The 72089-nt window shown below is 41.2% G+C and overlaps 1 protein-coding gene across 2 annotated transcripts; it reads left to right on the top strand.

The window, feature by feature from the left end:
- The first annotated feature begins 49213 nt into the window (after nt 1–49213).
- Nucleotides 49214–61652, top strand: sall1a (spalt-like transcription factor 1a). Of its 2 annotated transcripts, XM_067495183.1 has the most exons (4): nt 49215–50104; nt 52563–52739; nt 55505–58911; nt 59999–61652. In XM_067495183.1, exons 3-4 carry the CDS (start codon nt 55720–55722, stop codon nt 60437–60439), a joined length of 3633 nt encoding a protein of 1210 aa, XP_067351284.1. In that variant the 5' UTR covers nt 49215–50104; nt 52563–52739; nt 55505–55719; the 3' UTR covers nt 60440–61652. The 2 variants fall into 2 exon arrangements, with proteins under 2 accessions (XP_067351283.1, XP_067351284.1); XM_067495182.1 differs by lacking the exon at nt 52563–52739 and having other exon boundaries at nt 49214–50104.
- Nucleotides 61653–72089: the final 10437 nt, after the last annotated feature.

The following is a 72089-nucleotide window of genomic DNA, read 5'->3' as shown; positions in this document are numbered from 1 at the left end:
ATGGGTTGGTGGAACAAAATATTGACTGAATAATCATAGTAAAAATATAAAGAATTCAAAGTAATGCCTGCCTGTATTTTAACTGAATTACAAATGTTAGTCCGTACTGTGTTTATAAGGGCTATGCAATCATGAGATCCTCCTGAAATTTTAGCTTAAGCTGAACTTTCTATGACCCCACGTCAACAATGTTCAATACGGCATTATGCCTTAGGATTCATTTGAGAACAGGAATTGAATCACCAAGTTAAGCCCACAAACTGAGAAAAAGAGCAAAAACAAGAATGTTGTACTTGCTCCCCATCCCCCAGTTTGAAGACTTGTACTTTGCCAAATGCTTTTAAAGTAGACAGTAGTCACCCTGGTCCTGAAGGCTGTGCCCCTAATTACAGAGTAGCTGTAATTACAGAACCTGTGTGGAGAGAGAGGAAAACCTAAATCCAGCCATTGTAAATTTAGATGACTCCCCTCTGATGATACCTGTTTTTTTCAGCATTGAGAGGTGCAAATAATCCCATCAAAGTGAACAATGACTACACACCTGCCTCCTGCACTTCTGTCCAATTACATGCAGCTAAACATTAGGTTTGCCTGCCTTACTGCTCTCGACATTGACCTTACATTATCTGCATACTTAAGGCGCTTCAAATTATGAGGTTCTGTAACTTCTCTGCTCCTAATGAGAAGTACTAAGTTCAACCTACAAAAATCAGCGATGGCAGCCTTTATCTGATGTGTGAATAGGTACTAACAGTTATGAACGATGCATTTGAAATGGTATATTATATTGATATACCACCTTTATACACCTCTTAAAGCCTTTTACAGTAGTGCTTGTGGCACTGAATATTTTATGTGGTTCAGTGGCAGTAGCAGTGGTTTTGTTTGAAAGAGACATGAATTGTGTGTCAAATGTTGCTTTTCAGTTTGGCCTTTGTCTAAATAGCTATTTTTAATATGTAAAACTTTGTTATTATTTAGGCAATGATCATCTTACACATTCTAAAATATGTAAATATTAAAATAAAAGGCAAGTTCCAAAAACATTTAATTAAATGCTGTAAACATTAACTGATGAAATCTTATCAATCATCCATGAAGTCTATGTGTCATATTAATCCGAAGTTGGTCATTTGCATCTCATGGAGGAGTGTTAGTGTTAATGAGTTGACCCCAAGGGTTAAAGGTTAAGCTCTCTCCAGTTGAGTTGTCAGCACAGCAGGACCATTGTATTTAAGTTAAGGAAAGCAGTTGGAGGTTGTGTGTCTGTGTGTGTGTGTCTGTGTGTGTGTATGTGTGTGTGAGTGAGTTGGTAAGAGAGAGAGAGAAAGACTATATATGTGCATTTGCACTTATATGTGTGAATATGCATATGTGAGTGTGTGTGTCTGTGTGCGTGTGCGCACTGAGGTTGGGGTCATCAAGACTAAATGTGCCACTTATAAAGATCCCAGAGGCCAGAGTGGTAGCATCCACCCAGTCAAGTGTTTCCCAGATCCCGCCCCACCCTCTCCGACCACTGCATACAGTGTTTTCAATAAATGCCCTTCTCTCTGTCTCATACTTTTTATCTTTCTGTCTCCACATCTTTGTCGCACTTGCCCTCTAGGTCACACAAATCCAAATGAATTGAAGTATGCAAAACACCAGTAACTTTAACTTTTGAAGAGAAATCTTGAGGATCAGAATACTTTCAATCAGGGGAAGTCATCTCAAATGTGTTTTGTCCTAATTTATAGTTTCCTCATTAAAAAAATAATAATTATATTGTTTAAACCCACATTATATTTTATGGTTGTGTTCGCTACCAGCTACTTTGGCAGACATCCAAGCATCTTTTTTAGAGCTAATTTGGTTTCGATTTTTAACGATACAGTTAAATTGTCAAGAGAAAGTCGTTGTGACTTTTGAACTATGCCAGATGACTTGGTGAGTCAGAAACTCCAGCTCTCACTCATTCACACACAAAGACATATACACACATTTACTGAATCAATTCTTACATGTGAAGAACAGAAAGGACTAACGCATAATTTGACCCTTGGTTCCGGTAAGAAATGGCCATAAAAACTGAAAATAAATTGTTCTCCTGCTCCCATGTGAATGGTCTGGTTAGCAGCCACTCCTCAAAGGCCACAACATTATTGGGGGCAACAGGATAACATTGTGTGTGTGCGTGTGTGTGTTTGTTTCGGCCTACAATACAAAATTCTGTATACAATGGGATACAATCGCTTATGTACTGTTTCCACAGTGACGTTTGTCTATTAGATTTTAATCTTTGTATCTTAGTGGATTATAACTTGAAAACTGAATTGCTCATACAAGGAGTTTCACTGATGCAAGTGACATTTACAGTAGAGGTCTCCACTGACTGTGTTGTTATATTGTCATCTAAGCCTGTTTTCATTTATTCTTTTAGTGTAAAAATGTGTTTTCAAATGACAATCATACATTTTTTCTTTTTTTCTTTCTTAATTTTTGGCCATTGCGTTAACTAAATGGAGTTCACCTTCCTGTCTGCAATCCTGTGTACAGTCGCCCGTTTCCTATGATCCATTACCTGCAGGCTGTTTAGACCCGCTTAGAGTTTGGGTCTGTTTTTGTTGAATGCTCTTTTACGCCTCCGTGTTTGAAGTGAGCCCTGCTCGGCTGCTCTAAGGGGTTGCCGCTCACAACGTGTGTAATTAAGCACTGTGCTGAGCGTCCAGTGTAGTGGGCAGCCACCGTACTACTGAAGTTTAACACCACAACCGGACATGACGCCTCATTGACAGCGCTACGGTTGACTGACTGTACAGTTACCCTACAGGATATACTTTATGTCAATGTCACAGGTACAAGTGCATCTGCTTACTTTTCTTCATGTCAACCTTGCTGCAGGGGCACATTTGACCACATAAGACAAGCAGACTCTTGAATTAATTTCATATCTGTATGAATTTGCCAAGGCCTGGAGCTGAAAGAGACTTTTCAAACAAAGGTCAAAGTAGAGGACTTAAGTAGGTCTAGGTTGTGTATCACAGCTGGAAATCAGGCCCAGGGAGTTTTAGTTCTTTATAGGCCTTTTGTGAGATTGATAGTGTACATTTTGACAGTATATTCTCCTAGGAATTATTTTAAATACTATGGGAGAAGGAAAGGAGCTTGGCCTTTATGTAAAGCACTTTGTTAGTAGTGCGAACTATTCTAACATTATTATAGACCAGTGACATACAATCACCAGAGTAATGAAATAATCAGAGTGGATTGAAGTGTCTGTTACTGAGGAACATTTGTTGTAACATAAATGGCACATACTGTAAATGTATTAAGTGTATATATTTGCTTTTTGTGGCACACTCAACCCTATAAACTTAGACTCATGCAAACAAGGCCATAGTGTTTCGTAGGTTTAACAGAGTATTGTTTCTGTGTCAGCCAGAAGCCAGTGTGTGTAACTGTTTTTGTCACGGCTGAAAATTTGATAGTTTTTCACACTTTGGTTTGCCAAGGCTTCCCATTTTTCTCCACTCCCCGTTTCCGCACTAAAGCCAACTGAGGTTTACAAATATTGAGCCTTAATCCTTGGGCGTCAGACAGCAGGGTCTGCTGTGTGGTGCTCAACAAATGACTGAGTGTTCATGAGCGAAATTAGTTCAGGGAGGCCTCTGTTTCCTCTCTGTGTTGATATAGGGGCAAATAAAAGCTGTGTAAACGCGAGCCCCAGTTTGTGAGTTCCTGAATCGAGCAACCGCTAAAATAAAGCTAAAGACCCACTGGACTTTTAGAATAAGTTTTACATTTCTTTTATACACATGAAAAAACCTAGTTATGATTGAATGATTGACATTTTTTCGATTTCTGCACAGGCTGATAAAAAATATGTGCAACAAAAATTTAACGGTGACACTCCTGTCACATTAGGGGGATCAGTGTGCCCTTGAGCAAGCTGCAACTTAATTCTACCTTGAAAGCTGTTGTGATTTTCTAAGAGCATATCAGCTATCGGCAAAAGTGTAATGCTTATGCTTTACCTTTCCAATAATAACTTACTGAATAACTAAATTTCTGAATGGGAGATAGTATCTGCTGATATTCAGCATTCAACATAAGCGTGCATTATGTTTAAGTTCGTAATAATAGTAATTATTTTGTCATTCATATTACTAACACAGGTAGTAGGTTTTCTTTGGGTCATGACTTTTAAATTGACAAACTGCTGTATTGTTAACTCACCTTGAATATGTGTTTTTTTTATGATCAAATGGGCTTTATCAAATGTATAGCTGCCACAAAGTGTAGAGGTGTCTGCAGGTTTCAGGTGCTGTGGATTCCAAAACCCAGATGCAGTTGTGTTTTCTCTCTCTCTCTCTCTCTTTCTATGTGTGTGTGTGTCTCTGTCTCTCTCTCTCTCTAAAATGATCCTTGAGGAGCACATGAGCAGCGTTGAATAGTGCCTTTAAAAAAGTGGAATGTGTAGGTTTGTTAAAGTTGGTGCCTGTGCCAATCATATCTGTCTGGTATTTCATTGTCAGTGCCAGACTCACGCTGCAGATGCTGATGTAATGAAATACGGTGATATTTCTAAACACACACATACATTCAGACTTCGATAGAAAAACACAGATAAACATGTTTACATTGACAATTGGGTTACTTGTGATTGTGAAATGCTTCATTTTAATTTACCAAGGGGAGAGAAAGTGCTGACTTGACTCTTGAGCCCACTACCTTGTTTAAGGCTTCTAACAGGGCGCCATGTTTCCGCGATACCCGCTTCCTTTTACTCCGCCATGTGAAACCATCTGTGGAGTTTTTTTTTTTTTTTTTTTTTTTTTTTTTGTTATTTATTTGATTCAGGCATGGGATTTACAGCAAGGTTGCACACTGGGGGAGTTATGATGTTTTCAGTCTCCCGATACTGTATGTCCTGAACAATGTGTGCTTCAAAAACAAATATTAATCTATGCACAGACTTTGTTCCCACCCAGACACTGTGGGTGTATGTGTTTGCATGTTCTAATGTGCAGTGTGTTTCTGGATCAGGCCCAGCTCCAGCCCCATTATCTCTCTGTGTCTTTGTATGTGCTGATTTATTTCAACAGTGCTCTTTTGGCCAAGCGCTGGGTGCCTCCTCTTTGTCAGCTCCTGTGTGAACGCAGAAGCCTTTGACCACCTTTGACAGTGTGAATATTTTAGCTCCGTTTAATATGCAGCCTGAAGTTTTATGTAAAGATGAGGAGTGAGGGGGTTGATAGGAGGAGAGAGAAAGGGAGGGTTTGGGGGTGAGGGGGTAAAGGGGTGTCGTGAGTAACTGTTCCTGGAATTTAATGTTGATGGCTTTAGGCTGCAAAGTGACAATAAACTGATGATAATTATTAAAGAAATTGTTTACCTTTATTATAGATACTATAGTCTTATACACCGAAGCATTCTTAATGTCTTTTCTTGCACATTATTATATTACTAGCACACTATAGTACATTTGACTGCCTGCAAGTTTTGCATTCGCATTTGCAGAACTCACAGTGAGGTTAATCTTTCTCTCTTTCATGTTTTCTTCTTGGTATTTGTAATGAATTCCTCTAGTGGTACACGCAGACCTGTTGATTGTACATTTTCTTCTCTGGCCCGAATAACACAGAGCTTCCCAGCAGGTGTCCGGGTGTATCATGCTATCCTTTTATTGCCAAATGGTTGAGATTGTGATTTTGTAGTGCGTTATCACTGACTTTTGTTGTAATGGGATATTATTGTAAGTTGATCTGGAGAGGCTTGTTGAGGTAGCTGTCTGTTTTCAGAATTGTTTCAACAATACAGTCTGTCTCTGACAGGATGAAGGCAAAGAGGAGTTTAAGGACGTTTAGAAAAGACTAAATTCATTATGCTATGTGTTTTTCTTTTTTCCTTTTCGTTTCTTTTTTACATTCTCTTTATTTTCACAGCTTGCAAAACAATCAAAATAGAAATAATTTCCCAGAATTGTATATTTGTCCATTATCATGCACATTGTTCAAATAAAATGAAATATCCCAATGTTTTTTTTTTTTTAGTACTTTGACCTCACAAGTACACAGACATGGTGCCCCTCCGTGAGGAATCAAAGTTCAGCCACTGGGTCTTTGATTTCTAGGAAGCAGCAGTTGGTGCACTGGTCCAGCCTGTCGCTGAGCGGCTGTTCGGGGCCAACAGCAGCACTCATCTCCTCAGTTATTATTCTGACAGTGTTTGCTCAGCCTTGCTGACATATGTTTCACAACTTGAAACAATTCTGTTTTAATCTGCTGGACACTTTAAGATGTGGACACAGTCACTGGTTGGATTTATTAATCCAGCTGGTGTTTTTTTTTTTTTTCTTCAGATGACAACCTTCCCCTCCTCCCTAATTGTCTTCTTTTCTCCTTCCCTTGTCCTCTCCTGCCCCTCTGTCCTTAACATTGACATTAACATCATACCTGATTGCTTCCTCGTGGCTGCTCTTAACTGCAGCAGCAGGTGGTGGAAGTCAGATCATATCATCAGTGCTTATAAGCTACAGCTAACCTGCCCCACATAGGTGTTGGAGAGTTCCATTAAGTTCCATTCATGAACTTAAATTTTCTTTTAAGTCATGGTTTGTATCTTTGATGTGTAGATATTAGTCTGGAACCCTGGTAAACAGACTTTGCCCCACTTCTCTCAGCGAGTATGCAAACATGAACTGATGTGACTTGTCAGCCAGCCAGTCCACTACTAGAACTGCTATGCCCACACCAGGACAAACAATAACACAGATAGATACAATAGAGATTACAGAGGGTTAGACAGGAGACCTCTCCAACCAGACAAGATGGACATGGGAGGGATTGAGTAGCAGATTTGTATCAGGAATGGGGGGGGGGAGCAGTCGCGTCATAGCAGGGGTAGGCCAATGGAGCGGAGAGGCCCTCCTGCCCCCGCTGATCACAACAGGGGATTAATTATGTCAGCATAATAAGTACAAATGGTGATCTGAACGTGGAATTAGCCCCCTGAGCAGAGGCTGCTGCAGTGCGCAATGGAGAGGAAGAGTGGGTGGTAATGGGGGGAGGGGGGGGTTCCAATTTGTCCCAGTCTAGTCTCTCTGTGCAGGCACAGAGGTGGAACCTCGGGTGGGGTTGCTTGTTGTCTGACGGGCTGGCAGGCTGGCAGAGTGGCTGAAATGACTGCCCGGGTGGGTGGTGGTGTGGCCTGGTCTCTCATTTCTGTTATGATTTGCATGGATGTCAGTCTCAGTGGCAACGGAACAAGGCTCTCGCTGAGTTGGACATATTCAAAGTCTGATTAATTTCCCTGCATCTTTTTTCTCAGCCTGTATCCTGTTTAAAGCCTGGGCCTAATAGTAAAGCTCTTTCTGCTTTGCTTTGTTTTTGTAGTAATAACTGATTTGACATTTATATTGATTTTACATTTCACAACCGTATGCAGTGAACTCCTCCACAGTAAACAACTGAGCAAGTATTTCTTGTCTTGTTGTGGGTGAGGACTCCAGGCTTTGGTCATAGCTCTTTTTCAGATCCAGGTCATCCTGCCCCGGGACTCAGTGGCAACATGACCAGCAGTGTACAGTGTTCATCCTCAGCCTCCCTGTTGTAACAGCTGTTGTCCCTGCTGGCTCTTTGCCTTCAGCATTTCCCTTGACCAAACTCTTCATCAGTACCACACTTTCTCAGTGCAAAAATGGTAACAAACCATGGAGTTTTGCATGCTGGGTTAGGCTGGAAAACACGGGCAATGCAACAAAGGAGAGACAGATCGGTTATTTTGTCACAAAGATAGATGTAAGTGCAAGTGTGAAAGTTTGTTGACAAAAAATATCAGGACATTGAGATAATATTTTTACTATTGATTGTTTGCACTTTTGGTCTCTGGCTGCTCACTATAGAGTAAAAAACTATATTGATAAAGATGTAAAAGGAATATCTTTGGATTATCATTGAGGGTTGATGAGAGGCTCACTTCCTGGACACACATGTGCACCAGGCTTTGTTTACAACATAAGAATAGACCTGAGAGCCAATTTTCTTTGAGTAAGTCTATCAAGCTTATAGTGGCTGGGCCTAGATAATGATTCCCCCTCTATGCCAGGGAGGCAGCTGATGGGGGAGGTCATATGCAGACTCAGGCCTCATAAATCCCTGCTCTATGATGAGCACTCTGTGTATGACTTATGGAGCTCAGAGGCAGCCAGTTAAGGCAGCCACTCGTAAACATGTGGCATGGCAGCCCTGACGGCACTGTCAATTTTCATATTTCATCAGTTACTGGAGAAGGAGTGCTGAGTTATAACTCCACCAGGCTCTCGTTAACGAGGGCTCTTGAGCTGCTCCTGTTGGCTTGTACTGCTGACGAGCAATGGACTGGGAGGGCAGGAAAATTAATTCATCTAATTATTTTTCAATTTAAAGTGGGACCTCGTGAAAAAACTTTAAACAGTGCACATGCTGTGGCATTTCATAAATGATAAAATTACTTTTTTGGTCTTTCTAACATGGATGAGTCAGGATCAGTTAGATTGTACACTGAAGTAGTTGTACATCTTTCTAACAGGATTTTATGATTTATTCTGGTTCACTCTAGACAAATGCTCACGTTTCATTGTGACTTCAACTCTAATGGTGCTTAAGAAGATATGTGTAGATACAGTTTTGTATATTTATTAGTCTATTTGATAAGCAACATCACTCTGGGGACTGTAGTCTAAACAACTGTGCAAACAGGCTTTTCATGGGAAACAGTTTCATATTCTTTTAGATTTGGTCAGGACAAAGCACATAAAAATTGACTGTGGGTTAAAAGTGGCTGAAAAGCAGATAGATTGGAATGAAATAAAGTGTCTTTTCTTTACAGTAGATTTAAACTTTAGCTGCATTTGTCAGGGAGGTCAAGAAAACTTTATTTGCACCAAACTAGCACTACGTCACTTTGCAACAAAAATTCCACAGCAGTATTAGTGCAGCATGCTGCTAAATGCCCCTGCCTGGCTAGCCATGACTGATGATGCACACTGACTCACCCCTTTCCCCCCCCAGGTGAGTAAGGCTCCATGTCACTTACTGGAACACACTCTTCAAAAGGACAATGGAGGCCTCACACAAACATGCACACACAAACCCATTTAAATCATACATGCTCTCAATAATGACTAATAAAGAAGGGTTTTTCTCTGAAACCCAAAATAACCTCCAGTTTGTATTGGACCAGGTGCTGTTTAAAGAGTGAAAAGGATTAAAATAACATATAGACATTCATAGCCAAGGTTGTCCTGACCTTGATCAATGAGGCTTAACACACACATAAGAAATGATGTCACCTTTGCTACTTTTTTATGTCTGCATTTTAAATACGCCAGTAACTTTGTTTCAATGAAAAAAAACACCCAAACAGTTGAAACCCTTTCCCACTTTCTTAAAGATTTTTTGAACTAATTGCACCAATCAGTAGATGGACAAAGATCATTTGATGTTTAATTCAGGACCATTCATTTCAATCTTAATAGTTTTTAAAAGTTCCCACAAAGCATTGTATTGTCTTGTTTAGTTTCTTTCAATTGATTAATCTGATTTAATCTGAAATACTGCTTTACAGGATGACTGCAGACACAGTTTCATAATCAGAATTAGATTCCATTGTATTCAACCTCACTCAGGCAAAAGTAGGGAATCAAAATGTCTCATGGTGATCCATTTACAAAGGCACACATTGTACTTTTGAGAGAAGAACATACAGTAAGGCCATTTCCTCTTATTGACGCTCCTGGCAAGTCCAATATTTACAGAAATGTTATGGCTTGACAACCCTCAATTAAACTTGTCATAACAGAGCTCATCCAAAAGACAGACAGGAAGGAGGGGTTGCTAGGGGTGATGTCAGCTTGGCGGAGAGGATAGGGGGCACGGAAGCATGTAAACAGCTGTTCTGAGATTGTCTGCAGTTCAGAGCGATATATTGAGCACGCCATGTGTGTTTGGTGTGTTATCACAATCACAGTGTGACTGAGTACAGTTGGTACACAAGAAATCTGACCCGGTCAATTGGTGGCTTTCATTTTAAATGCAGATTGCACAACATGGTAAAGACACACTAAAACATGCCCACACGTATACAAGAGATTTACTTTGTGATCGTAGACTCAAACACATTGCCAAGTTTAACAGCATTTCATCTCTTACCTTTGTCGTGTTAGCTTTTATAATAAAGTCCCTAGATTCTTCTAAATACAAGGTCTACATAGTTAAAATGGACTTATATGGTGACACTACTACTTTTTACCATTTTTAAAAGGCATCTCCAGTTAGTGATCTGAAACTCAATCTCTTATGAAACTGCATTTGTCCTTAACTATCAATCTGTCCAATTCATTGCTTTGAAGTGGATCCATGTTTGAAACAAAGTAGAGCTCAGTGAAAAAGAGCGCGGGGGAGAAAGGGTAAAGAAGAAAACAAATCTCTTTGCAATACATGTCTGAATTATTACAGGGATGTAAGCATGAAACCCAAGCCAAAGATGTGGAGTGTTTTGGAGTCTGTGTAAATGGATCTAGTCAGAGGTGGAGAGAAAACAAGTCTGACCCCGTGCACTGTGCGCTGGGGAGGTCAGCCTGTGTGTTTGGTTTTCTGAGCCTGGCCAATGTGCTCTATTTGAAAATGGGACGGCCTGTGCTCACGTTGTAAATTATAAGTCAGGCATGGTTTGAGGAGCCTGCCAGTATGTGTGCGTCTATGTTTGCTCTTCAGGTTGTGTGTGCATGTGTGAATGTATCTGTGCAAGTGTGTGGTGGCCTATGTGATCCCTCTTTGAACGTGGTCACTCACTGACTTCATCTTATCCCAGACTACTGACTCTGACCTCCATACCATCCTCCGAGCCTCAGTCAAACACAAAAGAGTCCAACTCTAACACTGTCTGATTCCCAAATATGATTCAACATGGAGATGACGGGGCCCCTTAAATGCCATTTACCGGGCCCTGGCATGGTGATAATTGAAAATGTCAGTAAAAGTGCTTAGGAGAAATTCCAGCAGGATTATCGCCCCAGTAACATCGACAGACAGAGGGCTTGTCTCTGGAGAGCACAAAAGAACTTGTCTCCATATCATAAACCCTGCACTGTTCCTCTGCTGTTTTAAATGAAACTGCTGCTATGCCAATACTGGGAGGTAAGCTAGAGTAACATCTTGTTTTTTGGGTTTTTTTTTTTTTTTTTTGGTTTCTTTTTTGTTTTTGTTTTTTGGTGATGGTGTGTATGTCCTGGAGTTGGGGGGTGTAGTTGGGGCAGTTCCCCTCCCTTGTCTTTTACGAAAGCCAGTGTTGTCAGTGCATCATATAAAAGAAGATATACAAGCAATTCACATGCAAATGTTGAGGGTGATTTAGAAAAGAGGGGGAGAAAGGGGAAATGTGCTATTGAAAGCCAGGGAAGGGGGGAGGAATGGGGGTGGAGGGTGGGGGGTGGGGGGGTCGCATTAAGCGTTGGCGAGGGAGGTGTGAGGTGGCGGCGCTGTGAAACAGAGAGACATTTGTGTAATCTGGCTTTATGTATCACCACTTCTGAATAATAACATGAAAAAAGAGACTTACCTCATCTGCCGGGTAGAGCCAAGGCATAAATAAAAGGGCAGAACAATGGAATTACTATTACCCCAGCCTCTGCGCCGAAGCTACATCACCAGTATTCTTTGGAGCCACTGGCAAGAAGATTAATGTTTTGTTAAATATCAGTGTGGGAGCATGTGAAGAGGGGAGAGAAGAGGAGGAGGGGGGTTGCTTACTGGGTCTTCTAAACTTAGTCAGCCCTGGCTCTCCTTGTAATTATGGTGTGTTGCCACGGATGTGTCCCACACTCTCCTGTCCTAAGTGTTGGCCGAGCGTTGTTATGGTATCAGATGCATGTATTTGTCAAGAGGATTATGGGTAATGTTCTGTGGCATCTGATTGGACGTGTGTAGCTTGCTGCACTCTCTTTTCATGATGCATTCCTTGGCTCGCAATCTTCATTGCAAAATGGTTTGTGTCACTTACTACATACAATGAGGACTGGCTTCTCTCTGTCAAGGCACACAGTGGTCCCTTTCTGCCATTAGCCTTTCTGCTTTGTGAAATTGATAGATAATGGCCTGTATATTATACATATAGACACACACACACACACATATATACATATATACATACATACATATATATATATATATATATATATATATATATATATATATACACACACACACACACACACACACACACACACACAGACCACTCTCTATACTCTAATTTAAAAGAACGGCAATAATATGTTTTTTCCACTTTTAACTAATTTAAGGCTTTTAACTAATTTAAGCAGGTTTTGCTGTGATCTGAAACTCTATGAACCACTGTCCACATTGCATCAATCATTATCGATCGTTTGCTGAAATTGAAATTTAAGATAGGAAATTTCCCTTAACAGAAAAACAGGAAAACCCCTTGTTGTTGTGACCTTGCGTCTCACCCAGATAATGTCTGTGACTGAATTTTATTGTCACCTTCATAATTTTTAGTCACTCTGCATTTTGACCCTATTTAAATATTCTTGATCCTTATCCCTGTATACACAAATAGGTCCTCTTTATTATTATTTGTAAAAGAAAATTGGGGGATCAGAGTATGGATGTTATAGCAGCACTCTCTTCTATTAACCTGTTCATTTCACCCACTGACTACCCTGTTGACCTCTGAGCAACACTGTAGTAGTTTGGGGTTTAGTTCCTTATTTAATTGCACATCAACAGTATTTGAACCTGCATGTTTCTAGTCATTTGCGCTTTTCTAACCTGTGGGATGCTAAGGTCTCCCATGCGTTAAATATCATGGGAACACAGACTTTACACAGACCACAAAAAACAAACAGTGTGTTTGCATAACTGAAAGTCCCAGGTAACAGGAACATAGCCCAGCCATCACGTTCATGTTTCTCACATTTATTGATATGGACCTTAATCCCGTAACATTGCTTTTAGCTCGGCTTTGTAAAAAAACCTAAATCAGCATTAGCCACACGCCCTTTATAATGTGACTCATAATGTGACTAACACAAAAGTGAGTTAGTCACATTATGATTTTCTCATCTTGTAAACATAAACAATGTTCATGTTTAAGCACCCACATACAAACACGCACACAAAAGCAACAGTTCTCTTTTTCAGAGAAAGAGGCCTCTGTAATTGTAATTTTAATGGCATTTTCATGTGTGTGTGTGTGTGTGTGTGTGTGGCTGGACCAGACATTTTACCCCAGTGTTAGCAACAGAACTAAGGGGGGTAGGGCACCAACGATATTACACACCCTCATAAATCTATGGCCCCTGTAGCATTTATGTCGGTGGTCTGTGATCTAGGGTGATAGGCATGTCCGGACACAACTGCTCTCCCTCCTGTGCCTCAGCTCTTTTCTCTGTAGCGTGCATGAAAGAAACAAAAGGTCAGGGGTGAACCTGGTCGCATGACAATGGGCTGACAGGCGCAGTTGCTAAGGGGATAGGTGACAGGGTGGCACCGACGTGGGGTGACAAGGTGATGGCATGAGGTGACAGAAAAGTTACCAGGTGAGGACGGAGGTGAGTGACAGCATGTGACCGGCTCACCCACATCGGGCTTTCTCTCTTTTCTTCTTTCTCTGTCTTTCTTACTGTCATCCTTCCTCTATCTGTACACCTCTCACATCTTAGTCTCGCCAGCAATCACACTCCATCACACCTTTGAACTCTTTCTACCTGACTTTGACAGCAAAAGTGTGTGTTTGTGTTTGTGTGTGTGATTGTCTGTCTGCCTGTCTGTGTGTGTGTGTGCATGCCTGTATGCACTCGTGTACATGTTTTTGTGTGCCAACATGGAAGTACTTATGTACTGTACATGTGTTATGTGCTCAGTCCCATGTATTTGTGGCTGCTTTTGCTCCAGTTAGTCCTTTGTTGTCTGATATTTTTTCCTTTCACCATGCATCTTTAGGCTTCTTTCATCTCTGCCCTGTATATACGCCTGTGTGTGTGCGTAAGTCTGTTTCCCAGTGGTTAACATCCTTCCTGTTTGCTCTCTTAACTCTGAGTCACAGTGGTGACGTGCTTAAACAGCCAAAGGGGGGGGCATACATACTCCTGTAGGCAGTTCAGGACAACCGGGGAGGAAATTAAGGGTACTCCCCTCATTTCATACTCCAGCAACCTCGCACACTGACTCAGCAGCCAACCATGCCAAATGTGTGTCTGTGTGTGCACATAGGGCAGGGAGGTACACACATGTCTATGCATCGTTCTAGATATTACATCTTCTAAGAATAACTTGGCATGGTTACACAAATTGTTTGAGATCAATGGTCACATTTGCACAATCTGCAGTGGAGCAGTGTGTTCTCAGCATATCAGGAAGACATTATTTAGCCTAGTATGGGAAAGGATTTGACCTGTCTGGCCCTTCACACACCTTATGTCTCGTTCAGTGCAGCTCTTCCTTGCCAGGGAGGTTAGGGTAGGCACAATAGCAGTACTCATTGACTGGATTAATAAGTATTCTGTCTTGGACCCAGTCAGATGCTCTTTACCTTCTAATACACCCTCTTTGTTTTTCAGTTTTCAAATTGGCACAGTGACCTCATGTCTGCCTCTCACAGCTTTCTCAGCTAATGAATGACAGAGACCAAGGAGTGTGCGTCTCTGTCCGTGAATTTGCACATATATATTTCTTCACTCTCCAACACTCTCAAACCCAACAGTTGTGTGCCTGTGTGGGTCATGAGGAGGATGTCATTGTACACTTTGTGTTGGATTGCATGAGCTATTTTGGCAAAAAGAGACCCTTGTAATAACAAGTTAAAGCCATCATCATCATCAGCTTCTCCAAATTTACCTGCATGACTCAGAAGCAGCTGTTTTGTTCTTTTAAAAACAGGATGAATGAAAAATAAATCATTGTTTGTTGATTAGAGCTATTAGCAACACAACAAGCTCAGAAACTAAATGAGAAATGTATGTGTTAAAAACATATATAATCGGTTTAAAGCTGACTTCTCTGCATTGTTGGGCAGTAATGACTCAGCTTGCTCAGTCTTTTATCCAAGGAAGATCAAGAAGAATCAGACCTCACCATGGACAAACACATTACCCATTTCACATTCCATTTAATTTTAGTCATAGTTTTCACAAAACAATACTAAAAGCCATCATATTCATTTATATATAACTACTAGCCCTAGACATACACTGATCAGGTATAACATTACCATCATTTTAAATATGGGGGCCAAAACATTAGAACCACCTCTTCTTATAATGCAGTCCAGTACAAAACCACTACCTACTTTGACCTTAATAATAAACACATAGTGGAATTAGTTTCAACAATTTCAAATTAAAAAAACCTTGTGAAAGTGGAACTGTATTGGATTGCATTAAATTGCATAATTGTCATAATGCTATGGCTGATTGGTCTTTTGGTTTTCAAAGAATTGTCTGTCATTTGTTGCTAATTGCTCTGTCAATCGTCTGTTTTACTTTTTTTTTTGTCCTCTCTGCTTATCCTATAAGTTCAGCGTCGCCAAAACGGATCGTTGTCCGTGTATGTTGCATGTTGATTCGGGACAGTTTTTCGCCAGATGCCCTTCTTGATGCAACTTTCCCCAATTTCTACCGGGCACAGCTGGGGAAGGGGTGTTCAGTGTCTTGCCCAGAGACACTTCAACATATAGCCGGGACTGGGGATCGAACCACTGACCATGTGGTCTATGGATGAGCTACAGCCATCCCCGTTTGTCATGACCTTTCATTACCCTGCAGTATATAAGGAAATTGTAGTTGTAGTGTAATTGTAATTGCAGTTAGCCAGTAGCTTTCTCAATAGCAGCTCCATGTATTAACTACAACAAATAATCCAGGCGCTGGTGTTGGGTCTGGCTCTGGGGTGAGCACCTGTTGTATGGTTTTTGCTTGACTGTGTATAACCTGAATCACTAAAGTTGGTGTGGCTTGTGCAAACATAATCCATAGACAGCTTGGCCACAGTAAGAGAGTAATACACATGTTGAAAAATACCAGAATCGCCCTTTAAACCAGGCATGAATTGTATTAAACTAAGTCTCACATCCTATTTAAGGACATAGGAAAAATAATGCAATATCTTGATTTTAAATTAAAGTTGATATTTGATGGTGGTTTACTTGTGCTAGACTTGTGATGTTTACTTTCATGATTTTCTGTAGAGGCCCATTTTTGCCTGCATGTAAATATAAATGTACAAATGTCATGACAAATGTGTGAACAACAGAATTAAAAAAAGTTTTTTAACCTACAGTAGAAAGCAGATGTCAATAAGCTAAGATACAGTATTAGGTGAAACTGCCCTTACTCATTTAATTAGCACTTAGTATTGCAAAGTAGCAGCATAACAGATGCAGTATCAGAAACATGTCAATCAAAACATATGTGTGATCTTTGCAACCTGTCTGCCACAAGTTTTCTTTTACTGACATGTACGAGTGGCCATGGTGTTATGTGTTTCAGGAAACCCAGTCAGATACTTTGTTAACAGCTGTTGTTGCTACTCATTGAAATGCATTTGTAGGAATAAGTCCCACATATTTATTCACTGAGAACAGATTATGACTGGAGTCAAAACAAATACATCACTTATTCTAACCCTACATTAGGCCTTAGTGTATTTATCTGATGATAGTCATTGCCTGCAGCAACTTTTTCTTCTGACTGCTGTCAAAAGGCGTTCCTTCACGTCTTGGCAATACCCGACCTAGCAACCATCAGGTGTCTTGGCTTGGCAAGCTGGTTTGCTCTCCAAAGCCAGAGGTGAGCACTAATGCATGAGGGATATAAGCCATCAGTGTCAAGGCACGGAGAGAAGAGCTGCTGCCATGTCCTGTTGCCGCGTGTTGTTTGTTTACAGGAAGGTGCCACTTGGCTGTATGTGTGTGTATGTGTTGCTAGGGGGCATAGTCCTGGATGTAGAGATAGGGCCTCCTTCATCCCTAATGACTATTGAGTGTCTCACAAGATAGCAGCCTGCTGAGAGCACCTGGCTGTGCACTCCGCAAAGCCCCATGCTTGTTCCTCACATTGTGGGAAGCCAACAGGAACTGTTTATGTATGTGCATGTATGTGCAGTTCTCACTGAATAGCCACGATTCAAGAGGTCATATGATCTACTCTCTAATTGTCATGTTAAAGTCTTTTAAAATGGAGGGATGGAAAATTCCAAACCTTTAAAGTCATGTGCTCAGGCCACCAGACCTTTTTTGTTTGCTCATGCAAGGCTGAAAAAGGTAACAGTCTATGTTTATATAATGTTATAGCTTTTTATGTCAGGCACGAAGAAGAAAAACAACATTTGGCTGCAAGTTAGTCTGTGATTTATGACATGTTTAGACAAGTATGAACAATCCATCTTTATACATGGTCTTAATTTCCTTAAAAATATCACTATTATTCCTCAGAGGAATGTGTGTTTAAATCAGAAATGTAGTGTGTTGATTTAGCACATGGTAGTTTATTAGAAGCCTTTAAGGGCACACGCTTAATCATATGTATTTCAAATTTATGATGATAGCTTAATTGTTTTTATAGAGCTGTACAGTAGCAACTGCAAAGAAATGTCATGGGCGAGTAAAACGTCGTTTGTTTTTAATTTCATACAGCAGCCCACAGTGGGGTTTGTTCCAGGCTTATTCCAGTAATCATACTTGTCAGAGCCCACTGCCAAAGTATGGGTGAGACACCTCGCAATTACTTATCTGCATTTTGTTGAGACGTTTATAATTCCCACAACCTAATACAGGAACACCGACTCAAATTACAGGCTTTGAGTTACATGGTGAGAACTTATTTATTGTGGCACCTTCTCTTTCTTTGCTGGTGTCAGTCGACTACAAAACCTAATTAGTGCTTTCAGCTCAACACCCATTAGCTGAAACCCGATCCTTGGCCTGGTGGAAAAAAATAATTATGACATTCCTTTTATAAATCGTTGGTTATGTCCTAAGGCCTTTCAATGGAAATATGATTTCCCACTACAAATTGTCTGACCTGTTTTTTGTCCTCCAACACATAATTAAAGCCGTGGTGTGTGAGAGGAAGTAATTTTGTTCAAAGGCTTTTGGCAACAGCGGTGCTATGTCTTTTCTGCTTGTTTAGAGAACAGCTACTGGCAAAGCTGGACATGTGAGCTGTGTAATGGATTAGGAACAACAGCAGCAACATGTGTGAATAACCTGCATTTGTCAGTCAGCCAAGAGACATGGGAAATGAAATACATCATCAAGTGTCAGGGGTGATCTGTGGGTCATCAGGTACAGCGAAGGCCACTGCCAGAACACTTTCTGACTAGGAGAAAATGTGACCACACATTAGGGCTGTGATGGCTAAACATGTCTGCTTTATTCTCCTGAGGAGGTTGGCTCCAAACCGCAAGAAGCCATGCGTGACCCAGTGAGTCCAGCCTCACTCAATGAATTCCATTGAAGAAACAAAAAATGTTGCCCAAGGGAAATCTTACAAGTAGTTGATAATACCCAACAAGCTATATGTTCATCACAGTGAATGATGTAGGGGTATGTGATAAGATAAAACATTTAATTCTTCATAAAACTAGAGAACTTAGGATTTTTTTAAAAGAAGATGTCGGTCCTTGATCTCTAAGCTTCTGACACTGGCAATGAAAGGCAACATCGCCCTAATTTAGATGTTCTGATACCTAAAAAAAACATTTAAATTTAATTGCCATGAATTTCTTTGAGATTCAATTTACTTTTTTAGTTATTTGGAGGTAACACAAATAACACTAGCTCTTGGAACTGTAGTCATTCAATCAGAACTGGAAGCAAACACCATCAGAGCACTTAGGTTTTCTGTCACATAGGTTCAGTCCAGTCCAGTTACTAAACAGCCTACTCCTTCAGGCCAATAAGAATAGATTTACCTACCTATCACCCACCTTCCATTTGGTCTAAGATGACTGCAGAGTTTGGCCCTGACAATATTTGTGATTAGCCCAGTTTGTTATTGTAGTGAATGGCCCGATATCCTTCATATTTGTAATCCCCCTTAACTGCAAACATTACGATATAATGCCCTGTTAGTTTTCCATTGCCTTGTCTGCTTGTGTGTGGGAGGAAGCAGCAGCCTGTTGCAATGTCTGTCAGCCAAATACATGGCTTTCTGACTGCCTTCAAGAAGTCATAGGGCAAATCTAGTGGTAATCTGCTAATCCAATTGGCCTGTCGTATTCACATGATCTGCCAGGATGCAGGACAGCCATCTTCTGTTTCGACACACATACACACATATATGCAGACATACGCACACTTACACACCTGCTGTCTGCAGCCTTTCCTCATGACAGTCTTTGCCTCCATAACATCGGCCTGTTTGAGTCCACTTAGGCTTGAAGCAGATTAGTGAAGGTGACTCCTGATGGGGAATTCCAATGCATGATTGGCACAATTTATAAACCAATTAAAAGCACATTGTAAAGCAGGCTGTTGGGTGGCTATTATTAACTCTGTGATGGGATAAGCAGAAGCTCGTTGATGCATCCGTAGGCTCTTACTGTCATACATACAACCATACAAGCATGTGTGCTGTTTAAAATAATATTGTTCCAATCCAGTGTTCGTCAACAAGGGTTTTTGTGTAGGCAAACTCTGACTGACCCTTTTAATGCATTAAAGTCATGTGTGTAGACACGACCACAACAGAATCTCTGTCTCATAAATACCATGTTGGAACATGAAAGAACTGTACCTGTTTTTTATAAACACAATCACATGATAATTACATCATAGCAGGCAGACTGGGCATATTATAAATTAGGAACTTACACTCTCAGACATGTAGTTTGTTTAAAGATACTTTAACATTACACTTAGCAGGACTGGGACAGTTAATCCTTCGCCCGCCCTGCCACCCTGTCTGTGCTAAGTAACATGCCATATATGAAAGTAAAGTACTTACTACATGTGGTTCCCATACATACTGTACATAAGATAACAACCACATCATGGCTGGCAGGCTGCACTGTGAGTGTATATCGTGCTCTGCAGCACCAAAGTCGAGGCTTAGGAAGGGACTGGATCCCATTTCCCAGGCTGAAGCAGGACCTGAGGGCAGAGTGTGGAAACTGAACTAATTGCAGGATATTGGTCCTCGGATGATTAGAGGAGGACGTGGAATGCTTGGTCTGTGATGCAAGCAGACTAAGGTGAGACTAATGACAGATGCATTTTTGTGTCTTAAAAAAAAGTCTGTATCTCATGGTGGAAGCCTGCAGCATTGTGACAAAGTGGCTTCTTATCAGCTCCCTATCTTCCTTCAGAGAATTTTGCCATAATTTATGGACTTGCTACAACAGCATGAACTTTGACAAACACACCTGTGCAGAGTCTGAGAAAAGAAAAGTTTTCAATGAACCAAACCTATTTACTGAAAGAATTAAGTGGCCAAATGGTGACCAAGAAATATTGTGTCCAACAAAAACATTCCAAGAGCTTTGTCGGAAAGTATGTAGACAAAAGGAAAATGAATCAAACACATTAACCACATCAGCTGCCATCAAGTTACTGGAAGTCAAGCCATTTTTAAATATTATGTAACACTTGTTGGTTGATTAAGGATGAGTAATAACAATGTTAACTATAAAAATATCTCTAGGTCGAATCAATAGCAGGAAAAGAGTATTATAAGAACATAGCTTTTTCATAATGGTCTGACACCTAAATTCAGTAAGTTATGTTGGGTTAATGGAGGTGGTTAGATTGATTTCTTTGTGTGGTAATATGGTGGTTTCACATGTTGGAACAATACATACAAGGTAAAAGATGTTCAATATAATAAGCTTGCCTCCCTTGTTTTATCAAGATGTTTGTTTTCCTCAAAAAGTACTGTTTGTAGATGGTGTAAAGGGGGTAATTATCAGCCCTGTTTTACGTTTGAGCCATTTTTGTATAAACCTTCCTAAAAAGTAAACAGTGAGTATTACAGGCTGATGTAAAAGTATCCAAAGAATTTTCTCACCATTCATTTCCATGTAGTCTTCAGCTGACACCTGTTCAATGAAATCATAACTAAGTAATACTCCGCTATGTGTACTGTATGCAGAAGTATGCAGATGATTGTGAAACTGAACAGTAGCAGCTATGACATGTAATTCAGTTAATAATACAGAAAACTGCAAATGTGCTCACCCTTTTCTTTTATTATAGATGTCTGGAGCCACGTGCAACAAGTGGTAATTATTTTCCTTTTGTATGATGCAGCTGGCCCAACTCTTCAGCTATGTTTTACTCAGTTGTTTGTGTGTCCAGAAATGTTGGCCATACTGTGCAGGAGGCATTTTGGAACCAGTGAAGTGTTGCAGTCCCTCTGTGTAGACACCAACCCTTTGATTCTGTGTCTGCGTTTACTAGCCCCCTTTGTTTGCAGTGTTTGTTTGATGTTACTTTAGCAGAAAGAGACAGACACCATTGAGTAGTGGGAGTGCTGTTCTGCTGTGTGCCATTCATGCCTGCTGTAGAGCGCCCAGAGTCAAACACAACAAGGGTAGGCCATTGTTTACCAGTGGAACTAATCACCCTGATGGCACCTCCATAAATCCCCCTCCCTGTCGACAGTGATTGGAGTGTACCTGTGTGTGACCATGGACAATACAAATGCGCCAAAGGCAAATAGAATGGGGGTGCACTGAGGCAATATTTAGCTTGGCCAGATGGCCGGTTGCATGCAGCAGGCTCCTTGGCCCTCCACATCTGCTCCTTGTGATGTGCCAGCAACTGGGTGAGTGTCTCAGCTTTACTTGTTAGAGCTTTCCTGTGCACCCAGGATTGTCCCTCTGTAGACTGATGCTTACCCACTTTAACCTGTCCGCTGGAGGACTCCTTCCCACATTCAAGTAGGCTCCTCTTTACTCTTCCACTGTGCAGAGAAGGCCCCAGTCAGAACTCTTATTTCCTTGTCCTGGAGGGTGATCAGTTTCAGGCTTGTGGGGTGGTCCTGCTGCATCACCACTCCACACACAGAAGCTTGCTTTTGCAGCTGTTCAATATAAATTCTTTTCAAATATCTTTGTCCAGATGGTTTATTTTTACAAACAATACACAGGGCTACATTCTTACTGAGCCGCCGTCCCCACCCCTTTACTGTCTCTCTAACTAAGCAGCTTCACTTCAGAGGAGCAGGAAGACACTCACTATCATGTGGAGTGTGCACAGATGGTCCAGTGACACTACTGTCATACAAACAGGCTTCAATAAAAAAGATATATTCACATGTATCGGTATGGATGCATAAACCTATCATTTTCAGAGGGAGACACATGAGGAGGCAGATGTGAAGTGAGGCAGAGAACCAAAGAAATGCATGTATATGGATTTTGGATTCCAATGGGTTTGTTTTAATAGGATACATACCCATTTGTTATAGATCACTAGGTTTCTAAATGATTTCCAGATGACAAACCAGTGTTTTGTTAGTGTCACACTGATAGTCAGTGGTTTGCTGTTTATGCCCTCACCATAGCCTGACACACAGCACGCAAGAAAGTACTTAGCTTTAGAAACTTCAGTTCTGAATAAAAAATGCTATAAAATGAATATGATATTCTTTCTGCATTAACAAAACATTTAAATTGTTGGAATTTTTTTTAACTGGAGTTTTCCATTCTTTTCTTATATCCTTTTGCTCAAAAACAACAGAAGTCAGATAACATTGTTAGTATTTCCTCACAACCTCTTGATATTAGCACAATGAAAATCCAAAAAAGAAATCAACCGGATTTAAAGTTTTACCGCATAAATATTTATTTATTATGTATTTAATACATAATCTAAATATTCTAAATATTTAGAATTATATTAGTATTATCAATTCCATCACTGGAATGAATGACTTTTTAGAGTTTATTTATTTATTTATTTATTTATTTATATATGTATGTATGTATGTATGTGTTTATTTATTTATTTATTGATGCAGTGTAGGTTCTACATTAGCCCCCACCTCACCTCTCACCAGGCCTTACTGCCATATCCACTGCACATCCTCTGCTCCCTTCCGGGCCCCAAGCTCTGGAGCCTCACAAAGGAGCCCTAACAAGAGAGAAGAAAGAGCCAGTGCCACTTGGACGGGATTACATCCTAGTAAGATTCTTCAGGCCTCTTGGCCAGCCGCCCCTTAACCCTCCCCTTCCCTGATTAGAAAGTGAGCAGGGAAAGGCTGGCTGGACATAGAAAAAGGGTCCAATGAAGTGTTGCACTGTTGTATGGAGTGGACTTGCTGAGAGTCATGTCATTCTGGTCTTATCAGAAATACTGCCATTGAAGTAACTGTAAGAGTCTCACTTACCTTTAGTGAATTTTCACTATTAGGCAAATTTAAATTTAATTAACAACTTAACAATACATGTTAATCTTAAAAGATACATTTTCATGTTATTGGAATTTGTGATCTCCGTTACAGGGAATATACTGTCAATCAATAAATATCAGTTTCATTTCTTTAACAACTGCATGACACCATGGCTCTTTAGTGTTTTACACTATTCTTACTGAATTATAGCTCACCCCATCCTTCCTCTCCTCAAATTCCCCCATGCCCTGACCTGCCTTCCTCTTCTTCTCCTTCGTTCACACTCTACAGGTACATGGTTTTAACCATCAAAACATTAAAGACATCTGTTTTCATGTCATTAGACTTAGCCAGAACTTAAATCCTTTCAAAAACTTACATAAAATACATAAAAGAAAGAAAACAAAAGTCCGTTTAACCGTAGTAAAATTATACAGTTAATAGTTATTTAGCCTAGAAATATTAATATAAACTAAACAAAAAGATAGAAACATCTCTCTGCATGGTGCTGTACAGTTCAACAGCAGCACAGCCTCCATAATTGTAAAACTGTTGCATTAGAATGTGCATGTTTTAGCTGATTGTGCCTAATCCTATAAACTGTATAAACTCTAATGTCTCAATAATGGCCTAAGTGCTTTTAAGAGAAATATTTTTTGCAGTGTTGATGTCAGTGATGTAGAACCTCTGACGGTGAGTGATGGCCTCTGTATCTCCCGTTTTTATGCCACCTGAGGCCCATGCCCTCTCTAACTGTGGTGGAAAGGGGCAGCTTACAAAGGGGCAGGTGAACAAAGACCGGTAACTTCAGAGTAAACGATGCATGCTCCAGGATCAGTAAATAAGAGGCAAGGTGCCATTAAAGTAGGATAACCTGCATAGCTGCCGTTCCTGCCTGTCTGATGGTGATGGTCAGGAGTCACCTGGCCCGGCTCACTGCAAAGGAGTAGAGTGTTGTGTGTGTGTGTGTGTGTGTGTGTGTGTGTGTGTGTGTGTGTGTGTGTGTGTGTGTGTGTGTGTGTGTGTGTGTGTGTGTGTGTGCATATATGAATGGGCGTATGTGTTTTATTTGTTCTAAACTGGGGGTGTGCATGGTACCAGCACTCTCTGATGTAAGTTGTTGAAGTAGTGGTCGAAGGCAGCCACACTTTTGCCAAAAAAAATTGCACTAAGATAAATAGAAATAGCTCTGGGGCTGATGGTATAGACCAGATCATAGTTGTTTGTAGATGACAGCAGTAATAGCCGTTATTCTTATGTTGTATTTCTTTTTTCACGTCTTTCAGGGAGATGTCTGACATAGTAATTTCAGCTGTGAGTGAGGTTAAGTAATTTGACAAAATAAAACCAATGGGGTAACCACCACATCCACCTTTGAGCTTTTCTCATTGCCATTTGTGTCTCCACTTGCATTGTGTTTTCTTTAGCCAGCGCAAGAGATGAGCTGTTGTTGTTTTTGAGAAGGCGGTATTGTTTAGAGTACCTGTGTTGAACCAGCTAACCCCAAAGCTGAGAGAAGGATAAAAACAGAGTTGGGAGGGGGTGTTCTGGCTTCCCTCAGGAACCAGGGAGGCAGCTGCTTGCTCGCCCAGCCAGGGCTGCCCTTAGCCAGGCCCGGCAGCCCTTTTCTGCTCTCTTCTGGAGCAGGGCTAGGGACTAAGAGGCCTGGAACTCCTCCGCCTTGCACATCACAGCCAGGACAGCAGCCGCTAAGCCAGCCAGCCAGGCAAGCCCCCTCCCCAGCCCCAGCTCCCAGCCAGGCCCCTTTTGTGGTGCTCCACTGCCCAGTAATTGATGCCTTGCACTGGGGATATATTTAATCACCATAACAAGAGTTGGTAGGAATAAAATGATCTTGTAAAGACGCTGCAAATCTCTCTGAACAAGCTGGATCAGTTTGTGGGAAAGGGAAGACGAGATCTGATTTTAAGTGTGTATGACCATGCATGCATCTGAGCTCTCTCTGTCTGTTGCCACTGACTTTGGAATCTCAGACATTCATCTACATCTTCCTATTCTTCTCCATCTACCTCTCAGCCATGACTCCACCCCAGAAAGATGACTGCAAGCCAACAAGTTTCATTACAACGGCCCTAAACTGCACAGTTTTAGAGCTTTCTAATTATTCCTCTCTCAGATGTGGTCATGTTGAGAAAGGTCGTAAATCAACAGAAGTAGGAGTGCCAGGCCTGGAGCTGTAAGAAAACTGGAAACAAATGATTTGCCCTGTACTCTGTTCTTTTCCTTCCCTCACTATCCCTCCCTCCAACACCTTACCTCCCTGTCCACCTCCATTGACTTCAAGGCACAATGTAAGATGGAACTAAAACAGTAGGATGTTACAAGTGGGAATTCTGGTGGGCTGAAAGACTGTTCTGGAAGACCTTTATTGGTACACCAAATTCCAAACCCCTGTTAACGCCATCCCACTGGCCACTGACGAGCTCTGCTGAAACAGTTGGGGGTGGAGTGTCTTAGGTACCATCCTCTGGCAATTGCGATGCAGTGCGTGGTGGTGGGAAAGCCAGCTGACAGCTGAGTACTACCTGGGACCAGGGCTCTCTGTCTGCTCTGCAGTCTGGGACTGCCTGTAATCAGCTTCTTTAAAGGTCCCAACCAGTAATTGCTCAGCGTAGCCCCAAGATAGCAATCAAAGACATGCTGAACTCCATACCCCCACCACCACCTTTCCTTCTTTTCTTTTCTCTACCTACTTTATATCTCCCTCACTTTGTATCTTTTTCTGCTGCATTATATTTGAAGACACTGTAAAGAAAACCATCTTAGCATCTGTTTTTTAGTGTTTGAGGGAGGAAATCAATTCAAATTGAACTAATGGCGAAACTGATAGCGCTTTGAAGAGTTCCCCAGCCTCCTCTCTGCGTCTGTGCTGTCACTGTCCTGGTTGCATTTTATCCCATTCTCTGTTCTCTTATCTTTCAACAATTATAAGAGCAGTCTAATGGCCCTTTTAAGTTGCCTGCCAGCTGTATTTGCAAAAAAAATAATGCCTTCTTCTTCATCTGTGGGCACATGTAGCTGTGTTGAGGTTCATTTTCATGTAAGGATCACTGATGCCTTTCCTCTGAAGTCATGATGAGAGCTGTTTGTCTGGGCACGAGATGTGAGTGTATTCATGAGCAGATCTCACGATGTTATGTCAAATCTGTCAACCATCATAAGGTACCAAGCAGTGTTTGATGTGGTATGAATTCCTGTTATCCAAAGCTGTTAATTCCGCCCTGAGTTGCAAGCCCAAAGCATTAGCTGATTACCCAGTGAGATGGTTGGTGGAAAAAACTATTTCCAAAGTAAAGATAAACATTTTCTGGTTATTGTTTTATGCTCAATGATTTCAACATGTGCTTCTGGTTTCTGGTCATTTATGACATTATTATTTTGACAATCAATGTACAGGCTAAATTATTAATCAAGCATGAACTAACTAATAACTTCATTCCAAGCGGGATGTATATTTATATTTTTAGACTGACATGTAGAGTCTGTATTTATTACATAATGTCCTGTCAGTGTTAACTGCAGTAACAAAATAAGTTACTATGTTGCACTTGCTACAAAAGGATGATTATCTTGTTTATAGATTTCACCCTATGTGTAATGTTAGATATTTTGAACCTTTTATACACATTTTATTCATACTTGTTCTGTGTTGTTGCTATAAACAGCATAGTGTCACTGGATGAAGTCATCTGTTAGCTCTCACGAAAAGAGTGAAGTAACAGACACCTGCAGTTTAGCAGATGTCCCATCAATTATCACTGCCTGTTCCTGACCAACCTCACCCTGCACCCACTCCTCCTTCCTGGAAGGCGGCTCTAGGACTAAATCCACTTGTTTGCGCCTTTTATCTAATACAGTGCTGTAATCACTCTGTCCTTCGGTTGCATTTTTTTTTTCCCCCCGTTTCTGTTCCTAGACTATGTCCGGCTAACCATAGAGCTAAAGTTACATTCTGTGCAGAAACACAACATGAACTCTGTAGAGTAGCTTACTGTCACTTTGGTCTTAGTTTGATGGGCACATAGCTCAACTTTAATGCCAGCTTAGCCTGTGTTACACTGAATTAAAGAGGGGGGGAAAATGAAGCAGCGTGTCCTTTCCTCTTAAGACTTAGAAGTTAACCTGCTTAAGAATCTGCCTGACGTGGGATATCAGGTGAGGATCATCCAGCATGGGGGATCAAATCTCATCATCACCAAGCACGCAATGCCAAAGATGCTAATACATAGGCTGACAGTGACTGAGATAGAGAAAAAGTAAAATCACAGAGGGGAAGCAGCTGAAACACATCCAGAGAAAGAGAAATAAAACAGCTTACAAATACCGGAGAGAGGAATGAAGGAGTCAAGGAGAAGAGGGTATCAGTCCTGCAGCTCAGCTGAGACTGAAGAGGGAAGGGAATGAGAGAGTGAGAGAGAATCTGAGCAGGAGAGGGAGAGGAATACAAGCCAAGTGTTTGAAGTGTATCACTGTAGGCCAAACATCTGAAGAGGACAAGACTGCAAACATGTCACACCGCAGCCTGCTTGCATTTAACAACAGATGTTTGGTCTCTCCATCTCCCCTACTATTTCCCCATTCAGGTTGGTCTGACCTAGCAAATGAATATTATATACATCTCTTCTTCCAAACCCTTAGTCATTCTAAGGAGGATTGCTGGCATTTATGGTTGTCCCTAGCAGCCCTGTCCACCAGCACAGGTATAGTGCTTCACCTGAGGCCATGCAAAAGTACATATTGCGGGAAAAGAGAAACACATTACTCATTCACTTATCTCCACCCATTTTCTCCCAGATTGCCTAAGAACTCAAAGTGGCAATCTTCCGTCAACAGCCCCTTCCTCCTAAATACAGAGAGCTGGAACTGTAATTAACCAACTGCAAAGTCAGATTTCCTCCATACATACGTTCTGTCCACTCTCTTCATGGCAGAATGCTCCGCCATGCTTCCTGTTTAAAGTGTGTAATTACCCCGCTGCTGCAGCAGCCCATCCATTCTCCCCACGTACACCGTGGCGTGGCTGGTGATTTGCTCCAAATTTATGGGTGCACGGAGGTTCAATGTTTTAATAATATTTGAGTAATATCGTGGCATGCCTCGTGTCGTCCATGTGATAAATGAAGACACCACCAAGCTATTGCAATTCTGAGCATGACAAGATATTGGTGCCAAACAGCTTTATACCTCTGCACTCCTTTATAGGGCTGGCTGTGGCATGAAGCAGAGCCAGAGGACCTTCATGAATTATAGATATGAGGCTGAATGATTGGGGCTGAGGCCATGTGAGCGATGGACAAACAGGACGGGATGTGGCTGGCTGATGCGCTGCTGTCCCTGTTGTCCCGCTGGATGCTGATGCTTACATAGATTAATGATAGGAAACCGAATAAAACAAGTCCAATGTCGGAACGGTTCATTGGCAGTAAAAGGCAAGACTGCCATGAGATGTCAACTGCTGATGGAAGCTGATGGCAAGTCAGATGTGTTTTAAAGTACGTTTGACAAACAGATCCATTAGAGAGAGCCTTAAAGACCTAAAAACACAAATAGAGAAACCCACATCACTTGTTTTAAGAGTCTCTTTTTGTGTCTTTGTGTGGAGGAACAGTTCTGCTGTGGCAGGAAGTTGCTAACCTCACTTTGGGTTTAAAATGTGCCAGCGTTATTAAAAAAAAGGGCAGTTTTCTGACCAAAAAGCAGAACAAGAATTAAATGGCATATTGAGATATAAATATAAATTTAACAGTGTGTAAAGCATCAAGAATTTCAACATTTAAATTATTACTATGACCGACCTTTTGTTTAATTATTAAGTACTTATTCCCATAATTTTTTCATCTCCAGATTACTTTCTAAACTAATCAGCCTCTTCTATGTCAACAATAATTACATTTCCATCACAGCTCATAGGTGGACTGGCATCTTCAAACTGATTATTCTTAAACAAAAACCAAGAGAGCCCTTTATTTTTTTATATTTTTGTTTTGAATAATGACTGAAACTCTTTTTCATCAGATAACTGATGAATCAATTTTTGTGGTTTTTCTGTTTTTCTGTTATTGTGTCTTCACCAACGTGGTTGTTCACAATTACAGCCTTCGACAAATGCGGTCATTGAGAATCAGATATTTCCAACTGCAGAGTTAATTCACTCATGACAGTAATGTGAATCCATATCCCACTTCATTCTTTGATTCCTTTCTTGTCAGTTTTTGTGCCAGCGCACATTTGTAATACATGGAATTAAACATTGCCATTCTCTTTTAATGAACCACTTGTTGGAGGAGCATTGATTGTGCAGACATTAAGCCCCATGCTCAGATAAGATAACACAGAACATTCTCTAATCTAGCTCTGTCCTACTTCACACTTGACCAGATGGAGATTTTTTTATCATTGAAAGAAGAGCAAGAAAGAAATCTGTTTAAAAATTAATACATTATTTGCACCCAACAACAGCTTACTATCCAGTGTATATCAAGTCTGCAGCAGGCTCTACTGAGTCCCTATTAATAACTTCTAAACATATACTTTTTAAAATCTTTCTCTCTTTTTTTTGTTGCCTCATTGCTGTTCTGGGTTTGTTTTTGTTACACACAGAGAGTGAATCGCATAGTGTCATTTCCACTGATAAGAGGAGAGCTGGTCATCCACCGTCCTGATAAAATCTGAGGGAGGAGATGCCCACACACACACACACACACACACACACACACACCTTCTTCCCTCTTTTTCTTACTCTCTCCTGGAAGGAGCATTAGAGGAGGTGTGTGTGTGTGTGTGTGTGTGTGTGTGTGTGTGTGTGTGTGTGTGTGTGTGTGTGTGTGTGTGTGTGTGTGTGTGCAGGTAGTATTAAGGCTGACCTTATGTACAGCAGGGCAGCTGCCTTCTTTGTCAACACTCATGAGATAAAGTATAAAGTCAGCTAAAGAGGCCATTGTTGTGGCAGGTAGCTGTTGTTACATGCAACTTAAAAATGTCTTTTGGGCGTCTCTGGGAGATTACCACCTGAGATTTATTAAATGGTCAGTGATAAAAAGAACAATGAGGCTTAAGTGGGGTGGGTAAGTGGTCCTAATTCATGACAGGAAGAGGGGCTACGTGGCTCCATGCCTACAAACAGAAGGATGAACTACTTTGCCATCAATTAGCAAACAAGTTCAGTGGCCGGATTGTCTCTGAGACAAAAAGAACAAAAACAATACAGGTTTGATATGAGTAAGTGAGGACCAGACGAGCTAAGAGATAAGTTCCCATGCTATTGTTAAGGTGACACCAGGGCCGGTGGGATATGGCTTGTTTTAGGAGGAATCCTCTCAACTGAATGTTGCAAATTATGTTGTGGTATTGCGTAATTATTCTGACTCCTTTGTCACACAGACGTTTACATAAATTTAGATTAGGGGATTTTAAGGAAAATTGCATATTACATACATTTTTTAAACACAACCAGCATAACCTGAATGTCTTTGACATATGTAACTATCCCCACATGCTGAGCTTTTCTTCTGCTTAATAAATATTTTGAGATTAAAAGCAGTGATTCTACAGTGTTCGGACCGACATGCACAGCAAGCATATGTTTTTCGTGTTAAGAGGATACGTTTAATTTAACTACAGAATAATTATTGAAAATACTAGGCTGCAATCCTAATCTGGGGTCCAATCAAAGCATAAGCCTTAGTCAGATTAAATCTATCCCCTACATTTCCATCTGCTTCAAGACATCTCCAAAGAAATACACATTTTCTTTGGAGAAAACAACAGAATTACATGTTGGCCTGCAGCATTTTGTACGTCACTGTTTACCAAATCAGTATGGATTAAACAGAAGGCTGTCATCCTGGCACAGGAGCAAGTCTGTACAAAAGGACAGAGCAGCATTCCTAAAGTTCCTTGACCGAGCCTAACACACACACACAAACACACACACACACACACGCATGCATGTGCTCCTCCATTACCAAGCCTATGACTTTATGTGCAATCAGCTCGTATATTGCTTGGATGCATTCTTAAATCCACAGCAGCAAATTTGGCCTCTGAATCGACGTAGGGATTAATCAACATGATTTTCAAATGGGTGACATCACGCAAGTGCAGGTTCAGCCGGAAAGTTTTTTCAGAGACAGTAGATGAAGCTACCGTCACCTGTTTGTTTTCGCCTTTTCCTCTCTGTTGTTGATTTTTAAGGAAGAAGTTGTTCCTCTCCTTGAAACAGCCAGCTCAATGCATGAGCAGTCTGCAGGGAGTTGTTGCATTACATCCTGTTTGTCAGGCTCATGCTCAGCTAGTTCACTTAACCCCTGACTGTGGACTGTGTCACCTGTGGTAAACCCTGGGATTGTGCCAGAATTGGAAGGATGGGCTGAAATGAAAGGGCTTCAGGGAATAAAGATAAGGAAAGGTCACACCATCATTTATTGACAGCCAAATTTTACATACAATGAATGTATTCAAACGAGGCCCCTGCAATTAGTGGATTTGCGTACAAGGTGATGGTAAATGTAAAGTTCCACTTTGGTGAACTTCAACAAGGGAATGAAGAACTGGAGAGACCAGAATGGACCATCTAACACCATCAGCACATTTCTCCATTGTCCAAAGATACACTGCTTCAGTAAAGAGGCCAACAGCATGGACACAGGAACTGATGATATCAATAGAACTTGAACAAAGTGTGCTAAGCTCTTGTTCTATTAGTGACTTAAGGCACACACTAGAGGATTTCAATATATTTCAAACCGATCACCTGTCACTAAGACAGATTACATCAAGAATGGATGTTGCTATGTGAAACATTTAGTTTTTTCATGCCTAAATGAATTTCTCCAACTTTTTGAAGATGGCAGCGTCTCTAAACAACCGCGATGCAGCTTGCCAAAACATCAAACCAAAAACATTAAATATTCAGTGTGGTCTAATGTTTGGGGTAAACCTGCATATAGATGAGCCTGCAGTGCAATTAAAATATGTAAAATGATATTTGTGCTCGTTGGGAGTAGAATTATGTTAAAGTACCACACAGACTGTTCACCGTCTTCTGTATCGGAATATGAAAACATACAGTTGTTTTTACAACGTGGTACATTTATCTTAAAGGCACAGTGTTGTGTCTTCTCAACAGTAAGTAGTCTGCCAGTTAACTTTTTGAGAGTGACAGGAGATGACAGCAGTCTGCTATTACCTCCTTGTCTCAGACTTTGGCTCGGCTGCAGACTTGTCAGCCTGTGGCATTTTGGGGATTTGATGATACAGTTACACATGTTCACATATGTCTGGGGGAATTAGGACGTATGTGACACTTGCCTGCCTTTCTTTAGCCGATCTCATACTTGGCCTGTCGGAAATTATGGACCTGTCTGTCTACACCATACTGCATTTCACACTTTGGATTTTTTTATTACTCACTTTGCGTGTTACGCCTAATATATCAGCCACTGTCTCCTCTCCTAACTGACTCAGTTTCAGTGGAGCTTGTTTTAGTCCTTCTTTTTTAAAGACCATGACCAATTGAATATGTTTAGTTGGCAACTGTCTTCCTACACTCATGAACACTGGGCCATTGTGAAGAAAAGGCAAAAGAAGCTTAAAGAACCTTCCATTTTTTAAGTTGTGTGTGACAAGCTAAATATGTCTCATGTGATGCCCCATCCAACTGTGTACTGTTGCAAACCCCAGGTGATGTGTGATTAACAGTGTCTGTATGTAACAAGTCTATTTGTATATTTATGTTTTGGTGTGTAAAGATTGTCAGATTAAGGCTGGATTCACACAAACATTGTCACTGAATTTAAACAACGCAAGGTATGTGTTAAAGTTTCCTACATATGCCTATAATGCTTCGTAGCTAATAAATTCAGTCCAGCCAAAATTCTGCATGGAAAAAACATCTTTGCAACTGCAGGAACAGCACTTTCCCAGTAACTCTGCTCAATGCTGTGCTTCTAGTATGTGTTTTTGAGTGTGCGCAAACCACCCGTCTCCTGAGGCTTACTCCTTTAATCATATATGTACTTGGAATCCCATACTCCATGAAGTTTAGCACTAGTGGTGACTGAAATCTCAGCTTCATTAGCAAATACAGTAGTAAATGCATATAATAAAACATGAAATATGCCAAGAGCATATGTGACCTTCCTTTTCCTTTAAGGAGACTTGTGCTCTAACAGTCACATTATCAAGTGAAGCAGTTAATGCAGTGAAAGTAAAGGGGAAGTGTGGCAATTTATTCAGTGCACACCTGCCTGTTTTTATATTGCAGAAATATATTTTGTCAAATTAGGAATTGTCATTTAAAATGTGTTATACACATGATAGGAAATCCTAATGAGAGTTGAATTGAATAATAAAGTATAGCATAGAAATAAATCATTAATCATAAATAGTAGTGTATAAAAAAAATAGAAATTCATTTGTTTTCTCATTGTTTTGGATCACGACTATGACTTTGTAGAAACATTTTAAATAGTCTCCTATTCGCTCTCATCTTTGAAGCCGTCTTTGAGTAGTGAAGTCTTTGAGTAGTGGAATACGAGTCAAAATGTCTAGGATGTGTATTGATAGGAAAAAGCACCTACTATATATATATATATATATATATATATATATATATATATATATATATATATATATATATATATATATATATATATATATATATATATATATATATATATATATATATATATAAAGAGAGAGAGAGATAGATATAGATATAAATATATATAGATATATACTGTAACTGGGCCCACATCAGGATGTATCTCTAGGATGGTTTGGCAGGTAAATTTATTAATGATTAAACATACTCATATTACTCATCATTTTAAACATGACACCCTCTAAGCAGCATTTAAATATAAACATCCAAACTATGATAACTAAATTATATTCTATATATATATATATAATTGATCAGCGCTTAAATTTGAAAGAGTGAAAATAATTATTTTTACATCAAATAACTGTGTAATTACACTATAAATAAAATGTGCAAAGAAAATCAAACTTAACTGCACAGTTTAAAGACTCTCTCTATGTATCAATGGTCACAAATAAACATGCAGCAGATCAGATTAGACAATGTCCATTAAGCCAATTTAATAAAAGTAAAGGCATTTATGGTGTGATACTGGTTTAATCTGATACGTGGGTGCACATACAAGAGTGTTGATATCAAGAGGTACAGATCATAAAAGATGGAGGAAGTATCATAATCTCTTATTACATCATTCATGGAGGTTATTGCAAAGACATAAACCACTGTTGCAGGAAATGGCTTAACAACTGTCATAAAAGTCAGTTAAATACTATTCTCCCCCTCTGCAACCCTCCATTTCCGATCAATATGGTATGTTGAAATGGCAAGGATGTGTTCTTTTTGTGTGTGTATGTGTGTGTGTGTTTATCGCACATTCTCTGTTGAAAAAAAAAATGTATCTGAAGGATTTAAGTTTTGTTCACCACCAAATATTAGTGTCAGCTGCCATCAACCTGTTCTTATTAGCTGTTTTTCAGGATTTTTCCCTTCGTGGTCCATTTTCCTTCACATTGGTATGAGCACACCCAACCCAGCTACGGATGGGTTGTCTTTGAAGTTAATGACTTATAAATCTGTGGACAATAGCACAGTGGATCAAACACTATATGTGCCATGAATTTCAGGAGTTGTTATAGGTAAGCTTTTTATCCACATCTCTAGGAACTCCTCATATAATTGTCCACCAGCTAAAAGTTTTTAAACTTAGAATTCCTGTGTGCCTCCCCCCTTCCTGTGATGACCCACTCTGTGCTCTCCAGAGGTCATGTATTTGGTGATGTGCCTCACTCAGAGAGCTACCTAAAGCCATTTTATCAACCAAAACAGACTTAGTGGACCTCCCTCTCAGTTGTGTCCCAATTATCCCTGTGAATCTTACAACAGGTATCCAAATGTCAAGCGTCTACCATGTTATTTCTCCCACAACTCCTCCATGGAGTAGATTCAGTAATTAGTACCTGTGGGATGTGTCAGTATGATCAGAGGGCGAGGGCTAAGCATGGCTCCATGCTCAAGCGGTCCTTCATAACGGCTCCATGGTTGCATTGTTCAGACAGGGATTTTTGTTCAATAAAGCGCCTGAATCAGACGTTACAACAGTGTCAGCAGTGTGCAGCTATGAAGGCTGGGGCCGTTAGTGTACTGGGGTGGGTCGTAGTGTTCTCACAGCCTTGAGAGTTGCATTCCCACAATTGTTAAGGCAGAAAGAGAAAGGTTTTAAAAGTTTGTAAGTAATGCTGGAGCAAGGAAGGCATTGTGCTGTGAATGGAAAAGAATGAGGTTTGGGGGCATTTCACTAAAACTATCAACAGATTATCCTACATGATTTGACAGAAGGCAAATCTGTGCCCTTTTTGTTGACACATCATCTTTGGTTTTCTAACCTATAGGCCACATTTAAACCAGCCATTCAAAAATCAACTGTCTATCTCATAATCACATCAAGCAATACCTGCTTGGATACAGCAGCTATTGTATATAACGTGTATGCTGTCGATGTATAAACCACAAAATAAGCGAGCCACAGGGGCCACATCCTGCATAACTTTAAGAGTCTGATATATTAACTAGAAATAACAGCGAATTTAAACAAGCCAAAAGATATTGCTTATTATCACCGACTACCACTGACTAATGTCTGCACTGTGTTTTGACATTTAATGTTTCTCAGTAACGAGGTGCATGTGTTGTCAGTAAAAAGCAAAACTTCGGTGCCCACACGAGCATGCTTGATAACTCAGTCGGAATCAGAAATCACTATCTGAATTTTTCCAAAGCTAACTGATTAAATTGATGAACAATCCGCTCTAGCTTCTGCTTGATCCTCCGCTGTGGCCTCAGCTGAGAGCACCAAGCTTCTGTCTCCAGCTGTGGCTAACATACGCCCACCATTACCTGGCCTCATCCCTCTGTAAGCCCCAACACCAAGTCAGAGAGCCACTGTTGAAGTGAGTGCTGCAGGGATCTCACGAAGCCTCATCAACCAAACAACTCCACTCAACAGCTTTCGGCTTGTCCCTTCAGTGTTCTCCACAGCAGAACGTGTTCTGCTTGTTGATTTGGCATGAGTTTTTTTTTTTACGAAGGATGCCCTTGCTGCCGCAACCCTCGCATTTTACCTAGGTTCAGAACTGGCACCAAGGTGGGCCTTCATGGCTGGGTTGAGCCACACCTGGTGTGCTGGGATTCGATCTAGCGGCCTTCTGTATCCCAAACCTAATGCTCCACTGATTGATGAAGAAAACCAAACAGGAACATCATCAGTTCAGTATCAGCAGTTTAATGATTTTTACTGACTGACAATGAAACACTGCTGTAGGAAATATTCCTACAAACAAAAAGTGTGTGTGTGTGTGTGGGGGGGTCTTTTTACCATCTAGTTTCACTGCTCTTGTCTTAAGTATGCAGGTCCACCCCTTCTGTGTACTTATCTCCTGGTGCTGACTCTCTTGGTAGTAATAAACATGAATATGATATTAATTGACACTTCTGGCAAGATGTGTCTTGGTCGTGGACTACCTGTAGATCTTTGTTACACGCTGCTTTTCATTTCTACATATGTCTAAAGAGAATTGACTTGTTGAGAGAGCTTTTTATTGTCAGATCAGTTGTATTAAGAAAAATTGGATATTATATTCACATTGTGTCCCACTCATTTCTATGACATTTGCTCATTTAGCACACATAAGGACAAAGTATCCATGGCCTTCCACAATTATTCTGTGTGTGTGCACCCACAGAGTACATGCACATCTGAAACTTGCTCTAAATGATTTATTGGCTCTTGGATTCTTGCACAGTTAAATTGGATAAAATAATATTTGTCTTTTTAAATGATCCTGGGGCTAAAGGGCCTACTCCTTGTAATACAGGAATTTGGTGCTCAGAAAAGTGTACTCTTGGATAGTTTTGGAGCTGTGCTCTCACAATTTCTGATATTGTTAGGTCAGTTATCTGAGTAGTTAACAGTAGCTGAAACAGAACAAGAAACGAGTAATGATGAGCAAACCTTTCGCTGGTTAATAAGAGTCAGAGTGCCTCCATCAGATTTTGATAAACAGACTCGGTTCATCCTTGAGCGTCATTAAAGGTATTTATGTATCTCTATATTTTAAACCAAACAATGGAATTCACTTTCCTTTGACTTTCTCTCAAGCTTCCTTAACTCGGAGAATAGATAATAAAGCAACACAGAGAAGCTGCTGGAAATCGACTGATGAGACCGCTCAGCTCAGTGTCTCTGTTTGATATAAGAGCTATTCTATGCAAAAGCACTCCCCGCTCGTTTTTTCCCCTTTCCTCCCCCTTTGTCACTTAAAGAATGCTTGGCGCCTGTGGATTAATTAAAGTCTAAACATTAAATATTGATTGATGCATTATCAGTGGCTCACACTCGCCTCCTCTCAGATTGATTTCCACCGTGATTTATTGTCATATTTGCAGAGTCATTTCACCTGATAACAAAGAGAAATTGCTAGCAACCTTGGTACCCCCACCATTAGCCCCCCACATTGACACGCTCCCTGATACTTAACCCTCCTCCCATTCTCCCCCTTTTTCTCTCTTGTTTTTCGCTGTCTTTTTATTCTTCCACTGACTTTTAATCCTTAATCTTTGCTGTCATTTGTGTGCCATTAAACAATAAGTCTGCACTGCCTTTTCTCTCACAGTTATTCATACAGTGATGTGGATGCAGACGCGTGTTACTGCTCAGTCCAAAAAAATGTGGATAAAAATTACAATTGCAAAAAATACTAAATTACCTTCAAATTAAACAAACTCTTGAGATGGTACAGGCAGCTATATCTTGGAATTTTTAATATTTGGGGAAATGTCATCATTTTCAAACCCATGTTGTTACATTGGATTAGGTTACCAAGATTCAAAATGTGCCAACCAAGAAAAAAAGTACTCAAATGTGTTTAATTGTGTTAAAAAATATATTTTATGTATGTTTATGTTATTCATAACTTAAACATAATTTTGATTATGAAAAATTATGTTTTTGATGACTTACCTTCTTAACAATTGTTAAGAACAGGTAGGAGAATTGTGTACTGTATTACATAGATTCCCCCCTGTTGTTGCGCTGTTTTCATGTGTCAAACATAATTTACGGTTTTTCTCCTCAGCCGTCAACTGTGAACTCTATTAATTTGTAGGAGGAAGTCTGATTTATAGGCTTATGAGCCCATGTACTCACATCATCATTTGTTAACCAGATATTTGCTGCCAACTCCCTGGATGATGGCATCACCCTAGTTCTCTGCAGCAAACACACACATTGTGGACATTCGCAAACACACACAGATATACACAACCATGTTGTATAAATTACACACTTTGATATTTTTTCCTCTTCTGTTCAATCTTATGATAACGGACTTTGTTTCTGTTTTAAGGAGCGTCTTGTCATTTTTCACTCAGACAGTCCAACTCTTCACCTTACTGTTACCATCTAATTAAGCACCCTCTCTGGTGTAATTTAGATCCTATTCTTATACCAGCATTAGGAAGACACATTACTGAACTCCCTGAGTTAGGGGGTTCCTCAATTCAGCCTATTTACACCATGTCAAAACTGAAAAGTGCTTTGTTTACCCACACTTCCTATTTTAAAACTTTTACTTTTACTTAAATGAACTCATTATGGGTGACTGTGGCTCAGGAGGTAGAGCAGCCGTCCACCGATCCCAGGGTTTTTGATCCTGTCACATGTCAAAGTGTCCTTGAACAAGACACTGAACACTAACTTAGTTGCTCCTGGTGAGTGCACTGCAGCTGCATATCAGCTCCCCCATCGGTGTGCGAACGGCAAATTGGCAAATTAAGTTTTGCTGATTTTAACTTGATTTGGTGACACTGAATTATGACATGTATCCAAATTAGTTTTTGTTACATCTGTGTGTAGGCGTGCATACATGTCTGCTGTAACACTGGAGATCATGTGAGTCTTAATCCGTTAAACCAGTTTTGAGGCAAGAGATGCATGTCACCCAGATCTCACTTGATATTGTTTTGCCTGCTAAATTGCATTATAACCCATGAGGAGATGGTGTGGGAAACAACTTGAATGCAGAACTGAACACATGTGATGTCAGTGTGGTACAACACGGGTAAACTTTACGCCATCATTGATTTAGTTTGCATTGCATCTGTTTGTACAATTTGATACCAAAACTGATAAGTTGTTGCATAAATTAAATAACTTCTTGTTTCAATTCATCTGTGTGGGAATTTCAGCTCTGCTTCTCCTCTACTCATTAGCCATACATTGTCCATTGAGAACATTGTTAATCAAGATAGCCCCTCTGTGTTTGACATCCATAATCAGTATGCACAGAGGGAAATTATTCAATTAACCCTAATTAAGACTGTAATATTCTACAAACTGCATGAAGATTACCCTTGTGCCTTGACTGTTTCAAAGCATGTTCACACACACTTTACAAGCTCATCTATTGTCTGGAACCGGTTAATTAAGACTAAATTCGCTAATTGTTCATTTGTATTTTTCCTATTGGCCTGTCATGATAAATCACTGTGCAGTAATTCATCTAGCGGAATGTGCTTTATCTCTGTCATATTGGAGCTCGCAGTGTGGCTGAAGATGAAATGTTCATTGTTAGCATCATCTGTCACACTGTGGGAGGAGAGTGATGACACAGCTGTGATTTGCTTGAGCCTCACAGTACCGGTCCTCTTTACCTCTTACAGCTAAACTGGGTTTCGATAAGTTATCACTGTGAATTTCTCTCATTTACACTAGTAACTGAGCAGTTTTAGCAGCACAAACCTACAGATGGTGTCAAGGAAAACAGGCCTTGACACCACAGGGTAAATCTCAATCTGTAGTTGACCTCCTTTTTTGTCCGACATACTACCATTTCATCTGCTCTGTCTCGTTTAAAATGGGTAGTTTACCACTAACAAATAAATAAAAATTTATATTGTTGCAACATGTTTGTTCATTGAACTGAATTGGTTGCTTTGCTTAAGACTACTGACACTGGAGTGAGAGAAGCTGTATGTTTTACCCATTTATTCATTAATTCATCATTACAAATAGACTGTGGCTTCCATTTAATCTACATTGCACAGAGCTAATTATTTAAACTGATTATACATCTAGCAAACCTTTAACGGGTTATACACTACAGTATATTATAGTGTAACTAACTATATCAGACAGTTATATAAAACACATAACTGTAAATATTAGTACATATTAAGGATTTCTTAGTGAAAGCTATTTCAACTCAGTTTGTTCAGTGGATTTACTGTAAATGGTTGCTAAACTAATACACAATCAGCCACCACTGTATGTAAGAATTTTCCCAGGATCATGTCAGCAGATAAAACTCAGGAGCTGGGAACCCGCCTGTTTGAGGGATTCATTTATAGGCCTCATGTTAGTTAAACAAATCCTAGCACCTTGACTATTCTGTGGTGAAGCAGTTCAATACACTGACCTCTCCCTCACTCTTCTCTGCAGTCTCTCACCGCTGCACGTGTTGGCTTCAGCATCTACCAATCGCCTTATTGATCCAAAATGAAACACTGGACTCATCAATACAGCCTTAATGCGAGTTTGTTGTTCAATCACATGCCATTTAAATCACCGGGCTGGAGACTCGCAAGCCATTCGTTTCCTGTCATACACTGCACGTCCCACCAATTTGCTTTTGTCATTTTGAGAGGAGTGTGCAATTATCATAAATATCTCCCTGGGCTCAGTTTGTCAACCCCACAGTGCAGTGTGACCATGCCTGCAGGAATTCAGAATTCAGGAGTCTGTCTTCCACTTTTTAAAATCTCCTTTGTTATGTCTTTTATCCCGTGTTGAAAATAGCTGCTTTTATCTTACCAATACTTACGGTGGCCTATTCTTACATCTTAAATGAGGTTTCATGACTGTCACAAATGAAGTCAAAGTGTAACCCCATTGATTAGGCTGGTAATTAAGATGTAAATGTGGTTGTGGGATGGTGAGCGATCACACCTGCGATAATAGCAGACTGCTGTTAACATCACCAAGGGTCTGAATGCCATGCAGTGCACTGCCTTATCAATGTTTGGAGTGATCGTCTGTTTAAGTATAGGCTCCACTACTAATTCATGCTGTTTGCTAGTGCTGTGCTGCCACTGGAAGATTCTGGTCTGCAAGGAAATGACAGTTTTCTTCAGTGGGTGCAAGTCTCTCCAGATATCGTCTCAGTACAAGGTGGCTCTTGTGTTAGCCACCTGGTTAAACAAAGGACCACTGCAAGATGCTACAGTCCAAATGAAAATCACCTTAACTGCCAAGTGCAATGAATGTAGAGGAATTTGTCATTGTGACATATTCACAACTCATGTTGACAGAACGTGCTGACACACAAGGCCACAAAGACCTTCAATACTGTCTGAAGGGACAGCAGAAGACATATAGTGGCTTGAGCATTAAAGCTGCTGTGAAGTTTCAGGTTAGATTAATTTGTGCACAGTTTTTGAGAGTAAAAGAGAAATTATGCCTACCTTAATATTACTATAAGCCATTAAGTGAAGATGCACAGACAACTTTGCACTTTTTGCGCTATTCAGAAAGACAAACATTCAATGATACGCTCATACACTGCGACACTTTTTGTGTGGAGAGCAGATGTGAGTGTGGTGAGGATTTAGATAGACCAGCCATGTGCAGCCGCTGGCAGTCCTGTGGGGTCTGGGCGCTCACAAGTTGGTGTTAACAGTTTAGCTTCAGTGCCAGGTAGCAAATGAATGACACGGGCTGGGGTGGCACGTCCTTGGAGATGTTTGTCAGAAGGTGTCCCTCTCTTCTTCATGTTTACACTCACGGGGGCCACACTTGGCCGTTAGCAGGGAAGAAAACTGGGAAAACATTCGTCTTCTGAGAGCCAAGACTCTAACTGTGAATATTAAAGAGAAATGGAGAAGGAGAGAGAGACAGAGAAAACCAGCTATCTGGGCAAAACAAAGCTGAGTTTGGAGAGCCGAGAGCACATAATAAGCACTGCTCTTTCACTGCACACCCAGGGCACTCTGGAAAAGTGGGGAGGCTGCTGAATGGGAAAGGAAGTAATAAAAAGCAAACTTCTTTGAAAAGAGTCCTGTGTGTGTGTGTGTGTGTGTGTGTGTGTGTGTGTGTGTGTGTGTGTGTGTGTGTGTGTGTGTGCGTGTGTCTGTGTGTGTGTATGAGCCCATATGCATGCATGTGTTTGTGTGCCTGTCTGCCTGAGTGATGACTACATACAGTCAACCTGTAATAGAGTTTTGGGGCATGACATGAAACCATTGGTGCTTTTTGACACTTTCGATTGCTGAGACACACAAATATTAAAATCAGGGACAGTTGGGAGAGCACTTGTGAGGCTTTGTGAAAAGATAAGGAGATGTGTGCTGTGGTCCCTCGTCAGACATTTTGATGGGAGTTTAAAAAGCAGCAACTCACCAGACAAGAAGTAGGAGGCAAAGTAAAAGGGCACTGGAGTTTGATGAGGGAGTCTGATTGCCATTCTGTCTGACGTGCAGCCTAAATGAGCTGAGAGAAGGACTGTTTGGTTTGACCACACACACACACACACACAAACAAAAGTGGCCACTGAAGTGTCTGCTTTTTAAGCATTTTGCATAAAAACATGAAACCACTTTACTTATTGAGTTAGTGGGTGTTCTATATTAAGAGATTTTTAAAAACACTAAACTGCTCTGATGTCACTACACTTTGTACATGAACTGTTTTGTACTGCTTTGCTGTAATGTTGCAATAAATGAGTAAACTCCTTTTTACAGAGGTGAAAAGGAGCAAGACAAGAGGAGAAGTAGAGAACGGGGAGAAAGTGACTTGTGGTGAGAAGAGGAGGCAGGGGAGACACATGGAAAGGAAGAAGCAAATTGGGGAAGTGTTAGCAGTGCTGTAACTTCTCTGAGTTTCCCCCCTGAGGTAGTCTTTTCACCAGTCATCAGGGACCTGACTTCTCTGATGTCCCGTATCTGACTAGACTTTTACAAGTGGGGTAAATAAAGAATGACAAGCCCCACCTCAGCCCCCCCCCCCACCCCCTTTTTACCTCCAGGCAGGCTTCAGCCCTCCTCTCCCTGTCTGGTTATAGACTGTGCAACAATACAGTCTTAACTAAATAGCATCTTATTTCACCTCTCTTTGGCTTTTCGAAAAATGGGCCAATTTTTTGCAGCTTTGCAGAACTTTTAATCCCCTGTGTTTTATCATGTCGTGACTGAGTAGCTAAATAACACTTTTTACAAAAGCAGATACGCTCACGGCGACTTCCCTCTGAGCAGCACACAGACATACATTTAGAGCTCTCTATCTCTCTCTCTCCCGTGTCCTCCTAAAGAGCTAAATGACGCAAATGCAAACACATGAGAGGACCTCACATTGAGCCTGCAACGCAGTTATTTCCAATACATTGCTGATTTTTAACCGCAGAAACCTCAGTGCAGTCTAATGTTTGTTTATGCATGTTTTAAAGAGCAATTAAGTCCAGAGAGGCATCATATTTAGTGTTTTTTTTTTTTTATTTGTTGGGTGTAAGGAAAAGAATGAAAGAAGCAGAAGTCAAACTTGAGTAGCCATTTGATGAAGTGCACTGTGCTGTACAGGCACTAAAATGGCACGCTCAAACATGGGCCACGTAAATCAATCCAAAAACAAAAACAATCTTTTCATAAGAGCAAAGAATTCTGCAGGGAGTGCAAACTGTGCTGAATTAAAAAATAGAAAAATGTACTCATGTAATCATGATGTGAAGCGCATGGCAGCATTTGTATGCTGATTCACTTTGGGAACCGTTAATTCATGCACACTATCAATTTAAAAACAAAGCCACAACATGAAGTAGCAGTAACTCTCTGCATTCAGTCCACACCAGGGAGTGTGGGAGTGTCAAACAGGCTCCGTCCGGCCTCCTCTCCCAGTCCTTCCCTGTAGCTCGAGACCGGTCGGGGACAAGCTGGAGATCAATAGCTTGTGTTTGCCCACAGCAACCCCATTTCTCAGCCAGGACACTGATGCTAACTATCAATAGCAATAAGGGGCTATCTGAGACACAGTTAACTGCTGGCCAACCAACACAGCTGTCTGGCGGCAGTTGATAAACATCTTGTGCCCAGAGTTACTGCGAATAACCCGCTTGATGTGTTTCAGCTTTGTGGGTGTATTTACTGTAAGAAATTCTGGTTACCTGCATGCTGCTTTGTTATGTGGTTACGCGACTCGCCTGGCTTGCTTTGTGGCTGGGACACAGACATCATAGGCACGTACTCTTTACGTTATGTGTTTACGAGTACGTGAAGTAGTGTCGGGATAAGTCAATGTGTAATTTTTAGTTTTGCTTCCAGGTTCTTAAAAATACATAAACACTCAGCTTTCGGGGGGTGATGTCTGTAATTTCTTCAAGATGTCTGGAGTGTTTGGTTCTTCTGTAACCTCCAGTCTTAGTGATGTGTGTCAGTGTAATCCGGCTCCTTTCTGTGAAACATCTAACAATCTAAGCATCTCTCCTCATCCAAATATCATTTGTCAATGTCATATGAAAGCGGAACGCGTTTTTCAAAAACATGAAGGAGCCAAAATAGGAGTCTTGGTGGTCGTCCAGTACCATGGTGTTTCTCGTTAATGCAACTCAAGCAAGCGTGCTTAATCAGATACAATCAAGTGAATTTGTATCATAACAGTTGGAGGATTTAATGATTGCATCTCAGCGAATGTGAGTGTCTGTTCAGAAAAAAAGGAGAGCGCTGGCTAATGAGAAACAGGCATAGCGTCTTCCTAACATGACTTACTGAATTGAAAGTGTTGGTATTTTTAACTCTGGAAGTGTGTTAGTAAGAACATGTTTTTGTTTATGGTTTATAATTTTAAATGATACATTTATAAAGGACGTTATAAGGGTCCATTTTCAAATTGAACTGATGTTACATGTGACTACAACATAAATTTATTTACACACTGAGGTCATATTAACTTTATTTTGAATGAATGATTCGATATTTCGATGATCTTTACTTGCTTTCCTCTAACAGCAGGTAGTTTTTTCTATTTTAAAGTCTTTATTTGTGTTATTAATTATATATTAACATATTTTTTCTTTATGTATGCAACCGTACAACAGGATGCAGACGTGGATTTCTGTGTGACTGCACACCACCTGTGGTGTCTGGTTTCCAGTTACACCAGTCTGAACAGGACACCGCTGGCCACCTTGCCTCTCTCTGTAATAACTGGAATGATGAGACACTTCGTCAGGGATCCTTTGGCACATATCTTTTAACACTTGTACACTTGTACCTGGGGAGTTACAGCTGACACACACACACAGTCATTCAGAGTGAGCTGAAAGTGTGTGTGTGTCACGGATGACTGTACAAGTGCCACATGCAAGCTCACATTTACACACACACACTCTCACACACAGACAGTGCAGATGCTGTGCGCGCAATGGGCCACTGACCTCCAGCACCTCTGCGACACCCTTGAATGTTTGCTTGTTTTCCCTCAAACAAGGCAGGATTGAAAGGCAGTGTCTGTAACTGCAGCTGAGATAATGTAAAAACAAACATGACCCATTGATATCGGGTAATGCTGGAGGAAGTTGTCAGGGGGCACAATGGGGGGGAGACAATCTGTGGGACAAGTGGTGGCAGGGCTGCTCGAGGACAATAGAAAGGGTTTGATCTCTTAATTAATGGAGGCTATTCTCTGCTGCTGCTGCAGGTACTGAATTTTAATGCAGGCAATTTTTCAATGGGATTTCTTTAGTGGCAAACAGACCTCTAAATGCTGCATTCTGATCATTGGGAACACAAAGTAATTTCAATGTATACTAGAAATATTGATAGTGTGAGTTGCTGCTGATAACTTCCTTAAGTTCTTTGGATTATACAAATGGCATCTTTTACGTGCAAATACACACGAGTGGTCATTTTTGGATCATAATTGTACGATTTAAAATATATCAGGATTATTTCCAATAGGAGGTTTTGCAGTCGGACTACTTGAACAAAGTAGCTGCCACTATTAAAAGTCCAACAGTGACAGTGTGTGTTTCTTAGTACGATAAAAAATGTGGGCCCATTTCTTTATTTCTTTGAGCATGAGGGCATCTTACAACAATCCCTTTAATCAAGCTACTAATCCTTTTGCAAGATGTCAGCATGTTGTGAAGGAGACTATGCTCATCTTGATATTTGTGCTGAGAACAATAAGGAAGGGGGGGGGGGGGAGTCAAAGATTTCAGCACTTCAGCAAGAGTGTCTGCTATAAAAATATTTTATATGTATTTTGTAAATGATACATAATGAGGTTATTGTCTGTCTGAGCTGGTGTGTTTTAATGTTTTGATTGTTTATTTTCTCATAATTTAGAAGCCAATATTTAAATGTTTTTAAACAAGGGGCCTAAAAGATATTTGCCTATATTTAACTGGTGCCTTCTAAAATAATCACAGGGTTTAATAATGGTCCCGATTTAGTGAATTAGTCTTCCACTTGTTAAATTGACTCTGCATAGACCCGTTTAAACTATAAGTTTTGCCCGTGCACTCGTGCTCCTATAATCACACACACACACACAAACACACACACGTGCAGCTGACCTAGATGAAGGCCTGATCCAGCTCGTTAGAATTCTTTAGGCATCGCGTCGAGCAGGGGAGCAGGACGCTGAATAGAAACCCACCACGTGTTGAATGCGGTGTCACACAGAAAAAGGGGGCTTTCTGTTTAGAAATACACTGAGTGAGGATCACTAACTGCTCGGGTTTGAGAGATTCCTCGCTGTAACTATCACATTATGCGGTTAAAGGCGTAGTGTTTCTGTGGTATATGATCAATCACGGCATGTCAGTGATAATAGTGAATGATGGCAGCCGGGCTGGAGCGTCTGTGATGTGTTGCGCACAGCATTGATTGCGCAAAGAAAACAGGAAAATGTGCACTTTTTTTAATGCGGCCAAAGTCTTCTGTCACTTTCCTCTGATCAGCCTCCGAAAACAAACCCTCTCTCTTCTATACTGACAAAAATCAGCTGGAGGTTTTGGTACTTAAAATAATCAGTCTTATGATCAGTCTTCATTTTTTTTTTAAGTGATGGGATTTATACAAAAATATAGACGTGCCCTTTTGAAAAATTATTTGCAGGTTGCCAACCATTTTAAGAAATTTACTATGAGTGAAAATATTACTCTCAGTCCTCCTTCCTGAGGTAAATTACAAAACTGTCCAAATGTAATAACTCATATAACTAATAAAACTAGATATTATAAATAAGATTTTATCTTCTGTATTTTATAATTATGCGTACTCCTGTCAAATACATCTATGGATTAAACAATTTAAATGAACTAAAGTTGAAAACTTTGCCAGGCGCTGGCATTGAGTTATGTGTGCTGGGTCCCCAAATTGTGTCCGCCCGTGTCATTCAGCCCGTGATTGTTAACACTGTATCCTCACCGTCCCGAGTGAATCTCATTTAAAATGTCTCCCGCTCGGCTGGGCTGCAAATCACCCTGTTTACAATCTCACACCAACACTCACGTCAATTAACTGGCCATTGATTTTCCCGCCCGGGACATTACAATATTGCAGACCCCTTTTTCCTCTTCCAGCAGTTCCACGTTTGGTGCATATAATTGCGTGGGCTTTCTAACGGCTCCACACACACATTTGCCCCTATTAGTGATCATTTGCTATTAGATTTTGTTAGTCACAGCTTACATTTCGATTTGGATACATTCTCACATTGCGAGACGGTTCAGATATACATATCCGCACTACAAAAAAAATATGTCCATAATTAAATTATATTATTTTGTCAGAACGCATTGACAACGCCGACCACTCAGAGCCATCAGAAGTATTTGATTTTCCCCCTGCTCTTTCTTTTTTCATGAATAAGTAAATAGTAAGGCTAGTCGAAACTAAAAGATAGCTGACACAGGAGAGGACCAGATCCATCTAGCCGGCAGCTGCTCTTTAAATATTCAGTGAAAAATAATGGCATCCGAGGCATCACCTATAGTAACATTATTATCTTCATTTCTCAAAATCAGCCCGACTGAGAGCTTCGTTTATCTTTTTCACGTAATAAATCTACTCGACTCAGGGCTCACACGAAGCTCCTGTGGGACCTCTTGCCCTTTTAACAACATCCTCAATGAAGGCGCACACTGGTTAGTGCATTATTTAAAATAAATAAATAAATAATAATACTAATAATAATGTGTGAGCTGCCCATCACTTACTTACAGGGTTAATTTCTGGTATTACACTAAGTGGCAGAGTCACAAGTGTCTGAGTAGATAAAATGTATCAAAAGACCTACAAAACCTCCGACTTTTGATAGTGATATAATGCCTCCGCTGAATGGCAACGATATTAAAAAAAAAAGTTTTATTAATTCTAATACATATATGGAAGATATTAAATGCTGGTGAGTCCATTTGATGTGATGTGTGGGACAGGCATTTCCTAAAAAAATGAATGTTTAGGGAAGAATCTAAAAGCTTTATTTGTCCCTACAGTTGAACATACTTCTCTCCTTTGGCACTGATCAACCCGGTGCGCACAAAGCGTTTGGATCTGCTGTGCGCAATCAGAGAGAGAGAGAGAGAGAGAGAGAGAGAGAGAGAGAGAGAGAAAGACAGGGGGGGGGGGGGGAGGGAAGGGGGAGGAGGTGAAAAGCAATTTGACTGAACAGACCGGTAACCAATCAGATCCTCGATGGGCCGGGCTCCACATTTGTCCCAGTGCAGCACGGGCCCTCAAAGTTTGTTTATTCGCGGAGTACAGTGTGTGATGAAACGTGTTAGTAACTAAACCCCTTTTTACTATTAATAATCAAATGAAAGTGATTGGGACGTCGGACCTCACAGCGGACTTCTGCGAACCGGTACCGGTGCAATTTACGCACGGAACATGCTCGCGCGACTCTGCGTTTTAGCGCACCGGGAGCCGAAAGTCTTCAGAGAGTAGGTGTCGGTGTACAACACAACAAGAGCTGAATTACAGCAATCTTAATGCGAGGGCGGAGAACGGACTACCGAACTGTAGAGAGAAGAAAGTTGGTTGGCGACCGCGGAGGGTTGAGTTGCGAGCGTCCACTCAGGCTGCATGTACAGTTGGAAAAAAAGAAGAGAAAAACTGCGATAGCTGCTCGATCAATGTGAAAGATTGAAAGATACTGTCGCAGGCATGGACTCGAGAGGCTGACATTCCCCTGTAGTAGTCAAGATAAGCTTTGACTTGGCTCACAGAAGGGGTTAAACTGTATCTAAAGGGAGTTTGGAAAACCCAGCCTTTCTTCCCCATACGGATCAACTCATTGGGTGGGAGCTGAGAGAGAGACAAGAGTCCCCAGCAAATCAGGAGCTAATTGATTAAAGAGACTTCATTTGAATAGGAGGGGGGCTGGCGAGGTGCCAATCGCCTTTCAAAGAAGCCCCCGTATGATTAATCGCAGAGCATTATTGATAATCATAACGGGGCACATGCGCGGTGGATGGGCTCGATTTACGTAATTTTTGAGAAGGTTTTGTAGTCATTTTTTTATTCTTTGCCTGCTGATGTGCCAGCCAGCATGTCGCGGAGGAAACAAGCGAAGCCGCAACACTTCCAGTCCGACCCTCATCTGCCTTTATCGGAGCACAATGGTGAGTCCAAGTAACCCAACGCTCCTTTTATCCAAGCCCCACGAATTTCTCACCTACTTTAAGTGTTTTATCACGAATGTAGCCAACTACGATTGGTAAAGTTAATCATTTTAATTAAGCTTTTATAATTTTAGTTTTTCTTTGATTATTTTATTTTATTTTTATTTATTTTTTTTGCACATCCAGTGTCTGTGCCACTTTTATTAAAACTTTCTTTAATTCTTTAATTTACTTTATTTCATTTACGATCTGAATATCGAGTAACTCTGCTCAGAGTAATTTTCAGTATTATTGGGAGCCCTTTATATGGCACTAAAAAAATAAGTTAATTGTGGAAATTACAAAAGTTCGTGGCGCCTTTCCCTACAACCCACTGCTGTGTTTGTTTGTGCCTCTGCGTGTGTGTCTCTGTGTGCGAGTGTGTGTTGAAAGTTTTCAAACTTTTCATTCTTCAGTTCAACTTTGAATCGTGTTTCGAAACTAACATAGAAACCGTCCCGTGATGAGCAGCCGGCTCAGTTTCGCTCCAGCCCGAGCTCTTCCTCGGTGCGTCGACATGGAGCAGCCTGTCGCTCCTGCCGAGACTCCAACTTTTCTTGGGTCGCTGACACATAAAATGCGGCATTCGCGCGATATAGTCCTTGGCTAGAAAGTATTGGGGTGTTTTTTTGCTCTTCTAGAAAAATCAGCTTGAGTTAGTCGTTGCCTGTTTACACACCAGCGTGCTTTATTACTACAAGTCGGGTCAAAAGAAGGAAAATTGCTCTGAAGAGCGCAAATTAAAGATCTTGAAAATATCCCTTTAGTTTTTTCATCGTTTACACTTGTGTGAAGTCTTATGCACCGAGTTTTTTTAACCGAGATACACATACATCCACACACACACTCGACGTTTTCTTTTCAATTGCAAAAGAGTTACTAGTACAAAATCAACATCGATAAAATAGACTCGAGTTTTTACTGCCTTCTGTCAAAATGCGACTTTCTTTTTCTGGTAAAGTGAACTTTAAAATCTTTTGATGTCACTGTCTTGCGTAAATTCTAAAATCAGTTTATACAAAATGCGTTTCAGATCAAACAGTGTATCACTCTGCACTGGAGCTCTAACAGAGTTTTAAAGGCCACCAAAAGGCAACAGAGGTAAACTGAATTGTGAATAGTTCCATGTTTGTTGAGGGGGGAGTGTAGGACTGCAGAAAAAAAACACTTCAACACAACCACGGTGTGATAAGATAGAGTGGGATTAATAACAGTCGAATTTGGTAACAGGACGTTGCGTTGTAACGTTTATTTTGGTTGACCGACTTTCTATCAAAGACTGATCACCAAGGAAAGGACAGTTATTTAAATCGTCTGCTATTTAAAGAAATGCTGTTTAATTGATTGGCGGCGTTGCTGTCACGCACCCTGATCCAATTTTTGGTGCACAATATTTACATTTCCGATTTAAAATTTTGTCAGTAAAAGTACAATAGAAATTATTTTTTTATATTAAAGTTACAAATAAAATTAGAAAACATTTCTGGCACAGATTCGAGATGTGGCATAAGGCCTGTACATTTAATACATGCAATGCAAATGTTCTAAAAGGCACATTTCGTTTAGTGCACCCTGAAAAACTTTGAAATTTCATTAGAAATGAGCCTTGGATTCTTACATGAGACAGCCATGGATAGACAGGGAATTTGTGCTCATTTCACATGATTTTAAGAACTTAATGATGGGTGTAATGTCTAGTTTATTTCTGAGTGCTGTTTTTTCCTGCATTTTCCTTTAAATCTAATAAACCTAATGAATAGTTACTTTTGTTACCAAAGCCGACTGCAGAATGCAACATTTTTTCTTTATGTGCAAAACTATGCCATATGTTGCAATTGTTGCAGGTTTTGTGTGTGTGTGTGTGTGTGTGTGTAAGGGCAGAGGCATGTTGTATTTGGGTTTGGAGGATATTTAACGGAGACCGTGCTTATCTCATAGGTAATGTGCTGTGTGTCTTCTGGAGAGTTGTTGTGGGCGGAAGTGAAAGCACAGTCTTTGTATTTGTAGTTGGATGTCATTGATGCAGAGGGCCGTAGTTAGTGGGAGATCGGAGTGAGAGCCGCAGAGGGTGGGATGTTGAGCTTTTTTAACCTTTGCCAGTATCCCTCTGTGCAGAGGTGATGAAAGTTCAAGGCTCAGTGTGTTCCCCTCTACCTCGCCATTGACCCTGCTGATCATAGCTGCAGGCGGCCCAGCAAGGCCTTAGCTTTTCATTTAAGTGTGTGAGTGTGAGGCCTTATCAATGTTTTGGCCATCCCCTTTCGCCCTATCGTGGCCCCCCTAGAGGGGAGATTGGCAGGGCAGCCCCTTTTGGACTGTCGTTCCCTGCAAACACAGCGTGTCATTTTGCCAGTGTTTATGTGGTGTGGGGCTAGGTGTAGCCTAAAGGACCCATTTTGCTTTTTTCCCTCCCCTTAAGCTTTAAGCATGTCACCGAAGCAGAGCTTCTGAGATTTGAGTCTTGTCCTGGACCACGGCAGCTTTAGTGGAACCCCATCTAGTGTTCAGTGGGATGAGTCCTGAGGGCTGGAGACGGTGTGAGCAGAAACCCTCCTGAAGTTACAAGTGTCAAGAGGCCCCCCGCGAAAAAAATAATGTAGGATCTCTCTCAAAGCTCTCCGGCAACTTTTTTGACTAATCCTTACTTTCTTGTCTCTTATATTCAGACTTTGGTCAATCTCTGCAAGACACTGTCCTCTGGTCTTTGTCTCTCCTATGCCCTTTAGCCTTGCGTGTTGGTTGCATTGTGCTTTTGATAGAGTTTCTATGGAAGTTTACAGGCTCCATCTTCAAACCAGCTTGACTTTATCTTAATTTTAATTCGAAGTTAATCCTTGCTATTTTGGGAATTAAGCCTAATGCTAGCATCTGCGCTGTTTGCTATACTAGTCTTATGTGCACACTAGATTTGTAGGCTTGCATGGATTAAATTTTTTATCAGTTTTTTTTTTTTGTCATCAAGTAAAGCAAAACATAGAATTGCACAGTTTGAAGAGTAAACTGCCAATATTCAGGTGAACGAAATATCATCTGAGGTATTACATTTTGCAACAAGTGCATTATAATTACTTTCTTTAACATTTCAAAGTTAAGGCAGAGTTGATGAAGGTGAAATATTCATCAGTACCGCAATACATACTTTTAATTAAAATGTTCAAATGTTGCAGTTACTCAGTCATTAACATATAAACATGCCAAATATTTTGGAAATAAATGTAATCTGTTTTCCAATTTCTTTTTTCTTGTAATGGTATACACGTAGTGTGTATTCAAAGTTATAATTTTGCAACATTTTATTTTTTGCATGTTCAAAATTGAATTCGTTTTTAGATTTTCTAAAAATGTCTATTATGTAGTATTCTCATCTTTGTTGCAAATTGTTTAAATTAAACACACTTGGGCACTGTATTATATGTACATATATGAATGAAATCCTGCATTCATTTAATTTCAGTGGTTACTATATAGCTCTTTCTCAACTAGTTGATGGATTATGTGCAGCATATTTTGGTTTTGTTATACTCTGTATAGATTTGAGCATGTACACCGCACACACACAGGTTTTTATATTTTATAATCAATTTATTCTTTGTTTTCTCGAGGTTTGCTAGACAGAACTTCTTTTTCCTTTCTTTTTTGCACGACTCTTATTTTCATCCCACTCTGTGTCATACAACTGGATTTTCTTCACACTAATTTGTGTACAGTCAGCCCTGAGAAAAGAGAAAAGGTGTTTATTTAATCCTCACTTTTCTCACACTATGAATCAAACACATTTTTTCAAAATTTGCGCTTTGGATGTAGGTAGGCGGGTGGGTGGAAGGGGGGATTTAACATGAAAAGTTATCATTAAAGTTGAGTCTTCCCTGGTTGTATGGTTTGGTAGTGTGAGGGCCAGGGTTTACTGTCATGGCAACTTTGCGTTATCTGATGTCTCTGAGCAGAGAAACATTGAGGGAGATAATCCCTGAATTAAACAGGATCTGCTTTGAGTCGACTGAGATGAGCAGGGCCAGGCTGTGCCGACGATCCCCGCCGCTCCCATGCTGCGTGAACAATGGGAAGGCATCCTGTCTCTCTGTGGGGCAGGACTGCACTTCTCCGGGTTTCATTTGCAAATGAATTCTTGGCCATGATGAAAGTGTTGAGAGGCCAGAGTCACAATGAAAGGGATTCATAGAGAAATGCAATTTGTAAATCAACTTGTATGTTAAACAGCAAGATTTTAGTGTGACAAAGAAGGAAAAAGAATAAGGCAAGTCTGGAGCACAGCAGTGACACTGGGGGCAGGGTGTCGTCGTGTTTTTTATTAAAATGGAAAAATTCACAAACCTGTTTCTGTGCACATTTAAAAAGTGATCAAGCTTTGTCTGTATTGTGTGTTCTTTGAGCTGGTATGTCCAGTTTCTCAGTTTTGGCAAGTTTGGGATGCATGCATTCCGATTTACCGCACTGCTCTTTAGTTTTAAAGACATTTATTGAATCGTGTTCTTCACCAGAAGAACCCAGTGATGAGTGCCTTTTCTGTGGTTGATCATGTTTTTGAGGTCAAATTCTATTCACAATAATGAACAAAAAAATAGTTCTTACTTTTAAAAAGTTAGCGATTTATTTAAATATTTATTTATTTATTCAGTAGATATTTTAACCATGGCAAATCATTTTATATCACACGTATTAAATAAGTCACACTATTAGTTTAAAACTCTTTTTTCCTGTTTTGCTTGTGTTTAGTGTGTACACATACCACTCTGGATGCCACAGGCTGTTGTTCATGTCTCTCTGTGATTGCAGACTGAGTGGATACAAATTAGTTTAGTGACATAGATAACCTGTCCGAGATGCCCATAGTTGGCTGAAAATGAGCAAAGTTGACAGCAAATTGAAAGTCTAATAAGTCCTTCAAAAGCTTGATTTGCACTGAGTGGACAAGACGACTTTGAAGGGCATGGAATATAGGAAATCAATGACTTTCTATGAAATTTCATTAAGACCCGATGTCCTCACGTCAGTCTATTCTATATTTTGATGGATTATCTGGAGAAAATGATTACCTTTGCTTGGGTTGATGAAACCCAGATGTACATCTTCAAAGATCACTTTTAAGCAATATTTGAGTAGTTGCCATTGATTTTGTATCCCCTCTTATCATGTTTAAGAGGCCACTGCACTGAATAAGGCCTTTTCTTATTTCTGTTGGCTTATTGTTGCCTTTCATTCCTTGTTTTTGTGAACACATCAAGGGGATAAGTGTAAAACAGATTAAGTTAAGATTAACAACAATGGAGTTTGAGGTGATAAAGCTGCTTCTTCAGCTGCAAAATATTTCTAATCACTAATCCCCTGTTTCCTCTTTTTCAGGGGACACAGAACTTTGCTCAGAGGACCCCTCCTGCAAGGAGTCAGGCGCCCACGTCTGTAGCAGATGTTGTGCTGAGTTCTTTGAACTATCAGATCTTGAAGAACACCAGAAGATTTGCACTAAGAATCAGTTAGTTCTAATAGTGAATGAGAATCCTGCCTCCCCCTCCGGAACTTTCTCTCCTGGGTCTCCTCCCCATAATCCCGATGACCAGATGAATGACACAGCTAATAACACTGATCAAACAGAGTGCAGTGACCTTTTGGAGCCTAACACTCTTGAAAAAGACGAATCCATGGACGTGGACGTTTCTGGGATGAGCAGTGGTCATGAAGAGGAAGGTCAAACGGAGACTAGGAGCCCCGTCAACACAGCCAGCAGCCACGGTAGCAGGGGCACCTCTGGCCCTGCCGTAGGCACTTCAGCTATATCCGCCCCTCTACCTCAGCTCAGTAATCTGACTGAACTGGGGAACTTTTCCATGATCAACAGCAATGTCATCATTGAAAATCTTCAAAGCACCAAAGTGGCTGTTGCCCAATTTTCCCAAGAGGCCCGTTCCACCGGGGGCCCCAGGGTGGCCGTGCCAGCCCTGATGGAGCAGCTCTTAGCCCTACAACAGCAACAGATACACCAGCTGCAGCTTATTGAGCAGATTCGCCATCAGATTCTGCTACTGGCCTCCCAGTCCCCCGAAATGCAGGTGCCCCCGACTTCTGCTCAAGGCACAATAGGGCCTGCTGCCAGCCCTCTGACCACACTCAGCTCACATCTCTCTCAACAGCTGGCTGCAGCCGCAGGGCTAGCACAAAACCTGGCTAGTCAGTCAGCCAGTATTAGCAGCCTAAAGCAGCTGGCTGCAGCAGCACAGCTACCTCAGTCCAAACCAAGCAACAGTGAGACATCTCAGAGCATCAGCACACTGGGGCCATCAACAGGCAGTGCCCAGTCCTCTGACAAGAGGCCGAGTCATATGAGTGGCCTCCACTCTCAGCTCAGCAACTCCTCACTAGCTAAGTCATCCATGCCAGCATTTGGAATAGGTAGCTTGTTAAGTTCTGCAGTGAATCCCCTTCTACCTCAGCCCCCACCTGGAAACCCCATGTTCTCCAGCTCTCTACCCAGTGTTGGCACCACCGTAGAGGACCTCAACTCTTTAGCAACTTTGGCCCAGCAGAGGAAAGGCAAGCCTCCAAATGTCACTTCTTTTGAACACAAGAGCAGCTCTGACGAGGCTTTCTTCAAGCATAAGTGCAGGTTTTGTGGCAAGGTGTTTGGGAGTGACAGTGCCTTGCAAATCCACTTGCGCTCTCACACTGGTGAGAGACCATACAAGTGTAATATTTGCGGCAACCGCTTCTCCACCCGTGGTAACCTGAAGGTGCATTTCCAGCGTCATAAAGAAAAATATCCACACATCCAGATGAACCCCTATCCTGTCCCTGAACATTTAGACAACATACCAACAAGTACCGGCATTCCATATGGCATGTCTATGCCTCCTGAGAAACCTGTCACCAGCTGGCTGGACAGCAAACCAGTTTTGCCCACTCTCACTTCCTCAGTCGGCATGCTGCTGCCACCAACCATGCCGAGCCTGCCACATTTCATCAAAAAAGAAGATCATTCGATAGCCATAACAAGCCCTTCTGTTACTGCAAAGAGTGACTCAGGTGCTGCTGAGCCTTCAGCTAAAAGTAATGATGGAGTGTCTGAAGAGGGTGAAGGTGCAACTCTCCCTACCTCAAATGGGAAAACTGAAGAAGGCAGCCACTCCTCAGGCTTCATGACAAACATGAGCTCTCTCTCAGAGAGCACTGCAGAGTACACAACATCTAACAGCCCGCCTATGATGACCAACCCACTCATGCCTCTTATGTCTGATCAGTTTAAGGCTAAGTTTCCCTTTGGAGGGATTTTGGATCCTCTCCAGGGTTCAGAGACCTCCAAGCTACAGCAGCTTGTGGAGAACATTGACAGGAAGGTGACGGACCCAAACGAATGTGTCATTTGTCATCGGGTGTTGAGCTGCCAAAGTGCTCTAAAGATGCACTATCGCACTCATACTGGGGAAAGGCCCTTCAAATGTAAAATTTGTGGTAGGGCGTTTACCACAAAGGGAAATCTTAAGACCCACTACAGCGTCCACAGGGCCATGCCTCCTTTGAGAGTCCAACACTCCTGCCCTATCTGTCAGAAGAAGTTTACCAATGCTGTGGTTCTACAGCAGCATATTCGCATGCACATGGGTGGGCAGATCCCCAACACCCCTCTGCCAGAGAGTTACCCAGAATCTATGGCCTCTGACACTGGCTCATTTGAGGAGAGAAACTTTGATGATCTGGATAATTTCTCTGATGACAACATTGAAGGGATGGAGGAGGGCCCAGATAGCAGTGTGCCAGACACACCTAGGTCAGTTGATGCCTCCCACGACAGTCTATGTAATTCCCCAGCTCCCCCTGAAATGATCAACCAGGAGGGACAAGAGAAAAATTATTATGAAAATGTCCACAATAATGAAATGGAGGAGCTACAGGCTGACCAACTGAAGGCTACAGCAAATGGCCTGGTTGAGGGAGATTGCCTCACCAATGACTCCTCGTCACTGGGGGGGGATGTTGAAAGCCAAAGCACTGGGAGTCCAGCTGTATCCGAATCTACCTCCTCCATGCAGGCGCCATCCCCCACTAGCATGCAGCTACAACCTCATAAATCCCCCAGTCATGAAGAAAGGCAGCAGAGGGTCCTGTCCTTGGAACACACCAGTGCAGGCCTCTTGCACTCGCACCCTTCCAACAACGGAGCTCTGGACCTGACATCTGTCAATCCCTCAAAGGACCCTCTAGGCATGATATTCCCCTTCCGTGAGCGTAACACAACCAAGAACACATCCTGTGACATCTGTGGGAAGACCTTTGCCTGTCAGAGTGCCTTGGACATTCACTATCGAAGCCATACCAAAGAACGACCATTTATTTGCACGGCCTGCAACAGGGGTTTCTCCACCAAGGGCAACCTCAAGCAGCACATGCTAACCCATCAAATGAGAGACCTGCCATCACAGCTCTTTGAGCCATCAAACACCAGCCTCTCTTCCAGCCCAACCCCTTCCCTTCTATCTGTAGGCTCTCTTAACAAACCCGAGGTCAACGGCTTCCTCCATGGCCTCCACCCAGAGAACAAGGAAATGCCCCCTGGCTTAGTAACATCGTCTGCATCTACTTCCCCAGTGCTTTCTGCGGCTCCACCACGTAGGACACCCAAGCAACACTTCTGCAACACCTGCGGGAAGTGTTTCTCCTCTTCCAGTGCTCTACAGATCCATGAGAGGACCCACACAGGGGAAAAACCCTTTGCCTGCAGCATCTGTGGTCGAGCTTTCACCACCAAAGGAAACCTCAAGGTAAATGTCAAAATGTCCAGTGAGAAGTTGGACTTCTAAAAGTTTGTGCGTGAGAGTATTTGTGAAAAGGGAGTCTCAGAGCTGCTATTTAATTTTATACAGCGCTTAAGTGTGCTGGAGGTGGTAATGTTATATAGTTAATTAAAAGAACACCTCCGTGAGAAAAAATAGCTTAGTGGAAAGGTTGAATCACAGAACGAATATGATTATTGGTCAGAAATTCCATAATGGGATCAAACAAGAATGATTCAGTGAACCTAAATGATTATAAGAGGCAGTCGTTGTGAACTACGCTACTCTGTGTTTTTCCATAACAGACTCTGTGAAATATGTGACAGGCCTAAATCATTAGGAAAAGAATCTTCTCAATGATCTACAGAAACTTGTGAAAATGGTGTTGACTAAATATAAAATTGCATCAGTTTTTTTTTAAGTGAGTCAATCCTTAATCCTAGTAAGGGGTTTAAGATATGAGTTAATTTTTAATTTATAATGGTTGTATTAAATCAAGCTCTGGCTGGGTGATATTAGTCTTGTACACGGAGTCGCTGCACAACAAACAACACACACAAAAGGTCTGAACATTTTTGTAGTATTTTGTACATAAAATACCTTGAAATGTAATATTTACCGTGTATGTTTCAAAGATTACACTGGAGAAAAACTGTTGCCTTTGTCATAGAAAGTGTATTGGCAGAGATGAAGTGTCTTAGGCAATAGTGGCCAGAGAAAGGATATTGGACAGAGCAATTTTCCCCAAGCTATGTGCTTCCCTTGTGAGATAAGCACATTAAGGTTTAGATTAAGCAGCATGTATCAATCTTGCCAAAATAGGATGTTTACACCATCCTGGTACCTCCTCGCAGCATAGGCAACTAACCGGTTTGCTGCACTCAGGGTGTGAAGCTATTTTAATTTGCAGTTGAGCATTGTTTTTTTTTTGTTTTTTTTCCATTGCATCATCTCATGTGCAGCTCTTGTGGCCAAGTTTGTAAACATCACTTATTTTCATCCCTCTTATTGCTCTGTCTCTCTCTTCCCTCCCTTTTATTCTCCTACATTCTCCTGCCTCTCTCTCTCTGTGTAGGTTCACATGGGCACACACATGTGGAACAGTGCCCCCGCTAGACGTGGCCGCAGGCTCTCCGTGGACGGGCCAATGGCTTTCCTGGGTACCAACCCAGTCAAGTTTCCAGAGATCTTCCAGAAGGACATGGCATCAAGGGCGAGCAACGGAGACCCAGCCAGTTTCTGGAACCAGTATGCTGCAGCCTTCTCCAATGGCCTGGCAATGAAGACAAATGAAATCTCGGTCATCCAGAATGGAGGCATTCCACCAATGTCAGGTGGCATGGGTAATGGGGGTACCTCTCCCATTGGTGGCCTGACAGGCAGCCTGGACAAGCTGCACAGCATGGAGCCCAATGCTGCTCTGGCTGGTCTGGAGAAAATGGCCAACACAGAAAACGGAGCGCACTTCCGGTTCACACGCTTCATGGAGGACAATAAAGAAATTGTCACCAGTTAGAGTGTGTGTCCTCGGTTGCGCACAGACACATGAAGATGCCGAAAAGGCATACTGTACACATATGTAGACAAAAACGGAAGACGAGAAAGACAGAGAACAAGACAGGGACAAAATCAGCTGAGCTGCTTTGCTCGCCATTGACTCTTTACAAACACGAGTGTGAAGACAAGTTGCTTTTTTTGTACAATGTACATGTTATAGTTTAAAGGAGCTTATTTATTAGTGGTTATAACCTTGCTTGAGACCAAGTGAAGCATTAACAGTTAGGTTTTTGTTTGTTTTGACGCCAGAATGGGTATGTATGGGTGCTTAAAAATGTGCTTTTGAAACTTAGAATATCTGGGTAGATAACCTTACCTTGGCATTAAGTTATTTTCTGTCTGTAGTAGCTATAACCGAACTGTCGATGTTCATGTGATGCATTATCCCTGTAATAAGCAAACAGACTTCCTGTAAATATTGTACACTGATCTTCTGTAGATGGTCTAACATCTGTGTGTGCTCTCCCCTCATTAAAATGAAACGATGAAATTCAGGCAAGGAACTAAATGATGTGGCAGTTCCTCTATTTCCAATTCTTATTTACATTTATTTTATTTAAGGAAGATGGAACATTGAAGTTTGCTACATTTCAACAGTTTCTTTAGTGTTAACTCGTTTTCTTGTTGCTGTTTCTGTGTATTGTATTTTGGACTTTTTGTTTACTTCAATTTTTCTTTCCCTTTTCTTATTTTGTTGCGCGTATTTTGCTGTTGTTGAAAACCATGACAGTTGTTACGAGGGGAACATTCGGTCTGGTCTATTTCCTGGCTTTTGGAACTGAAAGATCCAATCAAACGAGGAGGATTCTCCCTTAGTTTCTCAGCTGGATTTCCACATTGCTGCTATGTCCCAGCATCCTCACTGACATAAAGTGCGAAGTTATGAAGCTTCTGTAAATACGGTCAGATGTGGACATACGAACTCCCTCACAAGAAAATGTAAATAAAGCTCACACATGAGAAATCCATCATGGCCAGGGGACAAAATGATAGTGTTTTTATAAATATAAATATCTATTGGGTTTGACAACCTTCGGACTGTTACATGCACTTTCTTGGAAAGTTGGAAGATCTTTATGGGTCCAGTTTCTCTACACTTTAATACCTACTAACAACTAAGATACTGTAATTCTTTACTCTAATAATCAAATACATCAGTTTTCCAAAAGAAACGTTGTGTGTTTGTGTCGTTTTATTCCCTCACTGTTTGATAAAAGCATTGCAAATACACTGACAATTATTTTCACACGTCAAGCACTGACAAGCGTTTTAAAACGGAGCCGAAAAGAAAAGAAGTTTTGTCTTTGGATTAGCAGAGCTCAGGGCCGTCGTGCAGCCTGTGCAACTCTGACACTGGCACACAGCAAACGCAGCACGGGAGGCGTGGATGGTGGATGCAGTCACGGATGGTGTGAGCTTCCCTGCTATTAAATCTAAAATCAGTTTTAACCTCATCATTTCCGTTGCCAATCCCGGAAATCTCCAATTAATCGCTAATCGTTGGAATCCCGTTGATTCGAGGCGTTTTACGCGGAAAACAAAAATCAGCTTCCCTCTTGTCGTTTTTATACAGTGCTCACCAGCCTGTAATAATCAATAAAAATGTTATTTTCACGGACAAGATAGTAACACGGAAAACATCTATTGAAGGGATCGGCGTTTGTGGTGTTTTTAAAGATTGTTTTGTCTTTTCATTAAACGTGGACGGTCTAATTCACTGCCACAAAGCCTCAAAAAAAAAGTTTATCAAAACGATCACACGGTCGCCCTTACAAAGCCACTGCTTTGATGCATTTGCCCTGCATTTTTTTTTTTTTTATTCAAACGGAAAATTTTCCTCTTTTGTATTTCAACAGCTGCATTTAATTTAACACATCGTTGCACATCCTGCAATACAGGATCTGTTAATTTCTGTCCGGCATCCTCAGCGCTCTCTCCTCCTCTGCACAAAGCCGAAATCCCCAATATTTACGTTTTATATTTCAAGACGTCCAAGCTAAATGATCCTTGCCCACAGTGCCTGTTTTCTTTTTAACAGTCACATCTGTTCCCCTGAGCTGTGTTTGTGCAGCACGTCGGCTTCCTGAGAGATTCCTTTAAAGGACAGACAGAAAAATAAAAACTGCCCCACATGCTCTGCTAATTAAGGTGAATATACAAAAACTTTATTATTATTATTATTATTATTATTATTATTATTATTATTATTATTATTATTGTGTGTTATTATTATTATTATTATAAGATTTTTTTTTTATTATTATGAATGCAACAGTGATCAATAATAATAATTGTAAACTAAAAACACATCAACAACAAAGTAATAATTACAGGTTGTTTGCATTAAATACAAAAATGACTGTTGGGATAAAAGCAGTCATTTTTCATGAAAACTATTCACAGGTGGGAAGCAGGAATCTACAGGGCTAAATACACTCTTTATCTCTGTGTGAGTAGTCCCAACACTAAGCATGGACTGGGCTCTTCCCTCTCCATCCCTCCCTTAAGTATCGATTGAGCTGTGCAGTATTACAGAAACACTTGAATCTCAGGTGGCAGGAATGTGTACAATTGATCTCTTCCACTGTGACTCCCAGCAGTGGCTTTTTGCTCCACAACACAGAGCACCACAGGAAGAGCCAGTCGAACACACTGAAACACAATCGCTACAGACTAAGAGGGGCTCGTCCCAGTCTGCCCAGCTCACTGTCACTGTTTATTGTAGTGCTGCGAGTCTCATCCACTGCTCTCTTATATCATTTTTTGTTCTCTGTATTACAAGCACACTGTTGGGACAGTTGCATATATAGTCCATCAACAGTCCGAACACACATTCAAACACATCTTTGGCATTTTAGTGCTTTTTTTATTTTAGCATTAGAGTTTTTTCCCCCCCTTCTCTCGGCTAAATGGCTCAGTTGCCTTTTACTGCAGAGGAGAGGATGGGAACCATCAGCAAAGAACCATTACTCTCTTTAGCTGTAAGCCACTCCTGTCCACTTACTGTACACTTGAAGGTTCATTAAAGGGTTTGCCTTAAGTAAGGGCTGTATGCACAGCTGCTGCACTGCGAAAATAAGATCAGTTGTTTCCAGTGCAGAATAACATGCATTGGAAATTATTTTTTTATGTGTCATCTATGCTTCTTCATCCTGCTTCGATTTTTCAAAAGATTGAAAACCTGTTTTATGGTTTTAAAGAATTAGGGAATTCATTTTGTGGACTACGTTTTTCAATAACAATAAATTATTTTAGTGCATGTCATTCATGGATGGGCGGAGTGTGTATTACTCTGAAATAAGTTAGTTGGGAAACAATTCATGTATATATGTTGTAACTACTAACTAGTTTAATTCAGCAGTAAAATCCGTTTATTAACTGTTGTTCTGTCCATCCTTCAGTGTGCAGCTTAAGTTGAGATGAAACTGCTCAGAGTCGATCCTGGGAAGTTGGAGCCCCCCTCCCACACCTTCTGCCTCGTGCTGTCAGCCCTCCTGAGTCGATACAAACCGTAGCCTGGGGCCCGGCCTGGACTCCCCACTGCTGTTCTGGCCTACTGCTGGGAGATCAAAGACCAGTGGCGAACAATGGTGAGCCTCACTTAGCCAGACGGTGTTCACTTTCCCTGGATACACCGCCGCACCTGCCCACACTGTCAGTCACACTCAGGTGATGGATCTGCTCAGATGTCAACTTTCTGTTAGAGTACTTTGGTGCATTTGCATTAAAAATATGTCCAACAGTTAATCCCCCCCCACCCCCTCCACCCCCCTCATTTGCCTTTGCTGTGAAATGATATCCAGTTTTTTTTTTTTTGACCCTTAAAGTATTAGTGCCACTTTGTTTGTTCTGCCTTTCATTCCCCACAACTTACAATTGTTAGTTATTGCATAGACAAGTGATTGGTGTGTTTCATGTTTGCATAAACTTCACTCTAATTTGTGTTGTCATTTTCCCCCAGCCATTTCATGCTGGTTTTATCTTCCTGTGGTTCTCATCTTGTTTCCTGTGGAAAAAGGAGCCTGTCCGCTGCGTGTACACAGCTGGTTGGAAGACAAGACCTCCAGATTGTGAGTACAAACATGAAGGATTTTTCAGGCCTGTACACTCTCACAGTTATCATACACAGGCAATCAAAGTCTTCTAGGAAATATCCATCCTGTCCAAAAACCAACACTTTTTTTTCATTCGTTTTGCTTCTGTTAGCCACCCATTTAAGTTGTGCTTTTTACTTGAGAGGTCTTGGAGATGGTCCTTGCATGGTTTATTTTTATGGCACGGCAATCTGGAGACTGTCCAAATGTCAAGGTCATTTATCTTGCAGTTCATCCGCTCCTTGCCTTTTGTGTGCTGAGAAAGAGAAGCACAGGCCCATATTGCATTTCATGACCTATTGTGCCAAAGGAGAACCCAGACAAACAGGTGGGAGTCCTAATGTGAGGTCCTCGTGGACCAGACTCACCAACCTTGAGGCTCCCTCGCCTGTTCTTTAATAAGCCACTCATGCTCTGTTTCCCTCATCATCAGATGGGAACCTTCAGGGATGCTAATGAACATATACAGTGAGGGTCTGTCTCACGCACAGTGCTCCCGCTATCTGTGTCTCCCAGTTTATCATCACCACTGAAATTACAGGGCTGTTTTACTGGGCTTTTACTACAAGGGGGACATTTAGCCTATTGTGATGCTAATTCTTTAAAATTTGATGTCTAGGGTTTGTTCTTTCAGGTCAGGATAGGTCTATGAGACAGGGTCTTTTGACAGAGTACAAGCACCTTTTTTGTTATCACAGAAAAACCTGCAGTCACGGGTTGTCTTCATTGCCCCTAGAGGCAAATTTAATTTAATGTGCATTTCCATTTTGAGATGAATCACATGTTTCCTTGTTTTGTACAGTAGAATGGAGACAGATCGTCTTTCTTTGGTTTTAAAGAACAGCTTCAAGATTAAGTAGGCTGATTGTGGCCCTTTCACCATCAGAATTACAGTTGGTAACCCTAGCCAGGCCTGTCTGCTCTGGGGCTTAAACACATACAGACTTGGGGACACTCTCTGTTAATGTCATCTCACAGATTCAATTTCCTCGTCGCAATCTTAACTCAAGTCCCACAACCTCTGACACATATTCTTATTCTTTCTCACAGTGTCAAAGCATGCTAGTGAGATGGAAAGACATTTTGCTTCAGTGGATGAAGATATTGATACCACGCATCAAGATGAGATGTCAGGGTGACTAGGAAGAAGCCCTTCAGCCCCCTTGTCAGGTGTGTTTGATTCCATAGGTGCTCTGGAGAGATGCCTTGAGTTTATTGAATTTGTCATTTTCGGCCTGGGAGTGAAAGGGGCACCTGTGTGCTGCCGTAAGCCCCCGCGCCAACACCGCCACCCGCATCAGGCGATGACAGCTGGTGTGCAGGGACAACCCTGAAGCTGTTGAATTTTTATTTATTTATTTTTTGTATTTTTTAAACAGCCCATCAGTCTCTGCCTACATTGTTCATCAGGGAAACAGCTCAAAGGATATTTACTTTGTCAATTTTCTCATAAAAGCCTCCTTGGGCAACAAAAACGTCACCCGGGGTTACGGCAAGAAAAACATAGCTATTTCAGAGGCAGGTTCAGTGCTCTGTCAGACTCAGATTGAGGACTTGTAGTTGTGGATACTGGCCACCCACATCAGTGCGGGATCAAAGCCATGGCCTGCTACAGTGGCTGAATATTCAGTGATGTTATTGGACTGTTCTCCTAGTCAGACACTGGCTGTGGGAAAATAAAGATGGTCTGATTTCGCTCTGTTCTACTATCTTTTGAGGGGTTTTGGGCTGTGTGCCGTGTTTCTAATGATTTGGGATCACAGATGTGCCACCCAGTCCTTTACAAAAAGGCCTATCAGTGTGTAAGAAAGGCAAGAGGTCATGGCAATTCTCACAACATCCTGTTTGATTTAGAGATGTGTGTCGGAGTGTGTAACACAGTTGCATAACCACAGTTACATGTTGGACTCGTGCTGACTACACCAGTACTAAAACGGCATCACTCACTGGATTAAAGCATTTGCTAATTGACATATGTTGTGAGTACAGGATTTCATGCATGTGTTAACAGGTGTGTGCTTTGTAGTGCTCTGCCTGTGTGGATGTTTTTGGACATGCCTTCCTTATGCTCAGTAAAGTCTGTGCCACCTGTGATTAATAAGAAATATCCCAGATCCAGCAGGTTAATGTTTAATCAATCAACTCGGAGAGAAGCATCTAAATGGCCCAGTTTATTTTTAACCACTGCATCACATTAAATGCGCTGAGGTTTTACGCAGCCAAAACTCATTATTTGTGTTTTCAGCTAATGTGTATCAGTCCATGGTGAGAATATCTTACAGCGGCTTTGTATGTTTGTTTTCCTATGCGCAGCATGTAAGAAAGGTTTAAGGCACCGAGACCCAGAATGTTCTGAAAATAAAAGGAAAGAATGGACTGATTTTAGTATCTCAGAAAAATGTGAGCCTGTGCGGCAGGTGCTTGTCAATTTTAGGCTAAAATCACAAATACTTTACAATGTGAGCAGCAACGTTTTGAGTCGTCCTCGGGAATATCTTCTGTGCTTATTTGCGATAGTTCTAATGAGCCTCTTCTTCACTGTGAGCTGTTACTCTTTGGTTAGGCAACAGCACCTGCAGTATGAAATCAACACCTCGCTCAGCAGTAATGCTCTCTGAAGCTCGGTCAGTTTAGTAAATAATCGATCAAAAGAAAAGCAGCAGATAAAATTGACTGACCCTCATATACTTAATTATTGCAGCTATTTGACCAAATAGCATTTTTCAGGAGGCTGTGTGTCACAGGCCATCAATATTCCTTTAATCGCTGTTAGTTATTGCCCTACTTTGTTACTGCTGTGGATGGCCAGTCTCCAGTGGTCAGTTTGGCCCAGGGCAGCGAGGGAATGAGATGCTAAATGGTTGCGCAAACAATTTGATTATGCTCTTTAATTCCCGTCATATAGATCTGCCGGGCCTGCTGATGCACTCATTTCTGTGAGGCTGTACAACGGAGTGCTGACCTGCCTACCTCACACCACCGGCCCTGAAAGAGCTGGCTTTTCCTCCACGGCCTCAGGATCAATAGTGACTTCTCTGTGGGAATGGAACGGTGTCTTGCGGGTTTCACCTCTTGCCACCAACCTTTCACCTCCTGTATGACAGAGCGCTGTTCAGCATCTAGTCTGAGCTCAAAAGTGAAAGCTCTTTCAGCCTAATCCATAAGCCCTCATGTCTTACCTAAGGTACAACCTCATACAACGACAGAGGTGTTGTAATACGAGGAGAGTGGAGGGTTAACTCTCCCCATCGAAACAGACCATCTCAGCCAAGTGAAAAATGAGAAATGAGAAGGGCAACCACTCAGGCCCAGTTGCCCAGTTCCCAAAATTAACATTTCAATTCAAAACCAATAATAAAGCATTGTGTCTGCTATGAATGAGTGCTGCTGCAAAGGGAAGGCGATACCTCCTGTTCCTGTGTCAATGAAAAAGCTCCTTCATCTTCTGCTACAGGGCCCACACAGTCTGAGGTCAGCCAGTGAGCCTTGGTTACACTGCACAGGCATGCCTGGGTGGATGGCTCGAGCTTCCCGGTGCCTTTACAAAAACCAGGAACTACAAACACAAACACACACTCCCATGGACACACATACATAGAAATACAAACACTCATGTCTCGCTCTGCATGCAACTGATGGCTCTTAAAAGAACTACTTAGCATGTTAAAAGGAAAGTGCACTCTGAGTTTTCTAAAATGAGCTGCAGTAACTTAACAGGATTATGACCATTTCAGGCTGAGCAGCATACTGCAATTTGATATATAATAGTTTATATAATTATAGGTGTATGAGTATAAATAACTACCTCATGTGCCTTCTGCCTCGGTCCATTTTGCTTGTCTGTTAGAGGTAAACTCATACAGTTGTGACACCTTAACTGCAATATATTGAGTCTTGCTCGATCATGTTGATTTTATACACTGTGTGTCTCTGTTCATGTCACACGTTTGATACGCTCATTGACAGGAGACCCCAGGCACTCAGAAGCAGCCACAAGCCAACACACTGTGTCGAGGGTTATGGGCATCTTGGCTTTTGAGAGTGGGATTGGGAGCCTGGCTCTATGTCTGTGCCAAGAAGGTGTCAGAGCCGACCTCTGCTACACACTCCCCTCCATCACTGAGCAGATTACTCTTCTGGGAGGTGAGAGAGTGGGACACAGAGAGTACTGTGGCTATGTCGACTCAAACTGAAAGAGTGCGAGAGCCTATCTGCTAGCTGTCTGCTCCAAGCGATGCAAGCTGTGTTACTTTGAGTGATTCCTTACATGAACTGCACTGTGTACAAGCAGGGGGCTTGTCTGGGTGGGTTAATCTTCCACGATGTTTCACTTTCTGTTAGTATTTATAGTGTTATAGCAGCAAACATATCAGTTAAGGTCTTGAAAGTTAAAGTACTACACATATAGTCACTGTTGATGTAAGAGATATTCAACTGCAAAGTTACATATTAGCTAGTAATAAATAAGACATTAATCTCACCTACTCGTCAGGTGATTCTGTGGACAGGGCGGCCACGAAAGTTAGTCTAGCTGGTGTGGAGGACAGAGCGGCATCCTTGATCCTATGCAGGGTGAGATGTAGTGTAAAAATAATGTCAGCGCTTCTCATCAAATTATTTAATTATTGTGTTATTGCCGTAAATACGCCTTAAATGATACTATACTGACTATAGGAATAATGTAAATAAAGAATTGTGACAGTGATCAACAGACTTAAACTGCTATAAAACAGTAACTGTTTTGCATTTATGAAATGTCCTTCCTGGCCAAGACAGTATCTTTTGGCTGGCCGTGATAACTTCAGTGTTCCCAAAGAGGCCAGCTCCACTAATAAGGCACTGTTGGGATTGCCGCCTGCTTAGGTTGTCAATGAGTCTGTCTTGATCTGAGGATTAGGCCAGTCGTTCCAATTACAGCTGGGTGGCTTGAGGTTTGTCAGGCATTGACACCGACGCCTGTCGATGGCCCTGGTGCATATTCCAGGACCCTGCTGAGTGACAGGCGCCAGCACGCCATGTGTGTATGTGTGTGTGTGTGTTTGTGAGTGCCTGTACTGTCTTATTTTCTCATTAATGCTATACCTCACACATCGAAATGAACCTCTACCACTTTACATATAGTATGAACCACAAGGCAGAGTTGTGCGTGTAGTGTCTCATTTCCATGACAGGTAATGGTCTCTTGGTGATAGTCTATCTTCCACAGATGGACACCCAATAAGACTGGTGCTGTATCAGTTAGCTATGAACTCTGTATATGAGGAAGTCTTTTGTGTATCCTGGCTACATTTGTTACCCAGAGTACTGAAATTTTCATGTAAAACAGGAAAGAGGGCACTCTTGAATCACCCTATAGATCTTTGAGAAACCAACCAATGAACAAGTGCCTAACTCATGGTGGCAAGACCACAAAGAACATGGGATATTCCTTCAATTCTTTTATACTGGTCAACCTACAATCCATTGTATTTATCCAATACCGTTTGCATATTTTGGTTTGTTTCACCTTACCTTGTCTATATTTGCTTAGGTTTGTAATCTCCATTACAACATATATTATACAATCTAGGTTTAAAGAAAATAAAGAGATTTGAAATGTGTCCATATTTGAGAACATTTGTAGCCACAAGAGAGGAGGGGGGGCTGAGAGTCTCCCTGGAAAATAAGGATGGTATTTGTATCTGTTTCTCTGTATGATAGACTCTGATGAAAACAACTTTGATTGCACCAATCACATAAACACCACAACCTGAAATTTTCTGCCAGTGAATTCTCTCTGTTGTTACACTGGAAACATGGTGTGACATGCTCAAAGACACCTACTTCTCATACGCATTTAAAGATGGACCCTTTTACAACTGCATTTGCCATTTTTTTATTGTCTGTTTTCTTTCTACTTTGCATACGGTGATACTACTAAAATGTAGCAAATTAGTACAGATATTTCTGTTGATGTGCATTGTGTCTCCAGCTCAGCAGGGAGTCAGTAGAGCTGCTTTGCAATGTCTTAGAGCAGTACACAGTAACTTGACATGGCTTGGCTGGACTCAGCCACCTCTCATCTGGTCATCCCCCCTCACACACACACATAGGCTTGTCGCCTGGGAGGCCAGCAGTGACTTTACACCCATAGAGGTGGGTCATGTGACACACACTGCTGTGTCCCACGTTTGATACTTAATATTCACCACCTGGTGTTATTTACATGCCATTAAATGAGAGAAATGTGCTGCCCTCGCTGACTTCTGATTTATCTGATTTGGATAAAATAATCAAAAATTCTGTTTCTGTGATTTGTACCATGTTAATCACCCAAAAGCACATGCTATCTATCTATCTATCTATCTATCTATCTATCTATCTATCTATCTATCTATCTATCTATCTATCTATCTATCTATCTATCTATCTATCTATCTATCTATCTATCTATCTATCTATCTATCTATCTATCTATCTATCTATCTATCTATCTATCCCCCCCCTCTCTCTCTCCCTCTCTCTCTCTATATATATACATATATAATGTATTTTTTTTTTCATCATTGTTCTTCCCTTCATTGGATGTAATGTTATCTGGGAGCAATGTTAGCAGGCTGTAATTAAATATGAATGGAGCGCTGTTGGTTGCCCAGCCAGTTTGTTTGGTTGAGTGCTGGCCTGGGGAGGAAAGCTCATCAAATCAGTTGTGTTGGCGTCATTCTACACCCTAATAACACTCCATGACAGCGAATCTCGGTGGTCCTGCGTAAAAAGGGACTGGGAATCACCTGTATTTAGAGTTAATGCATTCGAAATAAGTCACAAGCTCACACTTTAATGAACTAGGGATTGATGAAAAAAAGGGCCCAGTGTTCCCCCATTGTCCCGGCATTTCATGAAAAACATTTTCAAATTGCATGCTGGCACAGATTATTCACTTATTCTGTGTAATTGGATGCTGACCAGGGTTAATATGTAGGGTGTCATTAAATGGAAATGTAGAGTTGTAAAGAGGGACTGTATGATACAGGGAGTCTTTTCTATAGAGCTGCCCAGATTGTGAGCTCCTTCGTCTAGCTGGCAGGGGCCTTCTTTATTTGAGGCAACTCAAGCATGAATTCTGCGAGGGAAAGATTGGGGACAGTTATTTCCACTTCTGTTTGTTGCCCAGTTGAATGAAATGACCTTTAAGATAAAGCAAATCTCTTGAGCAAGTCAGGTGAAGAAAAGGCCGTACAAATAGGGCAGATGTGGTGAAAGGAACTTTTTAAATTCGACAGTGAAGGACGGCTGCTAGACCAAGGGTAGTTAAAAGACTGCTGTTTGTTGGTAGCCGTGCTCTGCCACCATGACAATGCCACATGGGAGGAGGAACTCACTGTGGACACTCCTTATTTTAATTCAACCAAGACTGAACACCAGGGAATTACGTTTTTCCATTTTATTTTTAGCGCAACTGTTAAGAAAAAGTCCTGTGATCCTCCACAAAATAATTTTGATTGGGGGAATGCAGCAGTGGAATAATGTGGGGTA

The sequence above is a fragment of the Channa argus genome, chromosome 2 (assembly GCF_033026475.1).
Source record: "Channa argus isolate prfri chromosome 2, Channa argus male v1.0, whole genome shotgun sequence".
NCBI classification, from domain to species: Eukaryota; Metazoa; Chordata; class Actinopteri; order Anabantiformes; family Channidae; genus Channa; species Channa argus.
This window is presented reverse-complemented; position numbering and strand designations above follow the sequence as displayed.

Excerpts from the sequence above, each read along its gene's own strand:
- sall1a (XM_067495182.1), top strand. The coding sequence starts at position 50,032 with ATGTCGCGGAGGAAACAAGCGAAGCCGCAACACTTCCAGTCCGACCCT. Across the intron at positions 50,105-55,504 it reads GCCTTTATCGGAGCACAATG|GGGACACAGAACTTTGCTCA; the intron begins GTGAGTCCAAGT and ends CCTCTTTTTCAG. Across the intron at positions 58,912-59,998 it reads CCACCAAAGGAAACCTCAAG|GTTCACATGGGCACACACAT; the intron begins GTAAATGTCAAA and ends CTCTCTGTGTAG.